The sequence below is a fragment of the Chiloscyllium plagiosum genome, unplaced genomic scaffold, assembly GCF_037043375.1.
Source record: "Chiloscyllium plagiosum isolate Xiang-an unplaced genomic scaffold, Cpla_swu_hap1 HiC_scaffold_9, whole genome shotgun sequence".
NCBI classification, from domain to species: domain Eukaryota; kingdom Metazoa; phylum Chordata; class Chondrichthyes; order Orectolobiformes; family Hemiscylliidae; genus Chiloscyllium; species Chiloscyllium plagiosum.
In genome coordinates, this window is record NW_028270147.1 from 14625701 (window position 1) to 14689558 (window position 63858).

The 63858-nt window shown below is 42.5% G+C and overlaps 1 protein-coding gene across 2 annotated transcripts; it reads left to right on the forward strand.

Annotated features, from left to right (window-relative positions):
- The first annotated feature begins 13867 nt into the window (after positions 1-13867).
- On the forward strand, positions 13868-49640 carry LOC122554742 (calcium-activated chloride channel regulator 3A-1-like). 2 transcript variants are annotated; one of them, XM_043700120.2, is made up of 14 exons: positions 13868-14221; positions 14638-14781; positions 26498-26648; positions 27463-27568; positions 30564-30729; positions 32953-33174; positions 39998-40222; positions 40309-40486; positions 41223-41329; positions 41416-41637; positions 43224-43485; positions 44824-44991; positions 46572-46799; positions 48502-49640. In XM_043700120.2, the coding sequence occupies exons 1-14, from the start codon at positions 14060-14062 to the stop codon at positions 48897-48899; spliced, it is 2739 nt and encodes a 912-aa protein (XP_043556055.2). In that variant the 5' UTR covers positions 13868-14059; the 3' UTR covers positions 48900-49640. The 2 variants fall into 2 exon arrangements, with proteins under 2 accessions (XP_043556055.2, XP_043556054.2); XM_043700119.2 differs by having other exon boundaries at positions 41521-41637.
- Positions 49641-63858: the final 14218 nt, after the last annotated feature.

Sequence of the window (63858 nt, forward strand, 5' to 3'; positions counted from 1 at the left end):
AGACTTTTTCCCAGGGCAGGATTGGCTGGTATGAGAAGTCATAGTTTGAAGATATTAGGAGGAAAGTATAAAGGAGACATCAGAGGTAGATTCTTTATGCAGAGAGTTGTGAATGCATGGAATGTGATGCCAGCTGTGGTGGTGGAAGCAGAGATTTAAGCAACTGCTGGACATGCACATGGATAACAGTGAGTTGAGGGATGCATAGGTTAAGTTACTATATTTTACATTAGGATTAAATTTCAGCACAACATCATGGGCCAAAGGGCTTGTTCTGTGCTTTGCCTTTCTATGTTCTATGTTCTATGGTACATTGGGAATTACCTGGCAAACAGGCTGAGACCAGAGCTGAGTGCATTCACAGTGAGCTCTGCTCCCTGATGTACTGATTCCTAGAGGGGACCTGCAATGGAAAAAAATGCCTGGGACAATGGGTTAGGGTTAAGGATAGGCATAGGGTAGAGTTAGTGTTAGGGATAGACTAGATTACGGTTAGTGTAACTGTCAGTTTTATGGGGAAATGCAAGGTCATCACTTCATTCGTTTTACACGGGAGGCCATTGAAAAGGCAAATTCATGAGTCATACACTTACAAAGTGCACCTTCTTGGTATTTGAGATCATTTCATTGTCCGTGTGAAAGGTCATGCAGTATAATGATGTTTGGGGTTTAATGCTGTTCACCAACAATGTTCAGCATGTAACTGATTCTTGCAAATTCCATACAGGTATCTCCAGGAAGCAGAGGTTTTCACGAGTGACTATAAAAGAGGTGAATACCAGCTTTGATCAACAGAGAACCTGTGCCCCTTCCAATGCCTTGGCCATGCAGCCAATCACCTGTACAGCTGCTCTGTGAGTGTTCTGATGTCCGCCACTGAATGGAATAGTCATTTTTAAGGTTAGTGTGGGGCCACGATGGGAGGGGCTCAGGATGCACAGAGACTGTGTTTTTATTTTTCAGTATTTTTAATTGTGGAGTGAAATGGAAAAATCAAGGTTTTCAAACAAAGGATCATTGAAGGGTTAATGCATGTTTTTGAAAGTGAGTCTTAAAACCTGACCCTCATTGGAAATAATATGTGTACAGCTGCAGATTCCAGCAATAATGCAGTAAGGTACAGACAAAATACTTTAGATTAGATTTCTTACAGTGTGGAATTTAGCATGGCCAATTCATGTGACCTGCACATCTTTGGACTATGGGAGGAAACCGGAGCACACCCACACAAAGAATGTGCAAAATCCACACGGACAGTCACCCGAGGGCTGGAATTGAACCTGGGACCCTGGCACTGTTGAGGCAGCAGTGCTAACCACTGAGCCACTGTGCCAGCCTAAATTGAGTTTTGGCTAGCAACAAGTAGCTGATTGGTCTCTGGCCTGGTGACCAGTTATTAGTGACAATGGTCTGCATTACCATTCCATTGATGGTTAAGGACAACTCCATACTGGCAATGCAGGGGTTTAGAGATGGCAATGGCTCCAGGGCTGCTGGTCTACACCTAGATAATTATTGTCAGTAACCCTGCTAACCCAAAACTGGGCAAGACTCTATGGACTGGTTATGTGCTCTGGTTATCTATGATTTGATGACTTTCTTATATCCTGTCAGCATAAGTTATTTCAGCTACAACAAGTAGATTTATCATGTCTCTCTCCTCTCTTTCTTTGTTACAGACAGAATCATAGAGTCAGACTGTACAGAATGGAAACAGACCCTTCAGTCCAATTATATCCAGCTGACTAAATTACTTAAATTAATCTAGTCCCATTTGCCAGCATTTGGCCCATATCCCTCTAAAACCTCTCTATTCAAATACCCATCCAGATGCCTTTTAAATGTTATAATTGTACCAGCTTCACCATCCCCTCAGGCAGCTAATTCCATACATGGACCCACTCTCTGCTTGAAAAAGTTAGGTCTCTTTTAAACCTTGCCCCTCTCAACCTAAACCTATGCCCTCTACATTTGGATTTCCTACCCTGGGAAAAAGGCCTTGGCAATTCATACTATCCATGTCCCTCATGATTTTATAAACTTCTCTAACGTCACCTACTCAGCCCCCAGTGCTCAAGAGAAAACAACCCCAGCCTGTTTAGCTTCTCCCTACAGCCCAAACCATCCAAATCTGGCAACTTCCTTGTAAATCTTTTCTGAATGCTTTCAAGTTTCACAACAATTATGTTAAACAGATGTGGTTCATTATCAGTCCTTTGTTTCGCAGACCAATACCAGATCGTTTATCCTACACTATCTTAGATCTTCAACACCATGAAGCAGAAAGATTTTTTTTATGGGAAGATGATAAGTCTTCAAGAGTTGAAAGATTTCTCTAAGGGAATATGGATGTATCCTGTATGTACTCATAATCTTCAAATCTGCCTATGTTGCAGAGCAAGTGTCAGAGGACTGGAAAATTACAAAGTTTGCACCCTTGTGTAAAAAAAACCCACCAACTACATACCAGTCAGTTTGACCTCAGTATAGGAGCAAATTATTGGAGATGCTGGAATCTGTCCTGAAACAACAAATGCTGGCGATCACAGCCGGTCAGGCAGCATTCTTGGAGAAAGAGCAAGCTAACATTTTGAGTCTAGATGAGCTCTGATGAAAAGTCTAGATTAGATTGGTGCTGGAAAAGTCATCCAGCCTCATTCCTTTTAAGGGCTTTTGCCCGAAACATCGATTTTCCTGATCCTCAGATGCTACCTGACTGGTTATGTTTTTCCAGCACCACACTCTTGACTCTAATCTCCAGCATCTGCAGTCCTCACTTTCATCTGGACTTGAAATGTTAGCTTGCTCTGTCTCTCTCCACTGGTGCTGCCTGACCCACTGTGATCTCCAGCAGTTTTTATTTCAATTTAGCCTCAATAGTGGACAAATGTTTCGAAATGCCAATGCAAAACAAGATTAAGAGTCATTTTGAAAAACCTGTCTTAATTAAGAAGAGTCAGCTTGGATTTGTCAATAGAAAACTTGATTGTCATACAGTCATAGAGATGTACAGCATGGAAACAACCCTTCAGTCCAACTTGTCCATGTTGACCAGGTATTCTAAACTCATCTCGTCCCATTTGCCAGCACTTGGCCCACATCCCTCTAAACTTTTCCTATTCATATACCTATCCAGATGCCTTTTAAATGTTATAATTGTACCAGCCTCCACCACTTCATCTGGCAGCTCATTCCATACACGACCAACTTCTGGGTAAAAATGTTGCACCTGAGGTTCCTCTGTCATCTTAAACCTATGCCCTCTATTTCTGGACTCCTCCACCTCAGGTGAAAAAAAACCTTGTCTATTTACCCTAACCAGCTCCTCATGATTTTATAAACCTCGGTAAGGTCACGCTTCAGCCTCCGAAAAATGTTCCAGCCTATTCAACCTCTCCCTGTAGCTCAAATCCTTCAACCCTGGCAAAATCCTTGTAAATCTTTTCTGAACCCTTTTAAGTTTCAAAACATCCTTTTGTTAGGAAGGAGACCAGAAATGCACACGATATTCCAAAACTGGCCTAACCAATGCTGTGTACAACATGGCCTCTCAACTCCTATACTCAATGCTCTGAGTAGTAAAAGGAATGATGCACCAGAGAGAGGTGATAAGGGTAATGTGGCTGATATAGTATACATGGGCCTCCAAAAGAGACTTGATAAACCAAACATTGGAATTATCAGCAAAATTAAAGCACATGGTATAAAAAGAACAATGGCAAATTAAATATGAAGTTGGCTGAATGACAGGAAACAGAGAGTCATTGTAAACATTTAAGTAAAAGGATAATGCGGGCCTTCTGAAATAAAAGCAGAAAGTGCTGGAGAAACTCAGCAAGTCTGGCAGCATCTGTGAAGACAGAGATAGAGTTAATGCTTTGAGCCCAAATATGTCCTCTTTGTGGGTGGCACAGTGGCACAGTGGTTAGCACTGCTGCCTCACAGCGCCGGAGATCCGGGTTCAATTCCCGCCTCAGGCGACTGTGTGGAGTTTGCACGTTCTCCCCATGTCTGCGTGGGTTTCCTCCGGGTGCTCCGGTTTCCTCCCACAGTCCAAAGATGTGCAGGTCAGGTGAATTGGCCATGCTAAATTGCCCATAGTGTTAGGTAAGGGGTAAATGTAGGGGTGGCGGGTCGGTGTGGACTTGTTGGGCCGAAGGGCCTGTTTCCACACTGTAATGTAATGAAATTGGTGCATAGTTCTAAAAAAAGAGTCATAGTGGAAAATGTCATTATTTCTCTACATAGATGTCACCAAATCTGCTGAGTTTCTCCAGCACAATCTACTTTTATTTTGGCCACCAACACTTCTTTGTTACACTTCAAGAAGACCCAGGAGGCCACAGCATTTAAAACAACAAGAGCTTCATTACAGAGATGTTTCCTCTACACGTTTACAAGCTAGACTGAGCAATTCCCTCTAAAACACTCAATAATATCATCATTAAGTCATGTGGTAAGACTCTTAAAGTCCAATGCACTGACATAAATACATAACATTGGTTACTGGATTATATATGTTGGTATTAAGAACATTGCTTTCCTTGATCCACATAACTGTCTAAATGTGAGCACAATTTTAAAAGTCGTGGGTGACAGAAAGTTTGAATATTTTGTAAACCATGAAGAGGTAACTGATTGACTTTAGGCGGTCATAGGCTGGTCGAATGAACAGACACATACATGATAATTTAAATCTGGATAGAGCAATATGTTTTGGTGAGAAGAATGGGAAGAAGTAATATAAAAAAGATGAGTCAATTCTAAAGTGCAAAATCATTGAAGATGCCATATTGAGAAAACAGTTAAAAAGGCATATGCGATTCTGAGCTTTGTAATTTGAATTAAGGAGCACTGAAACAAGGAAGTAGTGGTGATGACTTATAAAATATTAGCTTTAGTGTCAACTGGAATATTGCATCCAATTCTGACTTTAGGAAGGACCTGAAGGGTGAGAAATGCTTTCCAAGAATTATGCCAGGGATGAAGAACATCAGTTAAATGAATAGGTCAGAAAGGCTGGGCATGTCACTTGGGGAGAAGAGAGGATTAAGGAGTGATTTGATTGAGGTATTCAAAATCATGAGGCATTTGAACACATGAGGATCTAGAACCAGAAGGTACCAACTTAAGGTGCCTGGAATGTGCTGGCAGTGGACGTGGCAGACGCTGATACAATAGCAACGGTTAAGAGGCATTAGACAGACACAGGCAGGAATAGAGGGATTCGCACATTTGCAGACATTTGAGATAATTCAGACTTGCATGATTGTCAGTACAGACATAGAATATAGAACATAGAAAAGTACAGCACAGAACAGGCCCTTTGGCCCACGATGTTGTGCCGAGGTTTAATCCTAATGTCAAAAATAGTAACTTAACCTATGCAACCCTCAGCTCACTGCTATCCATGTGCATGTCCAGCAGTCGCTTAAATGTCCCCAATGACTCTGCTTCCACCACCACAGCTGGCAATGCATTCCATGCATTCACAACTCTCTGCGTAAAGAACCTACCTCTAATGTCTCTTTATACTTTCCTCCTAATATCTTCAAACTATGACTTCTCATACCAGCTAATCCTACCCTGGGGAAAAGTCTCTGGTTATTGATTCGATCTATTCCTCACATTATTTTGTACATCTCGATCAGGTCACCTCTCTTTCTCCTTTTCTCCAGAGAGAAAAGTCCCAGCTTATTCAACCTTTCTTCATAAGGCAAATCTTCCAGTCCAGGCAGCATCCTGGTAAAACTTCTTTGCACCCTCTCCAAAGCCTCTGTATCTTTCCTATAGTAGGGCGACCAGAACTGGACACAATATTCCAAGTGTGGTCTCACCAGGGACTTGTAGAGCTGCAGCAAAACCTCGCTGCACTTAAACTCAATCCCCCTGTTAATGAAAGCCAAAACACGGCAAATTTATTAATCCACCCCTCAACCTCCCATCCAAGTAATTTATAAAAACTACAAAGAGCAGAGGCCCAATAACAGAGGCCTGCGGGATCTCACTCAACACTGACCTCCAGGCAGAATACTTTCCATCTACAACCACTCTCTGCCTTCTGTCAGCCAGCCAATTCTGAATCCAGATAGTCAAATCTCTCTGTATCTCTCTGTATTCCTGACTTTATGAATGAGCCTGCCATGGGAAACCATATCAAATGCCTTGCTGAAATCCATATACACCACATCCACTGCTCGACCATCGTCAACCTGTCTCATCACCTCCTGAAAGGACTCAATAAGATTTGTGAGGCATGTCCTGCCCCTCACAAAGCCATGCTGGCTGCTTTTAATCATGCTATGCTTTGCCAAATAGTCATAAATCCTAGCCCTCAGAATTCTTTCCAAAACTTTACCGACCACAGACATAAGACTGACTGGTCTGTAATTGCCAGGGATTTCTCTATTACCCTTCTTGAAAAGAGGAACAATATTCGCCTCCTTCCAATCTCTGGTATGACTCCCGTGGAGAGTGAGGAGGCAAATATCCTCGCCAGCGGCTTAGCAAACTTCTTTCTCGCATCCCAGAGCAGCCTAGGATAAATCTGGTCTGGCCCTGGGGACTTATCAATCTTAATATTTTCCAAAATTTCCAGCACATCAACTTCATCAATCTGTATCCCAGCTCCTCAAAGTTTTCACTTACACAAGGTCCCTTTCCTTGGTGAAAACCAAAGCAAAAAACTCATTTAAGGCTCCCCCTATCTGCTCAGACTTTACGCACATGTTCCCTCCGCTATCCCTGATTGGCCCTAACTTCTCCCTGATCATTCTCTTATTCCTCACGTATGAGTAAAATGCCTTTGGGTTCTCCCTAATCCTTCTTGTCAAGCCTTTCTTGTGCCCCCTCCTGGTTCTCCTCAGTCCATTTCTGAGCTCCTTTCTAGCAAGCGTGTAATCCACTAAAGCTGTGCTAGATCCTTGCTTCCTCCACCCTACGTAAGCTGCCTTCTTCCTTTCGATGAGAAATTCCTCTGTTCTCGTCATCCAAGGTCCCTTAATCTTACCCCTTCTTACCTGTCTGAGTGGAACAAATATGTGCATTGCTTGCAACAATTGCTCCTTAAATAATCTCCACATGTCTGCTGTGCCCTTTCTGTGGAACAATTGCTCCCAGTCTGTACTTCCCAACTGATAGCGTCATAATTTCCTTTTCCCCAATAAAATATCTTCCCTTGGTAACTGCTCCTTTCACTCTCCAAGGCTATGCTAAATGTGAGGCAGTTGTGATCACTTTCACCAAAGTGTTCTCCCACCGTGAGATCTGACACCTGTCCTGGCTCGTTGCCAAGCACCAAGTCCAAAATGGCCCCTCCCCTCATCGATCTGTCTACACACTGAGTAAGGAAACCTTCCTGAACACACCTGACAAAAATGGCGCCATCCAAACCATCTGCACTAAGGAGGTTCCAGTCGATAATAGGAAAGTTGAAAATGCCCATAACAACAACCCTGCTACTTCTGCATTTTTTCCAGAAACTGCCCGCTTATGAGATTTTCAATCTCTCCACTGCTATTAGGTGGTCTGTAGAAAAACCCCAATGCAGTGGCTGTGACCTTACTGTTCCTAACTTCCACCCATACTGACTCAGTAGGCAAACCTTCCTCAACAACCTTCATTTCTGTAGCTGTGATGCACTCTTTGATTAGCAATGCTATACCACCTCCTCCTTTTCCATTGCCCCCCCCCTCCAAGTTCTTTTTAAACGTTCTAAACCCTGGAACATCCAAGCAACCATTCCTGCCCCTGTGAAACCCACATCTCCGTTATGGCCACAACATCGTAGCCCCAAGTACTGATCCATGCTCTAAGTTCATCACTCTTATTTCAGACACTCCTTGCATTAAAGCAGACTCACTTTAACTGATCCCTTTGTTTCAGCATGTGAGAAACCTTCCTGATAGATTCAATACATCCTGTCACTGTCCCATCTGCAACTGACCCCCTCTCAGCTATGCGACTCTGAATCGCTCCCCCCCCCCCCCCCCCCCACCCAGCCAAACTATTTAAACCCTCCTGAACCACACGAGCAAATCTCTCACCCAGGACATTCGTGCCCCTCCAGTTCAGGTGCAACCCATCCTTCAGGTACAGGTCATACCTTCCCCAGAAGGTATCCCAATGGTCTAGGTATCTGAAGCCCTCCCTCTGCACCAGCCTCGGAGCCATGTGTTAAGCTGCATTCGCTGACTGTTCCTCATCTCACTATCTCGTAGCCACGGTAGCAAACCTGAGAACACTACTCTACTCATCCTATTCTTCAGCTTCCAACCTAACTCCCTGTAGTCACTTTTCAGATCCTCGATCCCTATCCTGGCTATATCATTGGTGCCAATATGTACCATGATTTCTGGCTGCTCACCCTCCCCCTTCAGAATCTTTTAAACCCGATCGGTGATATCCCGGACCCTTGCACCAGGGAGGCAGCATACCTTCTGGGAGTCCTGTTCCTGACCACAAAATCTCCTGTCAATCTGTCTAACTATCGAGTCCCCTACCACTAGCGCTTTTCTATTTTCCTCACTTTCCTTCTGAGCCACAGTGCCAGGCTCAGTGTCAGTGCCCTGACAAATATGGCTTTCCCCTGGTAGGCTGTCCCCACCAGCAGTATCAAAAACGGTATACTTATTGTTGAGGGGAACGGCCACAGGGGATCTCTGCTCTGACTATCGGTTCCCTTCCCTCCCCCTGACAGTAACCCAGCTGTCCTTATCCTGTGTCTGGGGAGTGACCACCTCCCTGTACATCCTCTCAATTTCCCCCTCAGCCTCCTGGATGATCCAAATTCGGTTTTCGAGGAGCTGGAGTTGGGTGCAATTCCCGCAGATGTAGTCGGTAGAGACATGTGAAGTGTCTCTCACCTGCCACATTCTGCAGGAGGAATATGCAACTGCCCTAACATCCATATTCCACTATGCTGAACGCCCACTCAGCACTAAACAAAGGAAGAGAAGAAAAAAAAGAGTAACCTGAAAACTTACCTAGTTTACAGACTCTTAGTAAGGTTAGAGGAAGTGGGTGGGAGGGAAGCCCTATGGTGTAGGGTCTCGGGTTTAGAGCTCACCCACTTAAAATCTTCCCAGCATCCTTTGCTCCTCCCTTGCACCCCTCGGCAAATGGAGGCCCCGACGCCTGAGGTAAGTGTTTTAAACGGTCAGAATCACCTTCCCAGGCGGGCCAGATGGGCCAAAATGCCTGTCCCTGTGCTGTACTGTCCTATGTTCTAAAGTTTTTGACAAAAGATCTGATGATGAAAAGAGCATTTTACATTTCATGGGTCTGGGGTGTTCTGCCTGAGAGTGTGGTGGAGGCGGATTCAATCTTTGCTTCCAAAGAGAATTGGATTATTACCTGACATGAGAGAAACATACAGGGCTACTCTCAATCATTGTGGAATGAGATTAGTTGCTCTCACACAGCATGGGCACAGGCATGACGGACCTTCTCCAATGCCGTAAGGTTCTATGATAAGTCTGTTGCAATCTGGTTAACTACCATCCTCTGACTCAAGAGGTCCAGATTCAAGCCCTATCTGCTCTAGAGGTGTGTCCATCACAACCCTGTTTAAGTTGATTACAAATGCCTGTTACTAGGCTCATTTTGTGGCATAGCCACTGATTAATCTTTGTCGATTAAAATGCACTGTTTAGCCAACTGTTTAGAATTTAGATGACTGAAGATTATTGTTTGGACAATACAGTTGTCTTTGTTATTGCTTTGAAAAAAAAAATCTTTAGATGTAACGAACAAATTTTATGATGACTAATCCAATTAAACTTAATTATTGAAAATTCTGGTATTTGCCCAGTAGAACAGGATGTGTTTTCCCACCTTTTGATTAGTAATATGCAAGATACTACCAGTTTCGAAGAAAATGAAAGTAATTTTACTTTGGTCGTGCCCAGACTTGGGAGCCGAGAACTTTTGTGAAAACTGTCTTCCATTTTCAGTAAACATCAATCGAGCAAAATTTTGCAAAGTATTCAGCTTTGAATTGCTTACATTAGACTTTCATATTATTACGCAAAGATGAATCAAGGTGATAATGACAATAATTAACTTTATGCCTTGAAAGCAAACTGAAAATCCTGAATTTCCAATCAAATCTCAAAATCTAGAAGATATTCTTGCACATCCAATGATGACCCTGTTTCACCTCATACAAGAGGGCTCAGGGTCAGGAGTGTTCCGACAAAATGTCCTTCCTCATTTATTAACATCCTAATATATCAAATACAAGCAGAAGTGGGCCATTTGGCCCTTTGTGCCTGTTGTCCCATTCAATAAAATCATGTCTGACATGTTAGTGTTTCAACTTCCCATCTATCTGCGCTAATCATTTAACCCCCATCTAACACAAATCTATTCAGCTGTGTCTCAAAAATATTCAGCTGTGTCTCAGAAGACAAAGATTTTCACGCTCTTCTCTTCAGCCACTTTAGTCTACTCTGCCATTCAATAAGGCTATAACTGATCTCATTACAGCAACAACCACGAATTCCTGCCTATACCCCAGTAACCTTTGATTCCTAGGACATTTATTTCCCTCCGCATCACATGTATTCAATGATCCCACCTCTGCTGTTCTCTGGCAGTGATAGTTCCTCAACACACTCAGAGAAAAAAAACTATAATCCTCTCATCTATAATTCAAATGGGAGACTGCTGATTTTTCTTACTTCTGATTTCCCCTTCAATGAGAAACATCATTTTTATCATCCACCCTGTCAAGTCCCTTTGAGATCTACTATATTACAATGAAAGATCGTAAAATCTGGTTTTATTTTTGCAATTCACAGATTCGCTACCCTCTGAGAGAAGAAATTCCTCCTCATCTCTGTCTGAAATGGATGACTCCTTATTCTGAGGTTATGCCCTACGGTCCTAGACTCTCCCACAAGAAAAAAACAACCTCTCTTCATTTACCCTGTCAAGGCCACTAATAATATCACATATTTCAACAGGGTCTCCTCTCATTCTTCTAAACTAAAGTCACTATAAAGCCCAACATACTCAACCTCTCCTCAGAAGCCTATCCCATCATATTCTGGATCAACCAAGTTAATTTTCTCTGGACTGCCTCCTTCGATAAGGGGACAAAAACTGTCCACAGTAATCCAAGTGGCATTTAGTTAATGTTTGTAGGTTTAAGCAAGACCCTCCCTACTTTCATAGTCCTTTCCCTTTGGATTAAGACCCACAATCCATTTGCCTTCCCTACTAACTGATGCATTTCTATGCTAGCTTTTCATGCTTCCATGCGTGAGAACTCCCAAATCTCTCTATGCTACAGCCTTCTGCAGTCTTTGGCCATTTAAATAATAGTCAGCTCCTCTATTTTTCCAGCCAAAGTGCACACCTTACATTTTCTCACATTATAATCCATGTAGCAAGTTTTTGCCCAGGGTATGGGAATGTGTGGTATGGGAGAGATTTAGTTGGAGCTGTGTGAGTCAAAAGTGTAGTGCTGTAAAAGTACAGCTGGTCAGGCAACATCCAAGGAGCAGGAAAGTCGATGTTTCGAGCATTATCTCTTCACTGGGAAGAGCTTTCCTAATGATGAGTTTATGCTCAAAATACATTTCTCCTGCTCCTTGGATGCTGCCTGGTCAGCTGTGCTTTTCCACAACCACATGTTTTGACTCCGATCTCCACCATTTGCAGTCCTCACTTTCTCCTTGGAGTTGCGTGAGGTAAGTATGAGATCGGTTGAATAGTTACTCAGGAGTTGGACTATGGATTTAATAGCCTAATGTACCTGAGTAACAACTTACTTAATTTCATCAGAATCTTCCAAATTTTCTGACTTCAATGGAGTCTTTCAGAGGATTTCAACCACAGCGGGATTGTTCAGTGAAATTTTCAATTTCCCAGGGAATTCCTTCTGAGTCTTCTCCAACAGGGATTGCACAACATCCATCTACCCTGGAATAGCAACTGCTCTGACTCACATCAGAAAATCTAGGCCATTGTAGATAATTGTGGCCCCAGCCCTGATCCCTGTGGCACACCATTAGAGATTGTCATCCTGAAAATACCCCTTTATCTCAGCTCTGTGTTGTCACAGCCTCATAGCTGCTAAAAGACAAGTAATTTGCCAACCTGACCAACAACAAGGAATGCTGGATATGGGGTATGTTGGCAAAGTAAAGCTCAAACCCAGAAAACAGACACAGTGCAAACACAGCTGCCAGCTACAAATGATATTGGCATAGAATAAAAGGACACATTTCATCAGCAGTTCAACCAAACAAAGGAAGAATACATAATTCAACTAAAAACCAGAAAAGGTTCCCAGGCCCTGCTACAGATTCATTTGTAACCCATTGGTGATAGTCCTAAGGGGCTCAAACAACTGTGTCTACTATTGGTTGGCATATCCTCTTTCCATGCTAATCTATCACCCCAAACACAATGAGTTCTTATCTTATTAAGAAACCTTATGCATGGTACCTTACTGAATGTCTTAAGAAATACAAAAATATTACATTCTCTTGTTCCCCTTTTGTCTAGCCTGCTTGTTATCTCCTCAAAATGGGCATGAAAGCATGAGCTCATTGAAGTGAACTGAAATTCTTGGCTAGAGGAGAGATCAGTGGCAGGTTTTTTTTTATTCATTCATGGGACAAGGCATTGGCTAGGCCAACAGTTATTAATCATTCTGGAGGGCAATTAAATGTCAACCACATTGCTGTGGGTCTACAGTCACATGTAAGGATGGCAATTCTTTCCCAAAATGACATTTGTGAACAAAGTGAGTTTTTCCAATGATCAACAATGAATTCAGGGTCATCATTAGATTCTTAATTCTAGATTTTTATTGAATTCGAATTCCATTGCGGTGGGATTTGAACCCAGATTCCCAGAACAGTACCAGAGTCACTGGATTAACATTCCAGTGATAACGCCACTAGGACATCACCTCCTTATTTAAAGGGACAGTCCAGAATACCGAGAATGCATATATTTCTATTGTAAAGAAAAATTTCCCAGGCCAGGCTCTACCATCCATGTTTAACTAAAGAAAGAGCATCAGATTTAGGGTCAAAGCATGTAATTGTGCAAAGAGAAAGGAAGTATAGGCTAGATACGCAAGATGTAACTAAATGAGTAGATTGATGATAGCTATGGAAAAGAATAAGGGTATAACCTAAGCTCTTAACTTGGGGAGGAATCATTTCACTAATATACGATTCAATCCAAGTTGACTGGGAGCAGTTACTTGCAGATAAAACAGTGTCAGAGCAGGAGGAGGAATTCACGGAAGAAATAGCACGAGTAGAGGGCAGCTAGATCCCCATAAAAACCAAAGGTTTGAGCCAGGCTGGAGAACCCTAATTGCTGAGAGACACAAAGTTTAGGTTTAGGGAAAAAAATAGAGGTTTATTGCAGGGTTCCTCAAGCATTACAGAAAGTGTGGATGGGAGAGGATCGAAAAGGAAAGTAGGAAAATAAAGAATGGTGCACAAGGACAGGGGAGGAAGCTACTGAGGTGAGTTTGGGATGATAGCGAAGGAAGTACGCTTGGTCTTGCAGAGAGAAACCTTCCCCAGAACTCGTCAAAATTGGCACAGTCAAAATATTATAAGATTCAGCTTATAGTGTTTAGGAATGATATTAGTAGAGGATTCTAAATGGGTCTTCACCATCTCGGGTGAGAAACAGCTTGAGGCAGAAATTCCATGTCACTCATCTCAGAATTGTTGCACCTGATTTATTTACAATCCTTGCTCAACTCTGTGAAAAAAGACTCATTATCTTGCCATCAGCACAGGAAAAGCTGCCAATTCCCTCTTAAATCTTTCTGGATGCCAATGAGAACAGGCAGTGAACAACTCACAAGTATAATGTGACTCCCACTGCTAAAGCTGAGGTGTACAAAGAAAATTACTGGGTGTTTTTTAACAGCTGCTGACATTCTTACAGCAGTCGAAATCTATTGGATTTCAGTAGACACCACCTTTCATGTGTCAGTGCAGAAAAGCCTTAATTTATATGTTATGACAGCAGACACCATTATTTGAATTTGACAAGCTCCAATCTGAATACAGCAGTAATGAGATTCCAAAAAGCCTTTGTCTTGGTTCTCAGCTATCTTTTGTGTAGTTCTATTCTAAAGTGTACCGGAATAAAGCTGGAGAATAATGGATATCGAGACATCGTTATTGCCATTAACCCAAACATTCAACATAATGAACAGCTGATTCAAAATATTCAGGTGAGTTATTGAGGGCTGCCTGCGGTGAATTAATTATTTTGTTTCATTGTATGATCTTTACTGTTAAAATTCATGCTTAGAATTCAGGGTTTGCCAAGAAGAGGGGTTTAAAGGAATATATTATATATTTTTTCTTTGGTCCTGAACTCACTGCCACGTCTCTTCCATGTATACCTACCTTGAAGAATTTCTGCTCCTCAGTTCTGATGAAGGTTCAGTGGACCCGAAACATTAACTCGGCTTTCTCTGTACACATGCTGCCAAACATGCTTAGTCTTTCTGGGAATTTCTGATTTTGTTTCGGATTTTCAGCATCCATGGTTCTTTGTGTTTTTTTTATTGTATTTGTTTCCCTCTCACCATTTGATGAATGAATGGAGCGGTTTTGATATTAAAACTGGGTTTGTGTTTTACAGGAAATAGTGACTGCAGCCTCCTCCTACCTTCACCAAGCGACCAAAGAGCGAGTTTATTTCGCAGATGTGAAAATCCTGTTACCCATAACATGGCCAGCTGGTTCCCATACAGTTCGGAGACGGACAACTGAATCCTATGAGAAGGTAAGGACTGAGTAGTGAAGAGTAACGATCAGTGGTAATCTCCATCTGTTCAGCCACTGGGGCCTCACAAAGCCCATCTACAATTAAGTGGCTTTTATTTTACACTGCTGATGCAGCAGCAGCAACTCTGAGGCAATTTTCACAGAATCTGAGATTTGAGAAAGATTTTCTTGAGCAGTTCATTGGATAGTTATGCACTATTCCTCTAAGATATTCCAAACAATCTCTTTCGCCGTAATCAAGAACAATTTTTTTTTATTCTATTGTCTGCATCTCGAAACGTTTTTAGCTTTATTTGTGGTGGGTAACCCGCTATCAGCTGTTCCATACATAAATCATGCCCTTTTGCACTTTCATTAACGTTCCAATGCATAAGGTTGGGTGGTGAGCTCTGAGTTCAAAAGCAATTCTCCGATGAGCGGCTTCAGCGTGATTATTTGTGTGATCTTCATCGTTTATTGTTGTCTCATAGACTGATCACATATCATGGGGAAACAAAGGTGCCCTTCGGCTACTGCCACGTCTATTGTAGAGTCCAATATAATTAAATTCAAACCAGTCTAGTATTGGTTGTAGTTCTTGAGGTAAAAAATCTGCGAGTGCTTCTACGTAGTTATCAAGGTCACTAAGTGGCACAAAAGCCAAAGCAATTATCATTTGTGCTTTTAAAGCATAATCAGGATCGGTGTTGTGCTGATGAGTTGCTCCAACTGCAGCAATATGTCTATAGATACTTTGCGCCAAATGAAAGAAACAGCCCCTAATTCTAACTTCAGGAAAACATTCTCTCATAGCACTGATAGGTTCCTGCTCAAAGTCACAATGGATATACTGTGGTCTGGGATTAGGTACCAAGGACTTCACCATTTCAAACATGCATACATACATTGAATGCTGCTTATTTGGTAGAAGTATATACAATATTGGATGAACCCCATCAAGTCTTTTTGCTAAAATACAATATACCTGAGAGAATAAAATAGGGGCTATGTTGAATGTACCATCCACAAACCACGTGGATTCTGCTAAATGATGTATCCAAGATTCCTTAACAAATATGATTATACGATTATTTCCTTGACCACTATCCACCAAAATAAATTTTTCTTCTTCTCCATTGTCTGGCTTATATATTTTGTATCTAATTGGAATCACCAAATGCTGAAGATCAGTAGGGTTTGGTGGCGCTAAACTAATATCATTTCTTTTTCGCGAATTATTTTCTTCATGCTGCTTGTCGTCGGTAAAGATGCTAGGACTGACTGAGGGACATCAGCTACACATTCGTTAATAAGGACACTAGGTACTTCCTGCGATTCTTCTGCACGACGTTTTAAACATGTTTTCACTTTCGCAACTTGAACACATGCCGCGGAAGAAGGTGTGTGTCCATTAATTGTTTTTATCACAGTGCCACTGTTGGTGTGGATCTGTCCATTACATCGGCCCCTTTGTTCACATCGCCAAAACTTAATACTTGAATCACTCTTGGATAGTTTATCAAAAATATATATAAAACCATTGTGGTAAAACTTCTTATTTCAACGTTTACTAATAATTTCTGTTTCCATACTAAAAATTCCTGTTCCAGAAATACAAGCTTAAAAAAACTCTCCTGTAATGAAAATAAGTTGTTACTGAAACAACACAAACACTACCTGAACCAATATCACGACAATTTTATATACCACCAATATTCAAAATATATGGCTTACTTGCAGTAGCGAATCGCCTTCAGTGGCCAATGGGTGGTGGCTAAGTGTCTTCGGTGGTCAAAGGGCAGTGGCTAATCAGCGGTGGTGAATCTGCTGTGGTGAATGGTCCCATCCCGAATTATCTATGGCTGAACAGCTCACAAGGAATACTATCCATGTGAACTAAAACTGGGACTATACTTTGCAATAAATAGATGAACAAAATAATTTTCCTTTCCAAGACACTGCATTCTTAAAGTTAACACTGGGGCTTTGGGAATTGAGTCTCACAATGCTGCCCATTCTAGTCTAAAAAGAATACATTGGCTGTTCAGAACATGATAACTTTACCAGAATGTTAGATTTAAAGTAGTGGTCAGCTTTGTCGTGTACACCTCAAATCGATGATTATTTACATGGCATTACTGTTTTCCCTTTCTTCAGTCTGAGATTCTCTTGTGCCAATTTGGGAAAGCCTAAACCAAAATGATTAACCAATGCAGATGAAAGAGTTGTGTGATCCTGGAAAGCAAATGAGCCTGTTGAGATTTTGGAAGACTGCAAAGTAGTTCTGGTGTTTAGGAATAGTGGCAGGAAGCTGGGGTGGGGAGGGTGTTGTTGGAGGGCCACATGAATGGAGAGATCTGGAAGGGATACAGTCTGAGTGCACCGGTAGCACAAATGATGCAGATATTGGTGTAATGCAGATGGTTTAGAATGTGCCATTTTATAAAATACCATATCTAACATCACACTGTTCCCTTCATGCATCCATGCAATTGTCAGCTCAGGTTCCTTGTTCAGATAGAGTCATAGAGTTTTACAGAATGGCAACAGACCTTTCGGTCCAATTCGTCCATGCCGACCAGATATCCTAAATAAATCTAGTCCCATTTGCCAGCATTTGGCCCACATCTCTCTAAACTCTTCCTATTCATAGACCCATCCAGATGATGTTTAAATGTGGTAATTGTATCAGCCTCTACCACCTCCTCTGGCAGCTCATTCCATACACACACCACCCTCTCTTTGAAAAAGTTGCCCCTTTGATCCCTTTTAAATCTTTCCTCTCTCACATGCATGGCGAAATCAACTCTATAACTGATGAAGGAGCAGCACTCCAAAAGCTAGGGTTCCCAAATAAACCTGTTGGACTATAACCTGGTGTTGTGTGATTTTTAACTTTGTCCACCCCAGTCCAACACCAGTATCTCCAAATCTATAAACTCCATATGCAAAACCAAGAAGCATTCCAAAATAAAGAAAGAAATTCTCAAGTAATTATTGTTTATTCATTCACTTGTGGGATGTGGGTCTCACTGGCTAGGCCAGCATTTATTGCCAGTACCTAACCCTGGGATTAGGATCCCATCAAAGTGTGCAACTAGGGGAAGACAGAGCTTTGAACTAATTACTGTAGGGAGTGTAGATTTGAAGGGCAGTTTTAAAATCAAAATAAGGCAAAGGTTACGGGTAGTTAACAAGTGAACAATAATCAAAGTGTGACAGGAAAGGATAGAAAATATATGCAGAAGAATACATCACAAAATAGATCAAGAATAATTAATAAGGATATAAAACTGATGGCTTTTTATCTGAAGCACACGGCATTTGTATTGTGTAGATGATGACTTTGTGATATGATTGCTATAGTATTAATCTGGAGATGCAGTAATGTTCTGGAACATGGCTTCCAATCCCACCATGACAGATTTAAGTTGAGGGATGATAGATATAGGACAGATGTCAGAGGTAGTTTCTTTACTCAGAGAGTACTAGAGGCATGGAACGCACTGCCTGCAACAGTAGTAGACTTGCTAATTTAAGGGCATTTAAATGGTCAATGGATAGACACATGGATGAAGCTAGAATAGTGTAGGTTAGATGGACTTCAGATTGGTTTCACAAGTCGGTGGAACATTGAGAGCCACAGGGCCTGTACTGTGTTGTAATGCTTGGTGTTCTGTGTTTCAAATTCGGTCTGACCAGAGCCTTATGCAGATTCAGCAGTACATCACTGCTCTTGTATTCTAGCTTCAGTGATGGAAACTGTCTCCTTACCTGGCCTGGCCAACAAGTGACTCCACACCCATTCCACACCCACAGCAGTGTGATTGGCATTCCATAGCTGCTCATGAGAAGTTAGTGGTGAGTCGTCTCCTTGAACTGCTGCAGTCCATGTGTGTTCAGTAGAACCACAATGCCATTTGGGAGGGAATTTTGAGATTTGATCCAGTGACATTGAAGGTATGGCAATGTATTTCCAAGTCAGAATGGTGAGTAGCTTGGAGGGAAACTTCTAGGTGATGGTGCTCCCCTACATCAGCTGTCCTTCTCCTTCAGGATCGTAGTTGTTCAGGATTGGAGGAACTGTCTAAGGACGATTGGTGAACTTCTGCAATGCATCTTTTAGATAGTACACACTGTTGGTGGTGGAAGGAATGGTCTGGTGCTAATAAAGCAGACTGGTTTGTACTGGATGGTGTCTTGAGTATTGTTAGAGATGCACCCATCCAGGCAAATTCAGAGCATTGCATCACTCTCCTGAATTGTTGCTTGTAGATGGTGGACAGGCTTTGGGGGAGTCAGGACTTACTGACTGCCGGATTCTGAGCCACTGACTTGCTTTTGTAGCACTGTATTTATATAGATAATCCAGTTCAGTTTCTGACAAATAGTCACCCCAGGATATTGATAGTAGGTGATTCAGTGGCTGTAATATCAAGGGGCAATGTTTAGATTCTTTCTTGTTGGAGATGGTCCTTGCCTGACATGGATGTATAAGCATTGTACACAGTTCAAAAGAGATTCACCAGGGTGGTTCCTGGGGTGAAGGGGCTGACTGATCAGAACAGGTTAGAGATCAGAAGAACGATGGGTGTGTTCTTATTGAAACATACAACATTCTGAGGGGCCTTGACAGTGTAGATGTTTAAAAGTTGTTTCCAAACTCAAACTAGTTGCAGATTAAAGGAGCATTTATTTAAAAATGAAGTGTGAAACCATTCCTTCTCCCAGGGCACTGTGCATACCTGGAATTCTGTAGCCCAGAAGGTTGAGGAGGCTGGATCATTGAAAGTGTTTAAATAAAGGGGAGGTATTATCAGAAGTTGAGGGCTATAAGGAGCTGGAATTAAAGAGGAGTTGAGGTCTGGGTCAGAATAGCCATAACCTTGTTGAATGCCGGGACATGCCTCCGGAAGGGGAAGTGGGTGCGAATGGCCTACTCCTGCTCCTATGGTTTAGGTTCTTATCTTTTCACATTGATGAGAGAATACATTTTAAAGAATGGTGGCATTTCTTTGCAGATAATTAGGAAAATCAACATTTTCCAATTTTGTAACGTGCTTCCTCAGCCACATCGGAAATTAAGTCATCCACTTTGGATTTGCGAGGACAATTGACTATTTCTTCCATTTTCAGCATCATTAGCTTAAGGTGCAGCATTGGAACTGAGGAAAGTTCCTTGGCCATTTACAACTGGCACACAATATAATTAAATCGAATGACAAGGTTTCGCATGGTGCACTGGTTTGCAAGGTTGGATCACATGGAATACAGGGGGAACTAGCTATTTGCATACAGAACTAGCTCAAAGGTAAGAGTCAGAGGGTGGTGATGGAGAAGTGCTTTTCAGACTGGCGGCCTGTGACCAGTGATGTGCCACAAGGATTAGTGCTGTGTCCACTACGTTTTGTCATTTGTATGAATGATTTGGATGTGAACATAGGAGATATAGTTAATAAGTTTGCAGATGACATTAAAATTGGAGGTGTAGTGGAAAGCGAAGATGGGCCAATGGGCTGAGGAGTGGCAGCTGGAATTTAATTTAGATAAATGTGTGGTGCTGCATTTTGGAAAGACAAAATGAGCAGCCCTCTCCGCTAAATGGCAAGATCCTAGGGAGTGTTGCTCAACAAAAAGTCCTTGGAGTGCAGGTTCATAGTTCCTTGAAAATGGAGTAATGAAGAAAGTATTTGGTATGCTAGCCTTTACTGGCCAGTGCATTGAGTGTTGAAGTTGGGAGGTTATATTGCAGCTGTACAGGGCATTGGTTAGGCTACTTTTGGAGTGCTGTGTGCAATTCTGTTCACCCTGCTATAGGAAGGATGTTGTGAAGCTAGACAAGATTCAGAAAAGACTTACAAGATGTTGCCATGGATGGAGGATTTGAGCTATAGAGAGAGGCTGAATAGACTGGAGCTATTTTTCTTGTTGCGTCGGAGGCTGAAGGGTGACCTTATAGAGATTTATAAAATCATGGGGGGCACAGATAGGGTAAATAGACAAGAGTGGAGGAGTCTAAACCTAGAAAGCATAGGCTTAATGTGACAGGGGAGAGATTTAAATGGGATCTAAGATACGACTTCTTCATGCAGAGTGTGGTGCATGTATAGAATGAGCTATCAGAGGAAATGGTGGAGGTTGGTACAATTGCAACATTTAAAAGGCATCTGGATGGGTATATGAATAGGAAGGGTTTAGAGGAATATAGCCCAAGTTCTGGCAAATGGGACTATATTTATATTGGATATCTAGTTGGCAGGATGAGCTGTACTGATGGTCTGTTTCTGTCCCTTTATACCTCTATGACTCAATGACTCTATTAGCATTTTAACTTGTGGAGGGAAATCCATAACCAAGTGTTACAAATAAAATACAGTCAGTAATATACACTGTAAAGATTGCAGGGGAAGTGTGTTACCCAAAGAATAGGGAGAATGTGGAACTGTGAGGGTAATAGCTTGAGTGTTAGATATTACACAGTAACTGAGCAAAAAATCAAAAAGCAAAAATCAGCAAATCTAACACCAATGACAAGAGGACTCCATTAAGGGTGGTCAATCTTAGAATTAAATCAGTTCAAGTGCGTTACTTCCACCTGACATGTGAAACTCACCATCACTGGGATGGGTGAGGTGAATTTTGTTATCCATTTAAGGGGAAGCTTGGTAAACAAATAAGCTAAAAACGAATAGATGATCATGCTAGTAGGGTTAAATAAAGGAGGTTTATGTGGAGCATGAGTACAGGTATAAGGAGGTGATGGCTTAGCATTTTAATTGTTTGATTCTTAATCCAGAGAGCGAGGGAATGTTTGAAAAACTTGGGTTCAAAAGCTCGCTACATTACGGTAATGTCATAGAAGCCCTATAGCAAGGAAGCAGGCCATTCAGCCCTCTGAAGAAGATCTTATCTAGACTCATCCCATCCTTGGAACCTCACATTCCCCATGGCTAATCCACCTACACATCTCTGGACACGATAGGTAATGTAATGTAACAAGGCCAATCCACCTAGCCTGCACATCTTTGGACTATAGCTGATGAGGGAATTTGAATTCAACTTTTAAAAATTCTGGAATTAGACACCTAATGTTGACCCCAATTATTGAGAAAACTCATTTCGTTCACTCATGCCCATTAGGGAAGGAAGCTGCCATCCATACCTGGTCTTTCCTACATGTGACTCCAGACCCACAGTAATGTGATTGAGTCTTAACTGGCCTCTGGGTACTAAGTGCTGCCCTAACCAGTAATGCCCACGTCCTGTGAATGAATGAATGAATAAAAAGAAGTAGACAAATGGAATCCAATTGTCTCTTTCTGTGCCCTCCATTCTATGCTACTGTTTTCACTGGGTCAGATTCGATGGTCAAAAACCAGGAAGGATATGATCCTATTAAAAACACTGAACTGTCCAAAAAAGTATGAATAGTCCATGTACATATGATGGGAAAATAACCATAAATTCATTAGTGGTCAAAGGAGAACAGTTCAATCTTTAGTTGTTTGGTCAAGGGTAAAAATGGTTCGAAGTTTTGGCCACATGAACTGCACAATGCAATATATGAATATGAATTATTTTATGATATCCCTCCAATCCTAGCTGAATCTTTTGACTTATAACGGCCACTTCACAACAATTATTAAATAGTATTTGTGCCCTTCAAATCCTACAACCCTCTTCCCCCTAAAACATTTAATGTAATAACTAAAGGGATCACTTTATGAAATCAAGCTACCATACAGAGACACGCTAATTGGGAGTGCATTTCATGATTTCACTCCTCATAGATACCACACATGATACAAGAAACCACTATTAAGAGAAAACATAGGCCATGCATTTCAAATTTCCAGTTATAGTCATAGTCATAAAGATATACAGTACTGAAACAGACCCTTTGGTCCAACTCATCCATGCCAACCAGAATCCTAACCTAACTCATTTTCCAGCATTTGGCCGATATCCTTCTAAACCCTTCCTATTCATATACCCATCCAGATGCCTGTTGAATGTTGTAATTGTACCAGCCTCCACCACTTCCTCTGGCAGCTCATTCCATACAGGTACCACCCTCTGCATGGAAAGGTTACTCCTTAGATCCCTTTTATATCTTTCCCCTCTCAGCTCTATGCCCTCTAGTTCAGGACTCCCCTACTCCAGGGAAAAAGACTTTGTCTATTTATACTATCCATGTTCCTCATGATTTTGTAAACCTCTAAAAGGTCAGCCCTCAGTCTCCGATGCTCCAGGGAAAACAGCCCCCAGCCTATTCAGATGTTGCCAGGGTTGGAGCATTTGAGCTATAGGGAGAGGCTAAATAGGCTGTCCTTCTTTTTAAATCCCTCCAAAAAGTCTAGCTCTTCTCAACTCCAGCCCCATAAATTGTCAAAATTTCAATGCTTGCCCAAGTCTGGTTTCTTGAGCATCTGCAATTTTAATCACTTCATCATTTGCAGCTATGCCTTCAGCTGCCAACGTTCACAAACTCTGGAATTTCCTCCCTAAACCTCTCTGCCTGATCATCTCATTTGGCTCTGTGTCATATTTGGATTAATAACATTCCTGGGCAGCATCTGGAGATGTTCCCCTTCATTAAAGTTGTAATTTCAAAGTATGTGTGAAGGCAGTGGCCTGGTAATATAGAATTCAAGGTCTAGCTTGTTCCAAATCCAATCGTAACAAATCTGAAATGTCAAATATTGTTCAAAACCCTTCTCGTTCACTGATATCACCCTTACCTGGTCTGGTCTACGTGTAATTTCAGATCCACTGTAATGTGGGAAACTCTTAATTGTCATCTTCAGTGGTAAACTCTGAACTGACCTCTTAACAGGCATCAATAAGCCCATTCAGGTCAAGGAGAAAGCAATAAGTGCTAAAGTAGCCAGCAGTGCCTACATGCCATGAATAAACTTTACAAAATAAATATAAACGCAAGTTGTTACTCTGAAAAGCAAGTCACTGTCTGTGTAGTGCACAGACATTTTTTAACTTGGATGTCTTAAACTCCCACAAGACAGCCGCATTATCTGCTCGATCCCTCAACCCCAGGTGGTGATTTTACAGTGAATGAAACAAGCAGTTGTTGACTGAAAGGCTTCAGCTTACTACTACTTATAGTACGGTATGTTATGGCTAAAAGGAAGAGGTCATGTCAGGTTAGCTTACCCGCTGTGATCTAGAAGAGAAAGAATAATGTATTTTTTGGTAGTTATGATGCCTGAGAGGTTTGAATAAACAGGTTCAATAATTACTTCTGAAGGGAACTGGAACTAGACTAATTCTACTGTCTTGAACCGCTGCAGCCCATCTGATGTAGGCAGACCCAGGAAGTGAATTATGCTTTCAGAGGGCTAGCAGAGATATGACAGGCTGAATGGCCTCCTTTTGTGCTCTAATCATTCGATGATTATAATGTTTTTTTAAGTTTACATTAGCTGCACATCCTTTTCTAAATGTGTAGTGTGTGACAACACAGGTGTGGTCATTTTCAGGGCCAGCACAGGAATGTATCTGTTCCATGGGAATATCGAGGCAGAGAAGGGATTAAAAATACACAGGCTGTTCCTTTACTGTGCCAAGTTATCAGACTCTTAGACTATGAATCATATCCAGCAGTACTAATAACACAATAGTGCAAATGACTGCATACTAACTCATGTAACTAACACAACCATGATAGCTCAGATTTTATGACAGTTCCTTTGCAGGAAGTAGGCATTGCTGACGAAGCCAGAATTTATTAACCACCCCTAATTTCCCTAGAGAAGATGGTGGTGCACTGCATTGCAGTCGATGCTGGGTAGGTGCACGCACAGTGCTGTTAGGAAGGAGCTTCCAGGATTTTGACACAGCGACAATGAAGGAACAGAGATACAGATCCAAATCAGGATGGTGGGTGGCATAAAGGAAGACTTGTAGGTGGTGTTATTCTTGTCCTTCTAAATTGTAGAGGTTGCAGGTATGAAAGATGCTGTTGCAGGAGCCCTGGTGAGTTACTATAGTGTATCTTATAGATGGTACACACTGTTGCCATTGTGCATCAATGACGAAGACAGTGAATATTAAAGATGGTGGAAGGCTTTGTCCTGGATAGTGTCAAGCTTCTTGAATGCTGGTGGAGTTGAACTCATCCAGGCAAGTGGGGAGTATTCTATCATGAGTCAAGAGATGTTTCCATTACTGGTCAAGAAACAATCCAGATTTTTTCAATATATCATATCGGTGGCATCACACAAAATTCTTTTGCTATAAATTCTGTGTCGTACAACCTTATACCCCACAATCACCTGATGAAGGAGAACTGCTCCAAAAGCTAACGCTTCCGAATAAACCTGATGGACTGCAACCTGGTGTTGTGTGATTTTTAACACTGGCACCTCCAAATCCTAACTAGTCAAGAGATGAGTTACTTCTTGCATAGCCCCCCTGTCTCAGACCTACTCTTGAACAACAATATTTGAATTGCTCGTCCAGTTCAGCTACCCCCTTCAAAAGATGTTCATAGTTGGGGATTCAGCATTGAATGTCAAAGAGCAATGTTTGGATTCTCTATTGTTGGGCATGGTCATTGCCTGGCAATCATTTGACATTAATGTTACTTACCGCTTTATTGGTCCAACACCGAACATTGTCCAGATCTCATGACATTTGAACATAGAACACTTCAGTATCAGAGGAATTATGACTGGTGCTGAACATTGTGCAATCATCAGTGAATATCACCCCTGATGATGGAGGAAGGCCATTTATCAAGCAACTGAAGATAGTTGGGCTCAGGTCACTGCCCTTGGGAATTCCTGAGGTGATACCCTGGAGCTGAGATGATTGACAATCAACAATCACAGCCATCTTCCTTTCTGCCCGAAACATTGATTCTCCTGCTCCTTTGATGCTGCCTGACCTGCTGCACTTTTCCAGCAACACATTTTTCAGCTCTGATCTCCAGCATCTGCAGTCCTCACTTTCTCCTTTTTGCCAAGTATAACTCCAAACAATGGAGTGTTTGACCCTGATTCCCATTGACCTTAGTTCTACTAAATCTCCTTGAGGCCAGTTGATGGGGAAGCAATGGCCTTGTGGTATTATTGTGGGGCTAGTAATCCAGAACTTTAGCTAATGTTCAAGGGACCCAGGTTCAAATCCTGCTATGATAGATGATGGAGTTTAGCTGTTTTTAAATTGGAATTAAGAATCTACTGATTACCATGAAGCCATTGTTGATTGTCTGGAAAGGAAAAGTAAGGAAAACTGCCATCCTTACCTGGTCTGGCCAATATATGACTCGAGACCCCCAAAGCAATGTGGTTGACCCTCACCTGCCCTCTGAAATGGCCTAACAAGTCACTTAGTTCAAGGGCACCTAAGGACAGTGAATAAATGCTGGCCAGCCAGTGGCACCCATATCCCGCGAGTGAATTTTAAAGATACGATTGGTCAGAACTAATCTCTATGTCAAGAGCAGTCAACTTCACTTCCTCTCTGGAGTTCAGCTCTTTTGTCCATGTTTGGACAGAGGCTGTAATGAGGTTAGGAACTGAGTTGGCCTAGCGGAACCAAACTGAATGTCAGTGAGAAGGTTAGTATTAGGTAAGAGCTGTGATCGTACTGTCAATGATACTTTTAGATGTTAAAGTTTAGTTCAGATTTGTATAATACAAGCCAAAGTTATGACAAACGATATCAGATATCAACAGATTCTTACACGGTAGTATCCATTTATCTTTTCCTAGGCTGATGTGATCATTGCGGAACCATACCATAAATATGGAGATGAACCATACACCCTGCAGTATGGTGGATGTGGTGAGAAGGGACGGTACATTCACTTCACACCAAACTTCATACTGGACAGCAGTCTGGTTTCATTTTATGGACCGAAAGGTAAATTATCTGAACTAAGTTAGAACGGAGTAGCATATGCTTTAAGCATCAAATTAAGACTGCTTAGTTGGTGAACATGATCCTAGCTGATGCTCATGAGGTGGGGGTGCCAGTGTTGGACTGGGGTGGACAAAGTCAGAAGTCACACAACACTAGGTTATAGTCCAACAGGTTTATTTGAAATCACAAGCTTTCGGAAAAAATGAACACTAGAGTTGTTATGACAACGAGGTATGACAAAGGCAAAATTGGGATTACAAAAATCCTTTTATTATCTGCACCTTTGCCTTAAATAAAATTTCCCGGCAGAGAGCTTTTCCCATGAAAACCCTCACTCAAACCCTCAACTGACCATTTGGTCATCACAGAGATTATGATAATACAATAAATTTCCCGTATTTGAGGTATATAATTTCTCGCCAATTTATTGTGATTGCTGATTCATAAGGTGCTTTTAAAAACAAAATTTGCTTATTGAATCTTGGTGAAGTAATTAAAAGAAATGCTACAAAAAGGACAATATCCTTTTTATTTAGCTCCTTTCTCCCCAAGACAATGGAACACTGAACATTTCAGCTGAATCCTCTGAGAACCAATTCTATCCCATGCTCAGAAACACTGCACCACTAACACAGAGGAACAAAACATTGATTTGTGAAGTCACAAAATAATTTGATGCCATCCGGGTGTATTGTGTCCCCATGAATGGACAATGCCAAAGTTCAAACTTTCAGAAGGACAATTTCATTTATTTTTTGTAGACAATGTAACATTGGTTGCATTATTTTAACAAAAAGTGCTCTTGTTTCTACAGATAGAGTATTTGTTCATGAATGGGCTCATCTTCAGTGGGGAGTTTTCGATGAATATAATGAACTGGTGCCCTTCTATTTTTTTAATGGAACCAGTGAAGCAACGAGGTAGGACAACACTGATTGTAGTATTCTGCTCACTGAAAAATGTCTCCTGTGTTTTCTAGATAGCTCACAATGCCTATAGGATAACTTCTTGTTCTTGTAACCTGTTCCATAAGATGTAAATCAGCAAGTTGCCAGACAGTTTGTAAATGTTATGAGCAGGATCAGACCAGTGTATCTGTCAACAAAAGTGATAAAAACCTGCCTATGTACCTAATATAGGAACATAGAAACATTGAAACAGGAAAAACCCATTCAGCCCCTTGAGCTTATTCCACCATTCAATGAGATCATGACTGATTGGTGGCCTAACTCCATATACCTGCCTTTGGCCTAACTCCGTTGATACCTTTAATATAAAATTAACAATCTCAAATTTTAAATTATCAACTGATACAGCTTGCACTGCTGTTTGCAGAAGAGAGTTCCAAAAATCCACCACCCTTTGTGTGTAGAAATGCTTCCTGACATCTCTGCTGAATGGTCTTGTTCTAGTTCTCAGATTATGCCCTATGACAATCTCGACTAAAGGAATTTCAGCCTTAGCTTTTCAAATTGAATGGGTCTCATCTTGTTGGTGAGAAAATTATTGAAACACATTCCAAGGAACAGCATAAATCATCATTTAAAAAGGCACATATTAATCAATGATGGTCAGGTGGTATTTGTTCAGGGAAGGCTGAGTCTCATGAACTTGGTTCAATTGTTGAACAATTAACATGGAGGGTTTATGGAGCATTTGCTGTGGTCTCCATGGGCTTTTTGCAAGGCTTTTTGCAAAATCTCACGTGAAAGACTTGTTAGAAAACTAAAAGTGTATGTGGGATTTCCGAACAAGTAAAATGTTGAAAGCAAAATTAGCTCTATGGTAGGTAATGAAGAATAAAGATCTAAGGATATCTTTGGGACTGGAAGCCTGTTTTCAATGGTGTGTACTGGGTCTCCTACATATGATGATATATGTATAATATATAAAAAAGATTCAGACTTAAATGTAATGGTTATTATTAAGATATTTCTACTTGGTATCAAAATAAGGCCACATGTTTAATGCCAAACAAGAAAACTGCAGACAGCAGGAAATATAAATGGATTAATCAGGTGGGTTGAAAAGTGACAAATTAAATTCAATCCCGAGAGCAGAGAGCTAATGCATTTACAGGGCTGAGCATGGTGAAAACAAGAAGATTTAACTAGCAGATTACTAAGTAGTGTAGGAGAAAAGGGTAGCATTAGAGCGCATACTCCAATGAGATAAAAAAAGTATAGTTGGATATGGTGATTTAGGAGGCATTCCTTTATTAACACAAGCATAGACTATGACAGCAGAGACGTTTATGCTGGAAGCACACAAAATACTAGTTAGATAACAGCTGATATATTGTATACAGTAAAGAACACATCTTTTTATTTTTCCGTATTTTTGATTGTGATTGAAAATGGAAAAATGATTGGCTTAAAAACCAAAATTATCGAAGGGATTGCTGTGCGTACTTAAAGCAAATTACCTGACACTCATTATAAGGAATATTTACTCAACCATTTGTGCATGTGGCAGGGCAAGTCTAATTACAGATGATCTTGAGCTGGGGGGTGCTGTGTATGAGTGAAGATTCAGCTGATTGTTGCATGGATGAGTGACCAGGTATTGATGATAAAGGCCATCTGCCTGTCCACACCAATGTGACTAGTTCCCAGATAGCTGCACAACTTAGGGACGAGAATGTTCTGGTCAGACACAATCAGTACTCTGGGAGGAAAGGAGCTGTATTTTTGATCTGCAGGAAAAAGCATCTCAAGCCTGAAGATAGCCAGTTCACTGCCCCTCATTAATCGCTGTAAGCTGTGACTTTTAATTAAAAAGGAAGAGAACTTTGTAAACGTGAAACAGTAAATTTGTGAAAATGCCAAGGGGAGGAAGACAAAGAAGCAGTGTTCTGATCAGCAAAATGATCACCTGAGCAAAGCCTGTGGGCCTTCCTAGGCTTGCCCTCCACCCATAATACCGTTTTCTTTGTGTCTATCTGTGTATGTATGTGTGGTGGGAATTTTATAAGTAGGTTAGAGTTTTAATAGGTACAGTTATGTTCAAATAATTATATTGTTTATCTGTAGTTTGAATCTATTTATTTGCAATAAGTTGCAATTCTTAAATTGGTGGCTTACATTTTAAATTCAAATATCTGGTCCATGCTTTTTGTCAATCTGGATCTAAAAGACAGGCAGATTGGGGAATTTTGACTACTTTTTAAAATCTTGAACTTTAACTTTTGAGATGACTCTGGTAACAGTGGAGCTTGGTTTCCAGTGTGTTACCTCAGTGGGACGTATCAAAATGGTTCTGGTAACTGTATGGTATGCACTAAAAGGGGTACAAAGGAGAGTTTTTAAATTCATTCATGGAGTGTGGGTGTCACTGGCATTTATTGTCCATCCTTAATTGCCCAGAGGACAGTGAAGATTCAACCTTATTGCTGTGGGTCTGGAGTCACATGTTGATCAGACAAAGTGAGGATGGCAGTTTCCTTCCCTAAGGGCATTAGTGAACCAGGTGGGGTTTTTCTGACAGTACATTCATGGCCAGCATTAGACTTTTTCTAACTGAGTTGAAAATCCACCATCTGCCATGACAGAATTTGAACCCAGGTCCACAGAACATTATTTGAGTCCTTGGATAAACAGTCCAATGATAATAGGGCTGCAGAATGAAGAATGAGTAAAGATTGGATAGACTAGGGTTCTTTTCCTTGCAAAGGGGGAACTGAGGGGCCTTTGAATTGAGGTGGAAAAAGTTTTAAAGGACTAAGTGTGAAAAGGAAGAATTGATTTCCTGAGGAAAGTGGTTGTTTATAACCTTTCTGAGTCAGCATGGAAATGATGGGTGAAAGATGGTAATGGCATGGACAAAATGTTGTAAGTTTAAACCTTATTCAGTGATCTCGCATTGTCGAAATGTTACTTGGAATCAAGGAATTATCTTGGATCATTTTTACTCCAGATGTTCAAAAGAGATTAGAGGACGGTCTGCTGAACACAAAAACAGCTCCTTTTCAGCGTGTGAGACAGATCCCAAGTCAGGACTGCCGAAAGGGGATTGTAAATTTCATCCAGATATAAACCAGATTGTATCCTCATCAATAATGTTCATCCAGGCACTGTCAAGTGTAAGTAAAGTTGCTGGGAGTAACGTTTCTCTAATATTGCTCACACTCTTGTTTCCCAGATCACCCCTGCAAGATCTCCTCAGAATAGTATTCTTGGACCAATTATCCTTCGCTGCCCATCAATAACCTTCCTTTAGCCATAAAGACAGAAGTGAGGATGATTGTACTGTGTTCCACTCAATTCATTATTCCTTAGCTAACTATGCAGTCTGTAATGCAGACAGTTAACCCTGGATCGCATCCACGATTGGCCTGAAATGTAGCAAGTCATATTTTTGTGATTCAAATGCCTGGCAGCATCTGTAAAGAGAAATGGAGTTAATGCTTTGATCAAATATGACTCTTCTACAGAACTGATCAAGCCACATTAATTCTGGACAAGCTAGTTAGAGGCTGGATAGTCTCAGAATGCTTCTGATAAAATTTCATTGAACTGAGATATTAACTTCATTCCTTGCTTCAGATTGTCATGTTTTTCAGATTTCCAGCATCAGTGGTATTTTCCTCTTGTTGGATAGTCTCACATTTTGACTCCCCAAAGTTAATGATCATTTCCAATAAGAGAGAATCTAACCACCTCTCCTTTCCTTACCATTGCTGAATTCCTGAATGTTCCTGAAGACTAGCCATATAAATAAAACAGAAAGTGTTGGAGAGATTCAGCAGGTCTGGCAGCATCTGTAAAGAGAAATGGAGTTCATGCTTCAATCCAATATGGCTCTTCTACAGAATTGAACAAGCCACGTTAATTCTGGACAAGCTGGTTAGAGTCTGGATAGTCTCAGAGTACGGAGTTTGCACATTCTCCCCGCATCTGCATGGGTTTCCTCTGGGTGCTCCAGTTTCCTCCCACAATCCAAAGATGTGCAGGTCAGGTGAATTAGCCATGCTAAATTGGTCATAGTGTTAGGTGCATTAGTCAAAGGTAAATATAGGGCAGGGGAATGGATCTGGGTGGGTTACTCTTCGGAGGGTTGGTGTGGACGTGTTGGGCCAAATGACCTGTTTCCATACTGTAGGGAATCTAATCACTGCAATCCCCTAATGTTACAAAGGGTACAGACAATTGACACTGCTGTGATTCAAGAAGGTGAATCACCATGTCCCTGTCATAGTTAATTCGATCCTGCCAGAGATATCTATACTGTAATAATTAATATAAAAGTAAAATGAAGTCTCCATCGTTCTACCAGGCCAAGACTGCTCTCCCATTGGATTGAGGCAACGTGTGATGCCTTACCCAGACAGACACCACAGCTCAGGTGAGGGTAAAGGTTGACAAGGACAGTCCTTCATGGAAACATCAACCAGTGCAGGAATCGAACATTATTGCTATCACCTCTGTGTCATAAATCTGCTGTCCAGCCAACTGAAGTCTTTGTACTGGCAGCAGTGCTCTGGGAGAATTTCACTTTGATGAAAACCTGCAATTTCATAGAATCCTGACAGTGTGGAAAGACACCATTCAGCCCATCGAGTTTGCAAAAACCCTCCATAGTGCATCCCACCCTAACCCTGTGACAGCCTGTGCACCTCTGGACTGTGGGAGAAAACCAGAGCACCTGGACAAAACCCACACAGATACATGGATAACATGCAAACTTCACACAGTCAGTTACCCAAGGCTGAAATTGAACTCAGGTCTCTGGTGTATGAGACAGCTGTGTTAATCACTGACGCACAGTGTCATCCCCTCAATTCCTGAGCAACACTCTCCCTTTTCTACTACAGATGGAAGTATATACTCTTCATTGGAGTGACAGCAGTGAGCAGGATTTTCCACATTTCCAGCCTCCTCCTGCAAGCTACACTGAGCCGAGCCTGTGAGATTGATGATAATGTATAGTTTGGTGTCTTTAGCATATCAGATACATTAACTGCATTGACTGGAGAAGAGCAGGATGCAACATTCAATATTGAAGCAATTCACAGTTATGTCCTTTTCTTGTTTAAAACAGGTATCGTAATGTTATCAGCAAATGAGGGATACATTTTTAACACTGAGGGTAGTTGTAAACTTACATTGTGGATACCTTCTTGTTAGACATCTGTGTGATATCCGAGGCAATCAATGCAATATCAATCCTGTGGTCTTCACAATGGGTGGGTGACTGTCTCCAACAGTATTCTTCCTGGGAATGGAAGGTAAAACTAATCCATCCCAACCCCCAATCTATCTGAAGCCCCTTTAACCTGTTGCATCTTTTTTTCTAAAATATCCAGGTGACTGAATTCTGTGACGATAAAACTCACAATCCTGACGCACCGAACATGCAAAACAAAATGTGCAACTTCAGGAGCACTTGGGATGTAATCAGAGAGTCGGAGGATTTCAGAAACAACCCCTCACCCTACAGTGGTTCAGTGATACCGACCTTTACACTGCTACAGGCCAAACACCGTGTGGTGTGCTTAGTCCTTGATGTCTCTGGGAGCATGGACTCGGTAAGACCTTTCATAAAATTTATTTCACAGGAAGTATTAACTTATACACAGGTCTGGGCTGTTGTGGGGCTTTGCACAGCAAGCTTGAGGAGGTCAGAAGCTGGATATTCTGAAACGGGTAGCTCATCTCCTTACTCCCAGATCCTCTCTGTCATCTACAAAGCACATATCAGGAGTTTGATAGAACACTGCATTTTAGAGCAGGCATTGGTACAATGGCAATGTCAGGGTGTTAATGTAGAAAACCATGCTAACGTCCGGAGACATGCCTTCAAAGGGGAAGGCAATGGCATGGCTCCTGTTTCATTAGACTATTAATGCAAAAAACTCAACAAATGTTCTGGGGACCAGGGCAAACACTCGCAAATAAAATCTGGAATTAAAAATCTCCTGATGACCATGAAGCCATTGTCAATTGTCTGAAAAACCCATCTGGTTCACTAATGTCCTTCAGGCAAGCAAATCTACCATCATCACTGGTCAGACACACAGAGGTATAAACAATAACTGCAGATGCTGGAAACCAGATTCTGGATCAGTGGTGCTGGAAGAGCACAGCAGTTCAGGCAGCATTCGAGGAGCTTCAAAATCGACGTTTCGGGCAAAAGCCCTTCATCAGGAATAAAGGCAGCGAGCCTGAAGCGTGGAGAGATAAGCTAGAGGAGGGTGGGGGTGGGGAGAAAGTAGCATAGAGTACAATGGGTGAGTGGGGGAGGGGATGAAGGTGATAGGTCAGGGAGAAGAGGGTGGAGTGGATAGGTGGAAAAGGAGATAGGCAGGTAGCACAAGTCCGGACAAGTCATGGGGACAGTGCTGAGCTGGAATTTTAGAACTAGGGTGAGGTGGGGGAAGGGGAAATGAGGAAACTGTTGAAGTCCACATTGATGCCCTGGGGTTGAAGTGGTTCCGAGGCGGAAGATGAGGCGTTCTTCATCCAGGCGTCTGGTGGTGAGGGAACGGCGGTGAAGGAGACCCAGGGCCTCCATGTCCTTGGCAGAGTGGGAGGGGGAGTTGAAATGTTGGGCCACGGGCGGTGTGGTTGATTGGTGCGGGTGTCCTGGAGATGTTCCCTAAAGTGCTCTGCTAGGAGGCGCCCAGTCTCCCCAATGTAGAGGAGACCGCATCGGGAGCAAGGGATACAATAAATGATATTAGTGGATGTGCAAGTAAAACTTTGATGGATGTGAAAGGCTCCTTTAGGGCCTTCGATAGAGGTGAGGGAGGAGGTGTGGGCGCAGGTTTTACAGTTCCTGTGGTGGCAGGGGAAAGTGCCAGAATGGGAGGGTGGGTTGTAGGGGGGCGTGGACCTGACCAGGTAGTCATGGAGGAAACGGTCTTTGCGGAAGGTGGAAAGGGGTGGGGAGGGAAATATATCCCTGGTGGTGGGGTCTGTTTGGAGGTGGCGGAAATGTCGGCGGATGTCATACACAGAGGTATGTTGAATCTCAATTGTGCTCTGAAATGGCTGAGCAATTCAGTTGTATCAATCACTATAAAGTCTTAAAGAAACAAAACCAAATGGATCACCAAGCATCGACCTAGGCACTGGAAAGGACAATGGCAGAAACAACCCAGCTGACCCTACAAAGTCCTCCTCACTAACATCTGGGGCTAGTGCCAAATTGAGAGACGTATCTCGAAGGTTAATCAAGCAACAGCCTGACATAGTCATGCTCATGGAATCATACCTTACAGACTATGTCCCAGACATCACCATCCTCCTCCCTGGATGTGTCCTGTATCACTGACAGGACAGACCCAGCAGCGGTGGTGGCATAGTGGGTAAACAGTCCAGAAAGGGTTGCCTTGGGAGTTCTCAACATAGACTGGGCGGCACGGTGGCACAGTGGTTAGCACTGCTGCCTCACAGCGCCTGAGACCCGGGTTCAATTCCCGCCTCAGGCGACTGACTGTGTGGAGTTTACACGTTCTCCCCGTGTCTGCGTGGGTTTCCTCCGGGTGCTCCGGTTTCCTCCCACAGTCCAAAGATGTGCAGGGTCAGGTGAATTGGCCATGCTAAATTGCCCCTAGTGTTAGGTAAGGGGTAAATGTAGGGGTATGGGTGGGTTTCGCTTCGGCGGGTCGGTGTGGACTTGTTGGGCCGAAGGGCCTGTTTCCACACTGTAATGTAATCTAATCTAATCTAATCTAATCTAATCTAAATAGACTCCGGACCCCATGAAGTCTCATGGCTTCAGATTAAACATAGGCAAGGAAACCTTCTGCTGATCACCACATACCACCCTCCATCAGCTAATGAGTTGATACTCCTACATGTTGAACAACAATTGGAGGAAGCATTGGGAATGGCAAGGATACAAAATGTACTCTGGATGAGGGATTTCTCTGTCCACCACCAAGAGTGGCTTGGCAGCAGCAGTACTGATTTGAACTGGTCGGATCTTAAAGGACATAGCTGCTAGATTGTGTCAGCAGCAGTGATGAGGGATCCAACAAGAGGGAAAAACCATTACTTGACCTCAATTTTACCAATCTGCTGGCTGCAGGTGCATCTGTTCATTACTGAATCAGTAAGAGTGAGCACTTCATGATCCTTGTGGAGACAAAAGTCCCGACTTCACATTGAGAATAACCTCCATCATGATGCATGGCACTAACACTGTGCAACATGAGACAGATTTCAGACAGAGAGTGTGGTGCTAGAAAAGCACAGCAGGTCAGGCAGCATCCGAGGAGCAGGAGAATTGACAGGGCATAGGCTCTTCATCAGGAATGAATGCATCAGGAATGCAGACCTTACTTTCTCCTAGATTTTGGACAGGTCTACCAACTCATGACGAGGGATTCATGAGGCACTGTTACCATCAATAGCAGCAGAATTGTCTCCAGCACAACTCGCAACCTCATGGCTCGGCATAGGTGAGGTGCCACAAGATTAGAGGATGGCTAACAAGGTGCCACTATTTAAGATAAGTGGTAAGGAAATACCAGGGAACTGTGAGCTGGTGAGCCTAACATCAGTGGTGAGCAAGTTGTTGGAGGGCATCCTGACGGGCAGGATTTCCATGTATTTGGAAAGTCAAGGAATGATTAGGGATAGTCAACATGGCTTTGTGCAGCGGAAATCATCTGTCACTAACTTGATTGAGTTTTTTTGAAGATGCATCGAAGAGGATTGATAAGGGCAGAGCAGTGGATGTAATCTATATGGACTTCAGTAAGACGTTTGACAAGGTTTCTCATGGTAGACTGGTTAGCAAGGTTAGATCGCTCAGAATAGAGGGAGGACTAACCATTTGGATAAAGAACTGGCTCAGAGGTTGAAGACAGAGGGTTGTGCGATAGGGTTGCATTTCAGACTTGAGGCCTGTGCCCAGAAGTGTGCCACAAGGATCAGTGCTGGATCTACTGCTTCTTGTCATTTCTAGAAATGATTTGAATGTGAATATAGGAGGATGATTAGTACGTTTGCAAAATTGGAGGTGTAATGGACAGCAAAGAAGGTTACCTCAGAGTACAATGGGATCTTGATCAGACTGACCAACAAGCCAAGGAGTGGAAGATGGAATTTAATTGAGATTAATGTGAGGTGCTGCATTTTGAAAAAGCAAATAAGGGCAGGATTTGTACATTTAATGGTAAGGTCCTGAGGAGTGTGATTGAACAAAGAGACCTTGGAGTGTGACAGTCACAGGTAGATGGGATAGTGAAGAAGGTGTATGGTATGCTTGCCTTTATTGGTCAGTATATTGATTGTAGCTGATGGGGGGTCATGTTGTAGCTGGACAGGATGTTGGTTAGGTCACTTTTGGAATATTGTGTGCAATTCTGGATTTGTGCTAAAGAAAGGACGTTGTAAAACTTGAAAGAGTTAAAAAAATATTTACAAGGATGTTGCCAAGATTGGATGGTTTGAGCTATAGGGAGAGGCTGAATAGACTGGGGCTGCTTTCCCTAGAGTGTCAGAGGTGATCTTATAAAAGTTTATAAAATCATGAGGGACAGAAATTGAGTGAATAACCAAAGTCTTTTCCCTGGGGTAGTGGAATCCAAAACTAGAGGACATAGGTTTAAGGTAAGAGAGGAAAGATTTATAAGGGACCTAAGGGGCAACGTTTTCATGCAGAGGATGCTGCCTGTATGGAATGAGCTGCCAAAAGAAGTGGAGAAGGCTTGTACAATTGCAACATTAAAAAGACATTTGGACAGGCATATAAATAAAGAAGAGTTTAGAGGGATGTGGGCCAAATCCTGGCAAATGGGATTAGATTAATTTGGGATGATCTGGGTCAGCATGGACAAGTTGGGTGGATGGGTCTATTTCCATGCTGTACAGCTATATGACTCTATAACTCTGTATCCCCAACTGAACCATTGCCGTCAAGCCAGGTGATAAACTCTGGTTCAGTGGAGTTTGCAGGAGGGCATGCCAGGAGTAGCCCCAGGCATATAAAGCGGTGTCAACCTGGTTAAACTATCAAACAGGATTACTTGTATACCATAAACATTGAGCAACAAGTGATAGACAGAGCTCAATAATCCCACAGCCAATGGATCAGACCAAAGCTCTGCAGTCCTGCCACAACCAGTCATTAATGGTAGTGGGCAATTAAACAACTCATTGGGTGAGGAGGCTCCACAAATATCCCCATCCTTAATGATGTAAGACCCCAACACATCAGTGCAAAAGGTAAGATTAAAGCAAGCTTCCGCGAGAGAGTCGAGTGGATCATCCATCTCAGCCTCCTCCAGTGGTCTCCAGCATCACAGATAGCAGTGTTCAGCCAATTGCATTCACTCCACATGATTTGAAAAAAATGGTTGGAGACACTGGATACTTCAAATGCTATGAGCCCTGACAACATTCCTGCAATAGTACTGAATTCTAGTGCTCCAGAACTTGCCGCTCCCTTAGCCAAGCTCTTCTAGCACAGTTCTAACACTGGCATTGATCTAACAATGTGAAAAATATTCCAGTTATGTCCTGCACATAAAAAGCAAGACAAATTCCAACCTCACCAATTACCGCCCCATCGGTCTACTCTCAATCATCAGTCAAGTGATAGAAAGGGTCATCAATAGTGCTAACAAGCAGCACTTGCTCAGCAATAACCTGCTGAGTGATGCCCAGTTTCTGTTCCAACAGTGTCACTCAGCTCCTGACCTCCTTACAGGTTTGGTTCAAACATGGACAAAAGAACTGAAATCTAGGGGTGAGGTGAGAGTGGCAAGTTTTGACATCAAAGCTGTATTTGAACTAGTGTGGCATCAAGAAGCTCTCATTAAACTGAAATCAACTGGAATATGGAGGCAAACTCTGTGGCAGTTGAAGTCATACCTGGCTTATAGGAAGGTTGTTGGTGTTGTTGGAAGTCAGTCGTCTCAGCTCCAGGACATCTCTCCAGGAGTTCCTCAAATTGGTGACCCAGGCCCAACCATCATCAGTTGCTTCATCAATGGTCTTGCTTCCATCATAAGGTCAGAAGGTGGGGATGTTCGCCAATGATTGCACAATGTTCACCATATGCTCAGCACCATTTGCGACTTTTCAGATACAGAAGCAGTCCACGTTGAAATGCAACAAGATCTGAACAACGTCCAGGCTTAGGCTGCCAAATGGCAAGTAACATTCGGACCACGCAAATGCCAGACTGTGACCAACACCAATAAGACACAATCTAAACATTTCCCCATGACATTCAATGTTGTTACCATTGCTGAATCCCCCACTGACAATATCCTGGGGACTACCACTGATGAGAAACTCATTGGACTTACTATATAAACACAGTGACTATAAAAGCAGGTCAGAAGCTAGGAATATGTGATGAGTAACTCACCCTCCTCGCGACCCCCCCCCCTCCCCGCCCAAAGCCTGTCCATCACCTACAAGGCACAAATCAGGAGTGTGATGTAATACTCCCCACTTGCCTGGAAGAGTGCAGCCCCAACAACACTCAAGAAGCTCTACACCATTCGGGATAATACAGGATGCTTGATTGCCACTACATCCATAAGCATCCACTCCCTCCACCACTGATGCGAAGTAGCAAGATGCATTGCAAAAATTCACCAAAGATCCTCAGACAGTACCTTCCAAACCCACACCCACTTCCATTTGGAAGGATAATGGCAGCAGGTATATGGAAATAGCACCACCTTCAAATTCCTCTCCAAGCCACTCACCTGACTTGGAAATATATTGCAATTCCTTCAGTGTGACTGGGTCAAAATCCTGGAATTCCCTCACTCAAGGCACTGTGGGTTAACCCACAGTGGTTCAAGAAGGCAACTCACCATCACCATCTTCTCAAAGGCAACTGGGAAGGGGCAGTAAATGCTAGCCCAGCCAACAACGCTAACATCCCACAAAAATGAATTCTTTAAAAAATCCTGCTTTGGAAGAAATTTAAATTTGATGAAAAAATAGGGACTTAAGAGCCAGTCAAATGTCAATCATTGTCATAAATAAGCAGTGGATTCACTTATACCCTTGAGAGAAGGAAATCTGTCAATGTTCACTGACGTACATGTAACTCCATTCTCAGAGACTGTAGTTGACTTTAACTACCCTTGACATGCCCAGCAAGTCGTTCAGTTCAAAGGCAATTAGAGATGGGCAATAAATACTGCTGTTGCCAATGACACCCACATCCCATGCGTAAAAAGGAAACATTTGCTTGAATTAATGCAGCCAAAACAATCAACAGAAAAAAAACCTTGAAACTATCTCGGGCAAAGCAGACTGCTTAATACTAACTTTAAATTACATTTAAAGTAAGATTTATGAAAATTAATTTATAAATAAATCAGGTAAAAGGCAGTGAGCTGCATATTACATTGTCTTTTTTTAATTCGATAGGAGAATCGTATTAACAGACTCCGACAAGCAGCGGAGATATTCTTACTTCAGATCATTGAAGCAAAATCTCAAGTTGGAATTGTCACTTTTAACAGTGCTGCAACTATTCAATCACATTTGAAAGTGATTGATAATGAAGATGTGAGGAATCAACTTGTCCAATTGCTACCTACAACAGCTAATGGAGGGACAAATATCTGCGCAGGAGTCCAGGCTGGTTTTCAGGTAGAAACTGAAATGCTTTAGCAAACTTTCGTAACTCATTTAATTTTCAGTTTTCCCATGTTGACAATAATTTAACGGCTTTGCAGGTACTTGGTGATGATGACGGTGCTACAAATGGTGATGAAGTTGTTTTGCTGACTGATGGGGAGGACAGTGGGATAAGCAGTTGTTTCTCGGAGGTGGAACAAAGTGGTGCAGTTATCCACACGATAGCATTAGGACCAGATGCAGCCGCAGAGCTGGAACAGATGTCAATATTGACAGGTAATAAGGACACAAAGAGTTTCTCATGAATTCTTGGGAGACAAATGCAACTTCAAGCCTTGTTGTTTTGAGTTCTGTTCCCAACTTTTATTGTGGTGGAAGTGTTAACAGGTTTAAAATGAATTGGGTGACCCCTCAGTGAAAATACTGGACAAAGGAATTTCGAGTGAGAGCATTCCAATTACTGGTCAGACTCCGACAGGAAGTTGTTGTACTTCATTCCTGGTGGTATCCACAAGCACAGCTAACAGGAAATTATGTGTGACACTGGAAAAGCACAGCTGGTCAGGCAGCATCCGAAGAGCAGGAGAGTCAACATTTCAAGCATAAGCTGATGAAGGGCTTATGCCTGAAACATCAACCCTCTGCCTGATCTGCTGTGCTTTTCCAGCACCACACTCTCGACTCTGACTCTCCAGCATTTGCAGTCCACACTTTTTCCTATACTTGATTCTCCAAGCTACTTACTAATATTGCAGGCAATGGGAACATGGTGCCTACCACTGGCATTTTAATTCTTTCTCTCTCAACCCCACGCTCATTACAGCTGCTAATCTGACAGGATGAATATCAATGTACACATGTTCAATAGTTTTATTCCAAACAATTTGGGCAGTTCCTGTCACATTGCAGAAAGCCCTGATGCCTCCTTCTTCATTTCAGTCTCAATTGGCATTGCCCATTGACCATGTATTTGATCCATGTTTATAACTTTCTTACCCTCTGCATTCTCTAGGGGGTCGACAGTTTGCAGCCACTGATAAAGTGGATGCAAATGGATTAACCGATGCCTTCTCTTCAATGGTATCAGGAAATGGTGATATTAGTCAACAGTCAATTCAGGTCAGTTTTCCCTCAGATAGTGGCTTTCTCATTATCCGTGTGTTAACTTAATGTTAGATTCAATAGATCCATTTCTTTGGTCCCAGCTTGAAAATTTTGGAACGAAGGTTGAAGAAGACACTTGGTTGAACGGAACAGTTTTCGTCGACAAGACAGTTGGGAATGACACATTTTTTGTCATTACATGGCAGAAGCAGACACCAAATATGTTTGTATATGACCCCAGTGGAAAGATGTATAACAGCAATGATTTTAAGATTGATAGTACAACACATACGGCCCGTCTGAGCATTCCTGGAACTGCACAGGTAGGGATCAAAACATCTCCTTCAATTCTTTATTGTCTGCAGTGTACATGGTATCATTTTAATCATGTTTTTCAGTAGAGTTATTAGAAAGCAGCTTGTTTACTATTATACATCCTCTATTTCAACAAAAGTCCATTATACAGAGCAGTCTTTTACACGATCTCTGCCATTAGCTGGTTGAGTACACAGTACAAATGGAATGAAACAAAATGGCTATGTTACAATTCATCACTATGTTACAATATGTCACTCCTGCATGGTACAGCTGCCAATGCATTGGTGAGGACATGGGCATTAGGGTCATTCAATGTCATTGAGAGCCTTGGGAACCCATGGAGGCATCATAAGCGAGGGTAATCCTGAGTTCACCTCAATATTGCTGACACATTTTCAAGTAAAGAGTATTAAACACTCTAAAGTGCTATAGGGTATGCTAAAGACAGAGATTGGTAAATTTCCAGATGTTGAAGACATTAAGAGATATGGAGGTAGTGCAGATCAATGGCATTGAGGTAGAAGATCATCCGTGGTCTGGTCAAATGACAGGGTAGGATTGATGTTCTTATTTCTTCTGTTCCTGAGTTTGCACAGTTTGATCAATGGTGCCTCAATGTCATGTAAGAAAGACAAGTCAGTCCCTTAAATGACTTCTGTCATTCAGTGAGACCATGGCTGATTTGTATCTTAAATCGATGTACTCAGTTTGCTACCAAACCCCTTGACATTTTTGCCTTTCAATAGTCATTGTTCTCAATGTGGATATATTTAATATTTAAGCAGCAAATCAAAATCCTAAATTTCAGTTTGTCCTTGTGTGCTTCCTAGCTCCAGCCCTTTACAATTGATCCATAACAGAGTCATAGAGCCATAGAGATGTACAGCACGGAAACAGACCCTTCAGTCCAACTCATCCATGCCAACCAGATATCCTAAACGAATCTCGTCCCCTTTGTCAACGGTTGGCCCATATCCCTCTAAACCCTTCCTATTCATATACCCTTTTAAATGTTGTAATTGATTCAGCCTACATTACTTCCTCTGGCAGCTCATTCCTTACACACTGCTCTCTGAGTGAAAAAGTTGCACCTTAGGTTGCTTTTACATTTTTCCCCTCTCACCTTAAACCTATGCCCTCTATTCTGGACTTCCCCACTCCAGGAAAAAGACCTTATCTATTTACCCAATCCATGGCCCTCATGATTTCATAGACCTCTATAAGGTCACCCCTCAGCTTCCCATGCTCCAGGGAAATTGGCCCCATCCTATTCAGCCTGTTCCTATAGCTCAAACCCTCCAACCCTGGCAACATTTTCCTGAACCCTTTCAAGTTTCACAAAATCTTTCTGATAGGCCAGAATTGCCAATCTTAGAGTTATGCCCCTTGTCTGGATGTTTCCAATTGAGGCAACAAAATCCTTTACTCGGCATAAACACACCATTAAATCAACCTGTATCATTTATACTCAAAGAAAAACTGTCTCAGATAAATTTGAGCAGATATTCTAAAGACAAAGTTAGAGAAAGCTCTGAAATCTTGCAAGAGGTCTTATTTATCCAGCCATTGAAAATAAATATTTGAATTCCAGACAGGACATTGGAATTATGGTATCCGGAATTCTGGCATTGAACAGGTTATAACTATCTCAGTGACATCCCGAGCAGCAGATGAGAAAACTCCCCTGGTGACGGTCCATGTGCACATCAGTGAAAAGGATTTGAAGGATCATAGGACAATTTACGCACAAGTCAGTCAAGGATTCTCACCTGTCCTGTTCGCAAATGTGACAGTTATTATTGAACGACCCACTGGCCCTCCAATCGAACAACAACTTTGTGATAATGGCCTGAGTAAGATTGATGATGTGACTCAATAAAGTAGAATATATATTTACAACTGTCAGTACCTGAAATTTAGATGTATGTAATTATAACTTTGAGAGCATAGAATATATTGCAAAGTAACCTCTGATGGACCTGTTGACTGTTCCTGCGCTCAACAGCAGTGGTCACAGGGAATATGGGCATTAAGCACATTGACTCCGGACCCCATCAGTGCTCATGACACAGGTAAAACATGGGCAAGAAAAGCTCCTTCCGATTTGCTACATACCAACCCCCCAACCCCCAGCCCTCCACTGATGGCTCAATGCTCCTCCATGTTAAACAACACTCAACACCATTCAGAACAAAACAATCCCTACTTGATTGGCATCTTGTCCACAAACATCCATTCCCTCCACCACTGGCAATTAATAAAAGCAGTGTGAACTATCTACAAGATACATTGCAAATATTTACCAAAGATCCTTCCAAGAGACAGCACCTTCCAAACTATGGTCACTTCCATCAAGAAGGACAAGGGCAGCAGATACATGGGAACACCACCTCCTGCAAGTTCCCCTCCAAGCCACTCATCATCCTGACTTGGAAATATATCATCATTCCTTCACTGTCACTGGGTCAAAATCCTGGAATTCCCTCCCTAATGACATTGCAGGTCTATCTTCAGCACATGGATGTCGAGTAATTGAAGAAGGCAGCTCACCGTCATCTTCTCATGTGAAACTAGGGACAGGCAATAAATGCTGGCCTAGCTAGTGACACCCACATCCTAGCAGTGAATATATTAAAAAAAAGAACTGCTGCCTGTTCTTCAGATTCAGACAATAAGCATTGACTTTCTTGGCCACCTGCTCCTACTCCTGTCTGAGGATGGGTCTTGAGGGTCTCATGGCTCCATTCCCTCAAGATCCATGGTGTCTGTCCTCCTCTGCACCTCCACCACAGAAGGCTGGCTTCAGCACCTTTTCCCTGCTCAGTACACTCTTGAACGCAATGGCAGTCAGCAACGCAGGGAACATTAGTTTCTACCATGTACATGTGATGGCAGCGGAAAGTTAATGTTTCCTATCTACACCAGAATCGGAATAAGCAGCTCATGAATCACAGTGCCTGAGAAGCAGCACAAAATCAATTTTTAACCCCCAAAGTTTCTTTTTAAACAATAAACAATGTAAAAAAAACAATATGTTACATTTATAACAATTCACAAAGCATTTGAACTTAGAATTCCCGGATCAATTTGACTTTGCACTTGTCATCAGTGATATCAGTGCCAATCCAAATACAGTCAATTATTCCATGCTTCACTCAGTCTGCAGCTACTTACCCTTTCCTTGCCTTTAGGTGCTGACATTGTCAAAAATGATGGTATTTACACAAAATATTTCTCTAAGTATTCTGGATATGGAAGATACAACTTTAAAGTACGTGTGCAGGGAAAGGAAGGGAAGACAAAGACAGCGATCCGAACAGGAGGACATTCCTTTTACATACCGGGATACACAGAAAATGGTAATAACATTTGGCAACAGCAAAGCAGAATGTGCAGGGGTGCCATGGCAATGGTGTATGCTTTATGTCGTGGTAAACCATTGAGTTGTGAGCTCTCCATACCCTTTGAATGCTACCTATGATTGGAAAGGTACTTCACATAATGCTTAAAGTTTTGTAGCATTCATTGCAGGAGGTTCTCCCAGCCTTTACAGCCCAAGAAAAGTGAAATGTTACAGAGTCATAGAGTCCTACAACGCAGAGATAGGCCTTTCATCCCAAACTATCCATGCCGACCAAAATGTCCATCCAAGCTAATTTCCTGCACTTGGCCCTTTCCTTTCCAATCCATGTATTTGGCCAAATGGCATGGGGAGGCAATGGCACAGTGGTTTTATCATTGGATTGTTCATCCAGAGACTCAGTTAATGTTCAGATGATGTAATCTAAGCTCAGTAAAATCTGGAAGTAAGGATCTAATGGCAACTGTGCATTCATTGTCCATTGTTGGAAAACCCCATCTGGTTCACTAATGTCTTTCAGGGAAGGGAGCTGCCATTCTTGTCTGGCCTACATGTGACTCCAGACCAACGGCAATGGGGTTGACTCTTAACTGCCCTCTGCGAAATTAGGGATGGATAATAAGTGCTGCCCTGGCCAGTGATGCCCTCATCCAATAAATTTTTAAAAAGCCTTTTAAATGTTGTTAATGTACCCACTGTAACCATTTCCACTGGCAGCTTATTCCATATGGGTACCAACCTCTGTGTAAAAAAGTTGCCCCTCACGTTCCCTTTTATTCTTTCCCCTCTAACCTTAACTGATGCCCTCCAGTCCTTGATTTCCCAACTCTGGGAAAAAGACTGGGTGCATTCACCCTGTCCATACCTCTTATGATGGACAAGAGGTGAGGGGAGATACAACTGATAGTTTATTGACTCCTGCCTTGCTGTGATAATATTGCCTTCTATTGTTGCATATCTTTTAAACAGTTTTTTAATTTAATAGCCAAAATGCCAGGAGAGTATCTACACAGGTGGGAGAGAGCCAATTGGGCTTACTATTACCATCTTCCTACCTCCAGCCTGGAAAATCCATGCCCCACCACTACTGGTGTTAACCCAAAAGTAGGCAGAACACCCCACCATATGGGCAGGCTATCTTGCAAACACTGGTAGGTTTACTTGCAGGCATTTGGGTGCAGAAACTGCCTCAAAGCCACTCAGAGCCTGAATGAGGGGTTGAATGTTTAAAATGTAAGCTTAATTGTTAAGGGGATTACTATTCATCAAATCACGCTGCTTGAGAGTATTAGTGCTGGGGACATAGTTCCCCTGCTCAGGAAATCTAAAAGTATGGATCATTGATGATGTGTTGTTGACCATTTCGGATTGAGATGAAGCCAAATTTCATCAGTGAGAAGGTGTTGAATCTTTGGAATAAAAAGCGATGGTGCAAGTGAAATACAGCTGCGCTGGTCATATCTGCGTAGAGAGAAACAGAGTTAATGTTTCATGAAGGATATCCTAAAAGGACTTGTGCTAATTCAGACTTTGTGGTCTCGGTCTAATTAGGATATAAATGTCTTCCTTTTCACGTAGGAATTATTCAAATAAATCCACCAAAACCTTCAGTCAATGTGGATGATCTTGAGGCTGACATAGGAGATTTCAACAGGGTCAAGTCAGGAGGATCCATTTCAGTTACCGAAGGGACACTCAATGTTGACATTCCACCGTGTAAAATCACAGACCTTCAAGCAACATTAGCTCAAAATAAAGTTGTATTGGAATGGACTGCACCAGGAGAGGACTATGATGAGGGAGCAGGTAATTGTTGTTAAACATTGGCCGTTTAGAATATAGAACAATACAGCACACTACAGACCCTTTGACCCTTGATGTGCTGACCTTTTATCCTATGCTAAGATCAAACTAACCAATATACCCTACATTTTACTATCAACCATTTGCCTATCCAAAAGTCATTTAAATGTCCCTAAATATATCTGACTCTACTACCACTGCTGACAGTACATTCCATGCACCCACCACTCTCTGTGTGAAGAACCTACCTCTGACATCTCTCCTAAACTTTCCTCCAATCACCTTAAAATTATGTCCCCATGTGGTAGCCATATCCACCCTGGGAAAAAATCTCTGACTATCCACTTTATCTATGCCTGTCATCATCTTGAACACCTCTCATTGTTCTTTGCTCTGATGAGAAAAACCTTATATCCCTCAACCTTTTTTCATAGGACATGCCCTCCAGTCCAGACAGCATCCTGGTAAATCTCCTTTGCACTCTCTCTAAAGCTTCCACATTCTTCCTATAATGAGGCGAACAGAACTGAACACAATATTCCAAGTGTGGTCTAACCAGGGCTTTATAGAACTGCAGCATAACCTCAAGGCTGTTAAACTCATTCTCCCTGCTAATGAAAACCAATACCCCATACACTTTCTTAACAACCCTATCAACTTGGTTGGCAACTTTGAGAGATTTGTGGACATGGATCCCAAGGCCTCTCTGCTCCTCCACACTGCCAAGAATCCTGCTTTAAGCCCTATAATCTGCATTTAAATTTGACCCTACTTATATAGATATTTCCTTTGTGGGACTGAATTGAGCAGATTATTGGTGAATGCTGATAAACAGTGGAGATATTCTATACAGATGAAATGCACTCACCAGAAGAAGAGAGGAACTAAGTCAAGTCTTGGTGAAATGGTGGAATTAGTATGTGACATTGGCTGCTTGTGTTCTGCTTTGATCAATAAATTGTGATGTTTGTGTTGTGATGTAACAATTTGCTGTTTTCCCATGAATGGTAAAGCTCCCCATGGATGGTATGCTACTGTTTGAGTCCCTTAAATGGGCAATACCCATCTACAACTACATTCTGCTGCTGCTGTATTAATCCAGTGGTGGAGGAGGGACCCCATTGCAGAGGGCACAAGAAGCAAAGCCTAGCGTACATGCTTGGAGCTTTCTAGAGAATTTTTGTATTTCAATGATACTAAAATGACACAGCATTAAGGGGTTATGATGGAGGGGGTGCTGTCCACTGGCAGCCACCCCTCCCATTGCACCCCACACTCCCCCAGCTTGATGTTGAATCCCTCAGCTCCCCCACCCAACAACCCAACATCCAGCAACCCACTTCCTGCCATCACTTACCTGGGTCCTTCATTGGCCCTCAGGCGTATGCAGTGCCAGCAGCAGCCAATGGTTCCCCAATGGCACTGAGGGACAAGGATGAATTGGACGGGAGCTGTTGGTAGATGGATCTTTTCCAGCTCACCGCACCCCATCATCCTAAAAACCATTCCCCAATCCAGGCTCACCACAGGCCTGTCACATGCCTGAGTAGCTTAAGAGTGTGGCCTGCTCTCCTACCACATACCAAGACCCTGTTGTTTAAGCCAGGTTCCACCCTTTACCTCGGTTTAGGAAGTCACCCTTGTTTAGTTTAGATGTGAACACATTAATTTCTTCTCTCTCTTCTTTCATTTCTCCTTTTGATAGCGTCCCGCTATGAGATGAGAATGAGTGACCACCTCCTCCAGCTACGGGACAACTTCACAGCAGCTGCCCTGGTTAACCTCACCAACTTGAATCCACGTCCATTTGGCTCAAGGGAAACATTCACATTTGTTCCCGAAAACACAGAACTGCAAAACGGGACAACGCTCTACTTCGCTCTCTGCGCCTACGATAAACAGGAACAGTCATCTGAAATGTCTAATGTGGCCAAGGTTTATGTCTTTGTACCGTCACCTCTGGTTGAGCACCCAAAAGGCAGTAGTGTATGGAAGGTGATTTGGATTGCGATTGTTGTTGCAATTCTGGTGTGTTTGATCATTGGGATTGTCAATTACCTGGTTCAGAAAAAATGCAAGGGGAGAACTTTTGCAGTCGTTTAATATCCTTGCTGGAGGAATGAGCAGGGAGCATGCAATTAATTGGTCTAATTATTCAAACACTTAATCAGATTACACTGTATGTTATAAAGATTTGGTGCTGAGGGGTTGTAGTCCATGAATGTCCATGGTATATCTCCAATATTCTTGCTATTTTCCAGGGATTTCACAGCTTTCCTACCAATGTTGTGGTGCACCTTTCCTCATTATTGGCTTGGAAGAGATTAGAAGCTACCTGGGTAAATGCAGGAAGGATGTTCCTGACAACTAGGGAGTCCAGAACCAGGGTCACAGTCCAGAGATACAGAGTAGGCCATTTAAGACGGGAATAAAGAGAAATTCCTTCACCCAGAGTATGGTCAGCCTGTGGAATTCTCTATTAAACAAAGCGGTTTTGATCAAAACATTGAATGTTTTCAGGGAGTTAGATAGAGTTCTCATGGCTAGAGAGTATAGGGGCAAAGTGGGAACAGGTAATGAGTGGGATGTTTAGCTGTGATCAAATTGAATGGTGGAGTACGCTGGAAGGGATGAATATTCAATTTCTGCTATTTTCTGTGTTTCTCTGTTTAAACTGAAAGGGTATGACAGACACAGCCCAGGGGACATAAGCTTTGCCTATCACCCATCTTTGTATCTTATTTTTTGGAACTTAGGCAATTCTACGTGCTCTTCCGTTCTGTATAATTGATTTTTAAAAATATTATTTTTGTTCTTTCCTTTAATAAACAATATCTCTTGCAATCAGAATGCTGTTTTCTCAGAGAGGCTGACACCATTAATAAGAAACTCTTGAAAAATGGCCTTACAGCAACATTACCATTTGAAGTAGATTCTCACAGAGAAAGTTTTCTGAAAACTAGTAGTAGTTTCCATACTACTATCACCAATAACAACAATGTGCATCTAACTGCCTTATTTAATATATACATCAATAAGGATCACAAATGGAAATATGCATCGAAAGGGAAACACAATGATGGATGGAGGGATTAGATGATTGAGACTAAAAGAGAAATTGCTGGAGAACTTCAGCAGATAAACATGAGTTCATGTTTCGGAACCTGAAGAAGGGTTGCTGGACCTGAAATCTTAACGTTGTTTCTCTTTCCACAGATGCTGCAAGACCTGCTGAGGATTTCCAGCAATTTCTATTTTTGTTTCCGACTTCCAGCATCCTCAATTCTTTGATTCTTGTTTCAATGGTTGAGAGTCTGGTCAGTGAGATAGTGAGGAAATGTATAAGGGGAGAAAAGTGAAGAGGAGCACGGCGGGGTGGTGGGGGGGGGGGGGGGGGGGGGGCGGAGTTCTGACTGGCTGATCCAGCTGAAATGTCACTGATGACCACCAGCCACAATTGAATCAAGTGATGATACACTAAAATGTCAGAGACTGCAACCAAAGCTCCAATGGATAATATGAGCCCTCCTGCTTTGCAAACAAAAGCAAAGGAATGCAAGTGGGGTACTGGTGGAACTCAGGGTGCTTAGAAGTGCCCAGAAAGAACAAAAGGAGTCAATACAGACCAATGCAAATGAAAGAGATGTGCAAATGGAATTAATGGAAGAATAAAAGTAAAGCTATTGTGGATGAGTTAGGAAGTTGGGGATGATAGGAGTCCTTTGGAATAATTGTGTTTAGTTTACAGATGGGGAGAAATGTAGGGTAATTCCTCCCTCTTCTCATCTCTTGGCTGATTACAACTTTAGAGAAATAGTGTTTCATCTCTGTGAGAGGTGCAACGTGAAAGGATGTACATGAAACTTTTTTTTAGTTAGAAACATCATTTATTTATCACAACATCTGAAATGTAATTGTAACACCTCCAACTTTACACACACTCAAAATATAAACACATGGGAACAAATAATATCTGAAGCTGTAACCTCTGCTTATATTACCGAATACTGGATGGGTCAAAGAAAACAGGTATTCCTGGCTCTGGACGTTCCTTTCTGCCTCCCTGACACTTTCAGCTTTTTAACAGTGTGTAGATCAATCAGAGATTGTTGTAAGGCAGAATTGCCTAAAATCAAAAGCCTCTCAGTGTTACAAAATCTCAAATTCTCCCTCATAATGTTTCAAAAAGTAACAACTGCATTGTGCAACTCAAACAATATGCAGCACTTAATATTTAAGTTGCAAAACGTTCATGGATTTCAGTTGTAGCAGTTCTTTAACTAATTTGTGGGCTGTGACTGCCAGCATTTTAGCCTGCCCCTAGTTGCCCTTGAGAAGGTGGTGGTGAGCTGTTTTCTTGCACCACTGCAGTCTGCCTGCTGTGTGTTGACCCACAATGCCAAGAGGGTGGGAATTCCAGGATTTTGACCCAGTGTCAGTGAAGGAATGGCGAAACATCAATTTACCTTTAAGACCATGCGACACAGAAACAGAAATAGGCTGTTCAGCTATTTGAGTCTGCTCCACCATTCCATATGGTCATGCCCGATCTGATAATCCTCCACTCCATCTTTCTGTCTTTTCCCCATAACCCTCAATTTCCTTTCAGGTATAAAAAACAATCTGCCTATCATAGCTTTGAATATACTTAGTGACACAGCCTTAACAGCCCTCTGGGGTCGAGAATTACACAGATTCACTACCTTCAGAGAAAGAATTCCGCCTCATGTCTGCCTTAAATGTGCGACCCTTTACTCTGACATTATGCCATCTGGTCCTAGACTCTCCCACAAGGGGAAAGAACCTTTCTGCATCTATCATGTCAAGTCTCCTGAGAAGCTTGTATGTTTCAGCAAAGTCATCTCTCATTCTTCTCTGTTGCAATGCAAACAGGCCCAATCTACTCAACCGCTTTTCATAAGACTGTCCCTCTGAATGAGGATCAACATAGAATCTGTCTCGAAACTCCCTCTAATGCCAATATATCTTTCCTTGGATAAGGGGTGCAAAACTGTTCACACTATTCCAGCTGTGGTCTAATTAGTGCCTTGCACAGTTGTAGTGACATCTTTGCACTTTTATACTCCATTGTAGCTTTAGGGTGCAGGACCTGGAGTGTAGGGAGGTTAGGAACATGGCATCAATCTCAAAGGAGGGTACCTGTAAACAGGAAAGTTGCTTGAAGTGTGTATACTTCAATGCAAGAAGTATACGAAATAAGGTAGGTGAACTTGCAGTGTGGGTTGGTACCTGGGATTTCGATGTTGTGGCTATTACGGAGACATGGGTAGAACAGGGACAGGATTGGCTGTTGCAGGTTCCAGGGTTTAAATGTTTTAGTAGGGTCAGAGGTGTGGATAAAAGAGGGGGAGGTGTGGCATTGCTTGTCAAAGATAGTATTACAGCGTTGGAAAGGACGATGGATGAAGACTCACCATCTGAGGAAGTTTGGGCTGAGGTTAGGAATAGGAAAGGTGAGGTCACCCTGTTAGGAGTTTTTTACAGGCCTCCTAATAGTCCTAGAAACGTAGAAGAAAGAATTGCGAGGATGATTCAGGAGAAGAGTGAAAGTAATAGGGTGGTTGTCATGGGGGATTTTAACTTTCCTGATATTGATTGGGAAAGCTATAGCTCGAGTTCGTTAGATGGGTCGGTGTTTGTCCAATGTGTGCAGGAGGGTTTCCTGACACAATATGTAGACAAGCCAACAAGAGGTGAGGCCATACTGGATTTGGTTCTGGGTAACGAACCAGGCCAGGTGTTAGAATTAGAGGTAGGTGAGCACTTTGGGGACAGTGACCACAATTCGGTGACTTTTATTCTAGTGATGGAGAGGGATAAGTGTGCACTGCAGGGCAAGAGTTATAGCTGGGGGCAGGGAAATTATGATGCGGTGAGGCACGACTTAGGATGCGTGGCTTGGAAAAGTAGGCTTCAAGGCAAGGGCGTAATTGATATGTGGAGCTTGTTCAAGGAGCAACTATTGAGTGTCCTTGATAAGTATGTACCTGTCAGGCAGGGAGGAAGGGGTCATGTGAGGGAGCCGTGGTTTAATAAGGAATTGGAATCCCTTGTTAAATGGAAGAGGGCGGCCTATGTAAAGATAAGGCGTGAAGGTTCAATTGGGGCGATTGAGAGTTATAAGGTAGCCAGGAAGGATCTGAAGAGAGAGCTAAGAGCAGCAAGGAGGGGACATGAAAAGTCCTTAGTTGGTAGGATTAGGGAAATCCCGAAGGCTTTCTATAGGTATGTCAGGAATAAAAAAATGACTAGGCTAGGAATAGATCCAGTCAAGGATAGTAGTGGGAAGTTGCGTATGGAGGCTGAAGAGATTGGGGAGACACTGAATGAATACTTTTCGTCAGTATTCACTCAGGAACAGGTCATTGTTTTCAATGTGAATACTGAGTCACAATTAAGTAGAATGGATGGCTTTGAGATATGTAGGGAAGATGTGTTGGAAATTCTGGAAAGGGTGAAAATAGATAAATCCCCTGAGCCTGATGGCATTTATCCTAGGATTCTCTGGGAAGCAAGAGAGGAGATTGCAGAGCCATTGGCCTTGAGTTTTATGTCCTCGTTGTCTACAGGAGTAGTGCCAGAAGATTGGAGGCTAGCAAATGTGGTTCCCTTATTCAAGAAGGGGAGTAGGGATAACCCTAGTAACTATAGGTCAGTGAGTCTCACTTCTGTTGTGGGCAAAGTCTTAGAGAGAATTGTAAGGGATAGGATTTATGAACATCTGGATAGGAATAATGTGATCAAGGATAGTCAGCATGGTTTTGTGAAGGGCAGGTCGTGCCTCACAAACCTTATTGAATTCTTTGAGAAGGCGACTAAGGAGGTGGACGAGGGGAAAGCGGTAGATATGGTGCATATGGATTTTAGTAAGGCGTTTGATAAGGTTCCCCATGGTAGGCTACTGCAAAAAATACGGAGTATGGCATTGAGGGTGAATTGGAGGTTTGGATTAGGAATTGGCTGGCCGGAAGAAGACAGAGGGTAGTAGTTGATGGTAAAGGTTCATCTTGGAGTGCAGTTACCAGCGATGTTCCACAAGGATCTGTTTTGGGACCATTGCTGTTTGTCATTTTTATAAATGACCTGGAGACGGGTTTAGAAGGTTGGGTGAGCAAGTTTGCGGATGATACGAAAGTCGGAGGAGTTGTTGACAGTGAGGAAGGATGTGTCAGGTTACAGCGGGATATAGATAATCTGCAGAACTGGGCAGAAAGGTGGCAAATGGAGTTCAATGTACCTAAGTGTGAGGTGATTCACTTTGGTAAGAGTATCAAAAAGATGGGATATTGGGCTAATGGTCGGATACTTGGTAGTGTGGATGAGCAGAGGGATCTTGGTGTCCATGTACACAGATCTTTGAAAGTTGCCACCCAGGTAAATAGTGCGGTGAAGAAGGCATATGGCGTACTGGCTTTTATTGGTAGAGGAATTGAGTTCCGGAGTCCTGAGGTCATGTTGCAGTTGTATAAGACTCTGGTGCGGCCGCATTTGGAGTATTGTGTGCTGTTTTGGTCGCCATACTATAGGAAGGATGTGGAGGCACTGGAAAGGGTGCAGAGGAGGTTTAACAGGATGTTGCCTGGTATGGTAGGAAGATCGTATGAGGAAAGGCTGAGGCACTTGGGGTTGTTTTCATTGGAGAAAAGAAGGTTTAGGGGTGACTTGATAGAGGTGTACAAGATGATTAGGGGCTTAGATAGGGTTGACCGTGAGAACCTTTTTCCACGTATGGAGTCAGCTATTACGAGGGGGCATAGCTTTAAATTAAGGGGTGGTAGGTATCGGACAGATGTTAGGGGTAGGTTCTTTACTCAGCGAGTCGTGAGTTCATGGAATGCCCTGCCAGTAGCAGTGGTGGACTCTCCCTCTTTATGGGCATTTAAGCGGGCATTGAATAGGCATATGGAGGATAGTGGGCTAGTGTAGGTTAGGCGGGCTTGGATCGGCGCAACATCGAGAGCCAAAGGGCCTGTACTGCGCTGTATTCTTCTATGTTCTATGTTCTATTTCCTTCGAAAAAAAAGGCAACATTCCATTTGAGTCCCCTTTACCTGCTCAACGTGGGTGCAAGCCTTTCATGCTTCATGGATGAGGATTCCAAATCCATCTGTTCTGATGCTTTCTGCAGTCTTTCTTCAGTTTAATAATATTCACTGGGTAATCCATGATGGAGGACAGGAAAAATTTCTGGCTGTAAGAGCTGCTCCTTTTTTTGAGGTATTTTAGGTGTTGGAGGTGATTTCCTCGAATTCCAGGAGCAGCAATTACTGTTTTATACGCTGTTGCATTGTTTTGGAACTTTGGAAAAAAAATGTCAAAACAACAGCAGTTTAAAAGGGAGAAGAGCAGACAAAGGAAGCACATGGTGAGGACAGTGCAGGAGAGAGAGAGAGAGAGAACCTGCATAGTTACCACCTTTGCCGTTTGAATTTGTGTATCGCTGGACATCGGAGTGCATCTGGGAAAATTAACAAACAGTGAAGTTCACAACTAATCTTGAGGAACCAGTTTGGATGAAGTTCACAACACAGAATCAGATAAGTTAATTGTTGTTTTAAGTCTGTCCAAGAGAAAGGCTGCAGTAGTGGGTACAGTGGATCCTTTCTTGATTATATGTTTTTGGAGATAAGTCTCTTGATTAAACTTAAAATATAAGCCATAGCTATTAATTTAACCTGGGGCAGTGTTTGTAGAGGAATAAGACAGTGTTATTTTCTGGGTCTGTAGATTGTGAAGGAGCAAAAATGGCCTCTATAGTGATATGTACTTCTTGTCAGATGTGGGAGTTTAAAGAGAGTTTAAGAGTTACTGTGGATTATATCTGCCATAAATGCTGTTGGATGTGAATCTTATCAGATCGGGTGGATCGGTTGGAGAGACAGTTAGAAGCGATGAGGAATTTGCAACAGGAGTAGTATGTGATGGATGGCAGTTATAGGAAGGGGGGCAAGTCTCAGATACAGTCACATAGGTGGGTTAACTCCAGGTAGGGTAAGAGAGGTAGGCAACGAGAGCAGGAGTCTTTTGTGGATATACCCATTTCAGACAGGTATGCAGTTTTGGAAAATGTAGGGGGTGATGGACTCTCAGGGGAACAAGAGATCAATTGTGTTAGGGGATTCTGTAGTCAGACGTACAGACAGATGTTTCTGTGGCCAGCAGAGAAAAAGCAGAATGGTGTGTTGTTTCCCTGGTGCCAGGATCAAGGATGTCTCAGAGAGGGTGCAGAATGTTCTCACGGATGTTAGCGTTGTTGGCTGGGCTAGCATTTACTGCCCCTTCCCAGTTGCCTTTGAGAAGATGGTGATGGTGAGTTGCCTTCTTGAACCACTGTGGGTTAACCCCAGCCATCTGGTGTGTTGGCGTCTATTAGTAGGGGGATTGAGTTTCAGAGCCACGAGGTCATGCTTCAGCTGTACAAGTCACTGCTAAGGCCACACCTGAATTATTGCATGCAGACCTGGTCACTGCATTATGGGAAGGATGTGGAAGCTTTGGAAAGGGTTCAGAGGAGATTTACTAGGATGTTGCTAGGTATGGAGGGAAGGTCTCATGAGGGAACTGAGAACTATTTCATTAGAAAGAAGAAGATTGAGAAGTGACTTAATAGAGATGTATGAGATAATCAGCAGGTTAGATAGGGTGGACAGTGAGAGCTTTTTTCCTCGGATGGTGAAGGCTAACACAAGGGGACATAGCTTTAAATTGAGGGGTGATAGATTTAGGACAGATATCAGGGGTATATATCTTTACTCAGAGAGTAGTAGGGGCGTGGAACGGCCTGCTTTCAACAGTAGTAGACTTGCCAACATTAAGGGTATTTAAATTGGCATTGGACATGATTGAGTTTTTTGATGAAGTAACAAAGAAGATTGATGAGGGCAGAGCAGTAGATATGATGTATATGGACTTCAGTAAGGCGTTCGACAAGTTTCCCCATGGGAGACTGATTAACAAGGTTAGATCTCATGGAATACAGGGAGAACTAGCCATTTGGATACAGAACTGGCTCAAAGCTAGAAGACAGAGGGTGGTGGTGGAGGCTTGTTTTTCAGACTGGAGGCCTGTGACCAGTGGAGTGCCACAAGGATCGGTGCTGGGCCCTCTACTTTTTGTCATTTACATAAATGATTTGGATGCGAGCATAAGAGGTGCAGTTAGTAAGTTTGCAGATGACACCAAAATTGGAGGTGTAGTGGACAGCGAAGAGGGTTACCTCAGATTATAACAGGATCTTGACCAGATGGGCCAACGGGCTGAGAAGTGGCAGATGGAGTTTAATTCAGATAAATGCGAGGTGCTGCATTTTGGGAAAGCAAATCTTAGCAGGACTTATACACTTAATGGTAAGGTCCTAGGGAGTGTTGCTGAAAAAAGAGACCTTGGAGTGCAGGTTCATAGTTCTTTGAAAGTGGAGTCGCAGGTAGATAGGATAGTGAAGAAGGCATTTGGTATGCTTTCCTTTATCATTCAGAGTATTGAGTACAGGAGTTGAGAGGTCATGTTGCGGCTGTACAGGACATTGGTCAGGCCACTGTTGGACTATTGTGTGCAATTCTGGTCTCCTTCCTATCGGAAAGATGTTGTGAAACTTGAAAGGGTTCAGAAAAGATTTACAAGGATGCTGCCAGGGTTGGAGGATCTGAGCTACAGGGAGAGGCTGAACAGGCTGGGGCTGTTTTCTCTGAAGCATTGGAGGCTGAGGGGTGACCGTATAGAGGTTTACAAAATTATGTGGTGCATGGATAGGATAAATAAGCAAAGTCTTTTCACTGGGGTGGGGGAGTCCAGAACTAGAAGGCATAGGTTTAGTTGAGAGGGGAAAAATATAAAAGAGACCTAAGGGGCAACTTTTTCACGCAGAGGGTGGTACATGTATGGAATGAGCTGCCAGAGGAAGTGGTGGAGGCTGGTACAATTGCAACTTTTAAGAGGCATTTGGATGGGTATATGAATAGGAATGGTTTGGAGGGATATGGTCCGAGTGCTGGCAGGTGGGACTAGATTGTGTTGGGATATCTGGTCGGCATGGACAGGTTGGACCGAAGGGTCTGATTCCATGCTGTACATCTCTATGACTCTATGACTCTATAATTCTACTATTCTTCCTGCCAAAGTGCATAACCTCACGTTTCCCCACATTATATCCTACCCACTAAGCTTTTTTTCCCATTCACTTAATCTTCCTGAATCACTCTGTAGACTCTGTCATCTCCACCACTTGTAGTCCCACCTATTTTTGTGTCATTCACAAACTTGGCTGTCATACTTTCACTTCCCTCATCCAAATCATCAATATATTTTGTGAATGATTATGACACCAGCATTCACTTTTGTAGCACTCCATTAGTTACGGGTTGCTGACCTAAAAATGTATCCATTGTGCCAGCTCTATGTCTTCTAGCCAATCCTCTATCCATGCCAATATAGCATCTTAAAAACCATGGGCTCTACTATATTTGGTAAATTGTCAAATCCATTCTGATGGTATACATATGCTACATTCATTATGTATTCTTCCTGTTAACTCCTCAAAGGATTCAACTAACTTGGTGATTTCTCCTTCCTGTTGACTGTGCTTGATTCGATTATGCAGTTCTAAATGCTCCACAATGTCATCCTTTATAATAAACTCTAACATTTTTCCAATAACAGTCATTAAGCTAACTGGCCTATGATTATATGATATTTGTCTCTTTTCCTTTTTAAATAAGGACAGTTTTCCAATGCTCCAGGACCTTTCCAGAATCTAAGGATTCCTGGAAGATGACTAACAAAGAAAAATACACCATCTCGTCAATAAGATATTGACCAACTCTGAACAGTTTCGGTCTTTTTATTTTTTTTTAATCTGTCGACCAAAATAAGAAAGAGCTGTTTTAACACCACAGTTTGAAAGCATTTCTATATGTTTTGAAAGTAAGCCCTTCTCCCATCCAAGCAGTTTGGGACGACATCAATCTGTCACACATTAGCAGAGGATGACATGTCTGCACTGCTGCCCTCTTGTTCCTGATTACTGACCAAATCAGAAGATCCTTTCCTAGGTGATGTGACAGCTTCCTGGTACAAATAATCCAGGTCACTTTCCTCCTCTCTGATGTATTGTACTGTCTGTAGCACAAACACTAAGCTAACACTGTTTAACCTTCAAACAATTGCTTTATCCGAAACACTATTCGGGTAGTGTCTCCCACCCATCCTCCTCCTCTAACCAAAACAAAAGTTCTGTGCATCGGTTGGTAAGGTGACAAGTGTTTTCTTTTGTGTTTCATTTTTTTCAGTGGTCTATTTGGGTATTTAGAATAGTGGGAATCGGAGGTTAGGGCAGTTGAATGTTCCTCCTGCAGTACGTGGGAGGCAAGGGTCATCTCTAGTGTCCCTGCTGACTTCATTTGTGGGAAGTGCACCCAATTCCAGCTTCTCGAGAACCGTGTTAGGGAACTGGAGCTGGAGCTGGATGAACTTTGGATCATTTGGGAAGTGGAGGGGGTTACTGAGAGGAGTTACAGGGAGGTAGTTACTCCACAGCCACGTGAAGAAGGTAGATGGGTTACCGTCAGGCAGTCAGGGATCTCTTGAGGTGGTTCCCTTCAACAACAAGTATACAATTTTGGATACTGTTGGGGGGGATGACTTACCAGGGGTAAGCAATGGGGCACAGGTCTCTGGCACAGAGTCTGTCCCTGTTGCTCAAAGGGGAAGGGGGAAGAGGAGCAGAGCTTTACTCGCTGGGGACTCCACAGTTAGGGCAACAGATAGGAGGTTCTGTGGGAATGAGAGAGTGTCACAATTGATGTGTTGCCTCCCAGATGCCAGGGTTCATGATATCTCTGATCGTGTTTCAGGATCCTTGAGGGGGAGGAGGAGCAGCCCCAAGTCATGGTCCACATAGGCACCAATGATATAGGTAGGAGTAGGGAAGGGGGTCTAAGGCAGATATTCGGGGACCTAGGGTGGAAGCTTAGAGTTAGAACAAACAGAGTTGTCGTCTTTGGTTTGTTGCTCATGCCACATGCTCATGAAGCGAGGAACAGGGCGAGAGTGGAGCTGAACACGTGGCTACAGGGATGGTGAAGGAGGGAAGGTTTTTGATTCTTGGATAATTGGAGCTGTTTCTGGGAAAGGTGGGACCTCTACAAACAGGAGGGTCTTCACCTGAACCAGAGGGGTACCAATATCCTGGGGGGGGGGGGGGGAGGAATTTGTTAATGCCCTTCGTGGGGGTTTAAACTAATGCAGCAGGGGGATGGGAACTTGAATTATAGTTCCAGTGTATAGGAGGTTGAGGGTAGTGAAGCGATGGAGAGGTTTATAAGGTTGCGAAAGGGCACTGGCAACCAGGGTGTTGGTTTGAAATGTACGTACTTCAATGTCAGGAGTATCTGGAAAAAGGTGGGTGAACTTGCAGCACGGGTTGGTACCTGGGATTTCGATGTTGCGGCCATTTCAGAGGCATGGCGAGAGGAGGTTGTTGCAGATTCTAGGATTTAGATTTTTCAGCAAGGACAGAGATGATGGTAAAAGTGGCGGAGGTGTGGCATTGTTAATCAAGGGTTGTATTACAACAGCTGAGACAATGTTTGAGGACTCATCCACTGAGGTAGTTTGGGCTGATGTTAGAAACCCCTGGGAGTTTTCTATAGGCCTCCAGATTGTTCCAGGGATGTAGAGGAAAGGATAACAAAGATGATTCTTGATAGGAGTGAGAGTAACAGGATAGTTGTTGTGGGGGACTTTTACTTCCCCAATATTGACTGGGAATACAATAGTTCAAGTCGTTTAGATGGGTCAGTTTTTGTTCAATGTGTGCAGGAAGGTTTTCTGACACAGTATGTAGACAGAGCAACAAGGGAAGATGCCATATTGGATTTGGTACTGGGGAATGAACACATCCAGGTATTAGATTTGGAAGTAGGTGAGCACTTTGGTGATAGTAACCATAATTCAGCTATGTTTACAATAGCAATGGGCAGGGATATGTATATATCGCAGGTAAAGAGGTATAACTAGGGGAAAGGCAATTCTGATGTGATTAGGCAAGATTTAGGATGCATTGGATAGGGAAGGAAACTGCAGGGGATGAACACACTTGAAATGTGGACCTTATTCAAGTAACAGCTACTGCGGGTTCTCGATAAGTCTACACCTGTCAGGCAGGGAGGTAGGTGTCAAGAGAGGGAGCTATGATTTACTAAAAAAAAGTTGAAGCGCTTGACCAAAGGAAGAAGAAGGCTTATGTGAGGATGAGGCATGAAGGCTCAGTTAGGGGGCTTGAGAGTTATAAGTTAACCAGAAAAGGTCTAAAGAGATTGCGAAGAAGATCCAGGAGGGGACATAAGAAGTTGTTGGTGGACAGGATCAAGAAAAACCCTGAGGCCTTCTATAAGTATATCAGGAATAAAAGAATGACTAGAGTAAGATTAGGGCCAATCAAAGCTAGTTGTGGAAAGCTGTGCATGGAACCTGAGGACATAGGGGAAGTGCTTAATGAATACTTTTTCTCAGTATTCATATTGGAAAAGGGCAACGTTCGTGAGAATACGGAGATACGTGCTACAAGATTAGATAGGATTGAGTTTGACAAAGAGGAGGTTTTAGCAATTTTTGGAAGATCTGAGAACAGATAAGACCCCTGGGTTGGATGGGATTTATCCTCAGAGTCTCTGGGAAGCCAGGGAGGAGATTGCAGAGCCTTTGGCTTCAATCTTTATGTTACCATTGTCAACAGGAGTAGTGCCAGAAGACTGGAGGATAGCAAATGTTGTTTCCTTGTTTAAGAAGGGAGTCGGTGCAACCCTGGTAATTATAGGCCAATAAATCTTACTTCAGTTGTGGGTAAAGTGTTGGAAAAGGTTATAAGAGATAGGATTTATAATCATCTGGAAAGGAATAATTTGATTAGGGATAGTCAACACGATTTTGAGAAGGGTAGATCGTGTCTCATTAACCTTATTGAGTTATTCGAGAAGGTGACAAAACAGGTGGATGAAGGTAAAGTGGTTGATGTGGTGTATATGGACTTCAGTAGGCATTTGAAAAGGTTCCAGACAATAGGCTATTGCACAAAATAAGGAGTTTCAGGATTCAAGGTGATTTAGCGGTTTGGATCAGAAGTTGGCAAGCTGAAAGAAGACAGAGGGTGGTGGTTGATGGGAAATGTTCATCCTGGAGCTCAGTTACCAGTGGTGTGCCACAAAGATCTGTTTGGGGTCCACTGATGGTTGTCATTTGTATAAATGATCTGGAGGTGGGCATAGAAGGTTAGTTTAGTAAATTTGCAGATGACACGAATGTAGGCAGAGTTGTGGCTAGTGCCGAAGGATGTTGTGGGTTACAGAAGGACACAAACAAGTTGCAGAGCTGGGCTGAGAAGTGGCAAATGGAGTTTAATGCAGAAATGTGTGAGGTAGCTCACTTTGGAAGAAGTAACAGGAATGCAGAGTACTGGGCTAATGGTAAACCTCTTGGCAGCATAGATGAACAGAGAGATCTCAGTGTCCAGGTGTATAAGTCCCTGAATGTTGCCACCCAGTTTGATAGGGATGTTCAGAAGCCATCTGGTGTCTATTAGTAGGGGGATTGAGTTTCAGAGCCACGAGGTCATGCTTCAGCTGTACAAGTCACTGCTAAGGCCGCACCTGAATTATTGCATGCAGTCCTGGTCACTGCATTATGGGAAGGATGTGGAATCTTTGGAAAGGGTTCAGAGGAGATTTACTAGGATGTTGCCAGGTATGGAGGGAAGGTCTCATGAGGAAAGGCTGAGGGAACTGAGAACTATTTTGTTAGAAAGAAGAAGATTGAGAAGTGACTTAATAGAGATGTATAAGATAATCAGCAGGTTAGATAGGGTGGACAGTGAGAGCCTTTTTCCTCGGATGGTGAAGGCTAACACAAGGGGACATAGCTTTAAATTGAGGTGACAGATTTAGAACAGATATCAGGGGTATATATCTTTACTCAGAGAGTAGTAGGGGCGTGGAATGGCCTGCTTTCAACAGTAATAGACTTGCCAACATTAAGGGTATTTAAATTGGCATTGGACATACATATGGATAATAATGGAATGGTATAGGTTAGATGGGCATCAGATTAATTTCACAGGTTGGCTCAACATTGAGGAATGAAGGGCCTGTGATGTGCTGTAATATTCTATGTTCTATGCTTAATTAATACCAACTTGTTTACAATTGATCTCAATCATTTTCAGGAGCTCCCACCTACTGAAGCCTTGACACATCAACTACCCTGCCATCCTTAATAGAATCATAGAATCCCTCTAGTGTGAAAACAGGCCATTCAGCTCAACAAGTCCACACTGACTCTCAGAAGAGCATCCACCCAGACTCACTCTCCTACTTTATCCCTGTAACCCTGCATTTCCCATGGCTAATAGAACAAGGCACATAGAACATAGAACAATACAGCGCAGAACAGGCCCTTCAGCCCTCGATGTTGTGCCAACCTGTGAACTATTCTCAGCTCGTCCCCCTACACTATCCCAAAATCATCCATGTGGTTATCTAACATTGTTTAAATCTCTCTAATATGGCTGAGTTGACTACATTAGCAGGTAGGACGTTCCACGCCCTTGCCACTCTCTGCATAAAGAACCTGCCTCTGATATTTGTCTTAAATCTATCACCCTTCAATTTGTAGTTATGCCCCCTCGTACAAGCTGACGTCATCATCCTAGGAAAAAAGACTTTCACTGTCTAATCCTCTGATCATCTTGTATGTCTCTATCAAATCCCCTCTTAGCCTTCTTCTTGCCAATGAGAACAGCCCAAATCTCTCAGCCTTTCCTCATAAGACCTTCCCTTCAGACCAGGCAATCTCCTGGTAAATCTCCTCTGCACTTTTTCCAATGCTTCCACATCCTTCCCAAAATATGGGGACCAGAACTGTACAATATTCCAAGTGTGGCCGCATCAGCATTTTGTAGCATGATATTGCAGCTCCGGAACTCAATCCCTCTACGAATGAAACCTAACACACCGTATGCCTTCTTAACAGCACTATCCACCTGGGTGGCAAC

What these genes read in the sequence shown, in the direction of transcription:
- LOC122554742 (XM_043700120.2), top strand. Translation starts at nt 14,060, where the DNA reads ATGAGATTCCAAAAAGCCTTTGTCTTGGTTCTCAGCTATCTTTTGTGT. An exon ending in AGCTGATTCAAAATATTCAG is followed by an intron (nt 14,222 to 14,637) that starts GTGAGTTATTGA and finishes TGTGTTTTACAG; the next exon opens with GAAATAGTGACTGCAGCCTC. An exon ending in GGACTATGATGAGGGAGCAG is followed by an intron (nt 46,800 to 48,501) that starts GTAATTGTTGTT and finishes TCCTTTTGATAG; the next exon opens with CGTCCCGCTATGAGATGAGA.